Source organism: Helianthus annuus, chromosome 16, assembly GCF_002127325.2.
Source record: "Helianthus annuus cultivar XRQ/B chromosome 16, HanXRQr2.0-SUNRISE, whole genome shotgun sequence".
Taxonomy (NCBI): domain Eukaryota; kingdom Viridiplantae; phylum Streptophyta; class Magnoliopsida; order Asterales; family Asteraceae; genus Helianthus; species Helianthus annuus.
Genome location: NC_035448.2, coordinates 44,589,382 through 44,660,941, shown reverse-complemented (window position 1 = coordinate 44,660,941; position 71,560 = coordinate 44,589,382). Strand labels below are relative to the sequence as shown.

The window sequence follows — 71,560 nt, the reverse complement described above, 5'->3', positions numbered from 1 at the left end:
TAGAGAGTCATTTTATCTTAGGGTATTAATTGAAATCTAGAGATAAGCCTTTGAGCACCAATTTTACTTCCAAATAAGATTTGTGCCTCAATAACCTGATAGCCATTGATTGGACCTGTAGTCGGGTTCCATTGCGTAAACCATATCTTTTAATCAATATTTCTTAATGACGTTATTAGAACATCGACCTTTAGTAATTATCTATGGTTATTAGAACATCGACCTTTAGTAATTATCTATGATTTTTTTTTTTTTTTTGAAAAGTAAACTTCATTAACAAACCGTCAACCCAAGCCGGGCCGACGAAAACAACTACACCCAAATTACATATTTACAAACGAACACCAATCACTCCAATCTATCCCTTTATACCTCGATCTAGTAGAAAACCATAGAAAACCCAAAGCCTTAATCTTGCTAACTATACCTTCAATTCTAACCGGAGAATTCAAAAATCTAATATTATTCCTGGCACGCCATAAACTCCAACAAGCAATAAAAATAATACCATGTACCGCTGCCTTCTTCTTATCCGAATCTTTGAGGTGTAAATGAGTAGTTAGGAGATCTTTCAGGGAAAAAACAATGATGTTAGGAATTTTACACCACGAACTAATGGCATTCCAAACCGTTGAAGCAACAAAGCAAGCACCAAAAATGTGATCCGCAGATTCATCTTCCGAGTGACAAAGAGGGCACGAAGTATCACTCACATCGACGTTCCTTTTCTTTAAAGCCTCCGCCGTGGGAACTCTATCCATTTCCATCCTCCACACATGAATATTAACTTTCGCCGGAATCCATTTGCACCAGTCGAGAATGAAACTATTTTCCTGCATAACCTCTTCTTTCAACAACTTTTTAACCGCTTTGACGGAAAAAATTCCATCCGGATCCGAGCTCCACCTCCACCTATCCTCCTCGTCAAAAAGTTGAATGCCATTGAGCGCGGTAACCAGTTGATCAAAGGCAAATTGCTGCCCAGCTTCGGACACAACTGAATTCCAGCTCCACTCGAAGCCGACCTCATTTCCTTGCATCTTCACCCTATCAGCCACTTTGCACTTTTGACAGCTTCCAGCCTGAAAAGATCGGGGAACCTAGATTTTAAGGGTTCATTGAATAGTCAAGAGTCGAGCCAGAAAGCTATGTCTTTACCATCACCACCAACTGAACCTTTCAAAAATTCCTTTAAAGGCTGACCACCAACTTTAGTATTGATAAGGGTGCAGCCGATATTGGGAACCAGAATTTTTGTTCTGCTTTTTATAATGTTAGTGAGAAGGAGGAGGGTGCAGGTTCCCAAGTTGATAAAGGTTTGAAGTCAAATTCTAGTGGGGTCCAGGTCCACTCCAAAGGCAAAAGGATTTATTGTTTTTGAATCAGAGGATCAACAGAGGAGGCTCAAAAAAAGAAGTTTTAAGTTCAGGCCCAGGGGTAAGGCCCACTCGGTATCTGGGCCCTCCAGTCCATCTTCTGGTGAGAGGCCTAAAAATTATCATGAAGATACCTTGACTCTTACTATAAACTAACATAACTTAGATATTCTTTTTCTTCGTCAAGAAATAAAGAAAGGATCGGATGGGTTAGTAATGAGGAGATTCTTTGGTATATCTATTAACACTTTTATTTAGATTTTTTTTTCTTCCCAAACCCAAAAAAACGTATCATAAAATTTTAATGACGTGATATATTAATTATAAATATAATAATTTATAAACAATTAACTTTGGGATATAACAACAAATTTTTTATAATAATTAATTAACCGTTATAAAGCTTTTGATTTTGATATATTCATATTAATTAATGAATTAATTTAATATTAACATATTAAAAAAAATAAAATGACTCTTTGCTTAAGAATAAAAAATTAAAACATAATGAATCAACGGATAAGCATCGAATTAATGTTTTTCTTTATTACTTTCATTATTTTGTTATGAAAATAATAAATAATTTAATACATATTTTTAATAATTATGTAAGCAAATTAATTTAAGGAATAAGGACATGTGGCATTATTTTGAGTCTTTTATTAGTATTAGAAGATTAGATTCTCTTAAATATAACTAGGTTATAACCCCGTGTATTACACGGGTCGAATAAATGAATTTTATATACTAAATAATAAAACAATATATCTTTAAAAACCTTTTTTAGTGCACGGGTTGAATAAATATAATTTTATATATTAAATAATAAATGTAATATTGTTTACCAAATAAGAAAATAATACATCTTTAAGAAACCTCATTTATTATACGGGTTGAATAAATGTAATTTTATATACCAAATAATAAAAAAGTTACATCTTAAAAATAGGTGTATTACACGGGTTGAATAAATGTAATTTCCGTTTCTAAATAATAAAAAATATATATCTTTAAAAAAACTCTGTGTATTGTACGAATTGAATAAATCTAATTTTATATATCAAATAATGAAAAGTTATATCTTAAAAAACCCCATCTATTACACGGGTCGAATAAAAGTAATTTTGTATAGTAAATAATAAAAAAAGTATATCTATAAAAAAAACCATGTGTAGTACACGGGTTTAATAAATCTAATTTAATATTAGCTCATTATTCATTTAGTTATTTATTTATTTAATATAAGATAAGTTTGGAAGTGAGGCGAGAAAATCATAAAATAAATGCTTACAATGAATGATAGGTGTTACACGTTAATGTTTTATTATATAGTATAGTATAAAAATATATTTATATTGATATAAATAGATTATTATATTGTAGTAAAATTTGTTAACAAAGTCTCAATAAATTTAACCATTTATTTAAAACTTGTAAATGTAACCAAGTCTCAATAAATATAACCATTTATTTAATACTTGTAAATGTAGAAATGATAAATAATATTAGTTAATTTTATTTTAAGTTTCATAAAATCTGTTTGATACCAAACTAAACAAAACGTTCAAATATATAGTTAATATCAAGAGTAAATTACGATTTTGGGCCCTATGGTGATATCACTTTTACTCTTTTAGCCAAAAAACGATTTTTTTAACATTTGAGCCCACAACGTCTTTTTTTCTAACCCTTTTGGGCCCTACCAAAATGGTTAGAAAAAAGGATGTTGGGGTCCAAAAGGGTTAAAAAAAAAAAGACGTCGAGGGCTTATATGTTAAAAAATTCCCTTTGACAAAAGGGTTACAAAAAAGATGTTGGGGTCCAAAAGGGTTAGAAAAAAAGACGTTGAGTGCTCATATGTTAAAAAATTCCCTTTTGGTCTAAAAGGGTAAAAGTGATATAACCACATGGGCCAAAATCGTAATTTACTCTAATATCAAATTAGATAACTAAGTTTGAATTTGAAGTAAATAGATAAATATAAAAGTAATAATTAAACTAAATAATATTTAGTATGAGGATTATCTATAATTAATTAGAAGAGATTAAATTAAAATTATAATTATCCATAAGACATGGCCTAATATGATGACAAGTGTTCTCAACGTGGTTTCTTTTATTATATGTATAGATTAGTTAAATGTTTCTTCGTATACTGAAGGTGTACGGTCCCAAATCTCGCATCAGGCTTGGGCGCGAGTGACCATTACTCGGCTCATTGCCCCTACCGACAGGATTCAGCTCCGTTCGTGCGGGCACACACGAACCCAGTTTGCTTTCCCTCTCGGGGAAAGATGAGAAGACTCACCTTGTATGTGAAAATGTATGTTTTCGTAAACATACAAGGGATGCGGTAATTAGTACCAAGAATGATAGTAGCTTACTACATTCACTTTCTATCAAACACATTTCCAGGGTGCAGTTCTGCGAGGGCGCGCGCAGAGCGGCAATAGAAATGTTTGGTTTGTGCTCAGTTTACCGCACATAGTGATGCGGTGAAAAACCGCATCCTATGTCACACCCCAACCGATGGCGGAATCATCGGGGCGCGGCACTGAGCGAAACAGATTGTCCAGAAGTTTTCACAACAACTATAATATAAATTCAGTTTTAATGACACGTCCCATACCATGTCCCAAATAAATAACAAGTTATCACAGAAAGCAACAAGACAAGCAATTCCGTTTCGACGACTCAGATTTAATTATTACAGACAAATGTTTATTGTTTCTAGACTCCCTAGCCTTGATTTCATCACCATGCACCTAAGCTTCCTAGCAACTTAAGCACCTATCACATACGTTAAAATAAAGTCAATACATATAATGTAAAGGTGAGCACACAAGTTTAGTAATAGCATATAGAGTTCGAATAGTTTACGCATAACCAGGCACGTACACAGAGGAAAACGATGCATGTTAATTATCGACATGGGACCATCGATACCAACGACTGCGGGTTGACCGTCTGGTTCGCAATACATGATTACCACCGTAATCCATGCAAGTATTTGTCCTTAACAACCCCCGTGTGAATGGATGCTGAGTCCAAACTATAGTACTATGTTGCTAAGGCAGGTAGATAGCATTCCACGTGTAAACATAATAAACAGCATTCATTTAGTCAAGTTCGGGCTGGCAGGTAAATACCATTCACAAGGAACGTACCATTAACCACGTTGTTATCCGCCTGAGCCTGGCGGGCGTTGAGGTTGAAAGTTCGGGCATGGGCTGCTTGCTGCTGCTGCTGAGGCTGCTGTTGTTGCTGTTGCTGCTGGGGCTCTTGCTTGACTACCCTGTTCGGGCATCTGTTGGCAAAGTGGTTAGGGTCACCACATGCAAAGCAGACTCGAGCATTGACTGCTGGTGCTGGAGCTGCTGGTTGGCCTTGAGGAGCAGGGAGTAGAGCTTGGTTGACAGTAGCTTGAGCTGGGGTTTGACGGGGACCGTAGCGGCAGTTCGCAGTGAAATGGCCGTAGAGGTTGCAGTGAGCGCAAAAACGACAAGCTAGACCCACTGGATGATGATACGAACATGTCGGGCAGAGTGGGTGAGGGCCTGTGTATGCACGCTTTGCTGGCGGTGCATTAATCACTGGAGCTGAACGCTGGTGTTGCTGCTGTTGAGCTGGTACAGATTGCAGGGGAGCAGCGGTGGTTACGGCAGCACAGCTCTTGTTGCTGGAGCTGTTGTTGTGGTTCTTCTTCTTCCTTCTTGAGGACTTGGAGGATTAAGCAGATGAGTCAGTGGGTGTTGCAGTGGCCTGATGCAGAGACTTGGTTTGCTTATCCCAAAAACCTGACTTGACTCGCTTATCGTTGATCTCATCGGCGAGTAGGTAGGTTTCCTCGATTGTTGCTGGCTTGGCGGCGTGAACGAAGTCGGCTACACAATCGGGTAGAGCTCGGATGTACTTCTTGATGGCTTGATCTGAGGTCTTGACTTGATCAGGACAGATAATGCTAAGCTGCTTGAAGCGAGCAGTGAGAGCAGCGTTGTCTCCATCCTTCTGCTTGATTCCCCAGAACTCGTCCTCCAGCTTTTGGCGCTCATGAGGAGGGCAGAATTCTTCGATCATAATCGCTTTCAACTCCTTCCATGATAGCCCGTAAGCTGCATCATTTCCGCGCTTGTTTCGTTCGGCCGTCCACCAGTCTAGAGCACGGGACTGGAAGACGCCTGTTGCATTGAGTGTACAGAGATGCTTAGGACATCCGCTCTGGCGCAGAGTGACTTCGACCGAGTCGAACCAGTGAAACATGGCTGTCGGACCATCTTCGCCAGTAAACTCCTTTGGCCCGCATGCTTTGAACTGCTTGAAGCTGAAAGCAGCCTTGCTTGAGTCCTTAGGGATTTCAGCTCGTGATTCTTCAGACGACTTGCTGGCGTTCTCATACACCTCACTCACAGCTTTCGCCACAGTTTTGGAGATGATAGCAGCGAGACGTCTGTCCCTCTTTTCCTGACGGGTAAGTGGGGCTCGAGGTCGGGATCCAGACGATGACATGGTCTGCATTAGACATCGTCACGAGTCTCAACATAACGAAATCGAATCTCACCTCACACGTCTACTACTATCTAAAGCTTTGAATCACGTCGAAATACGTATCACATAAACACATAAGCACATAACCACATAACCACAGATACACTTAAGCACAGAAGCACCTAGAACACGAAGCACAGAAGCACAAAACACAGATACACGTAAATTACCTAGGCATTTAATTACTGAGGTAGTCGGAAAACAGAAACCTATCCTTCAAGGTTCGGGTGTCGTTCAAATATCGTATCGAATAGCATCGTGTAGTATAGCCTAACTTAGTCGTACAGCATAGTATAGTATGATATCGTCTTAGAGTTGCGATAACCGGATGTCGAATTGGGATAGGACAGCAATTGCGAGTCGTGTGTGTCGATAGCAAAATCGAATAATATCCCAAAACATAAGTGTGCAACAAGAAAGCACACATAAACACATAAAATCAACAAGTCATCAGAGTACACAGTTACGGTTCTCAGAATCGAAACACATAAAATCGAGAGATAGATTGTCTGCGGCTACAAGACATCGACTACCCAAGGCAACTCGACTATTCACAGTAGACTTGTGTCACTTTTGACTCTAGAGGTCGTGTTTCTGCCTTGATTCTTGGGCATTCCGCACGCGCTTCCTAGGTCATACTTGTGAGTTCAGGTCGTTGGAGTCCGTCGAATGCCTTGGTGAGATAAATAAGTACAGAACAAACTGCCAAGGTCAGGGTTTCACCCCTTGGCTTAGCAATTTCTTCCTTGTTTTTAATAAGAATAGAGGAAGTTATGCATCAAAATATGGATTTCACTCCTGATTTGGTATAATCTCCCTTGTTTGTTGGTAAAAAATAATGAGATGAGCATAATTAAACGAATAGAATCGGCATAAGTCAGGCAGCTTGGTCAGGAGTTTGCGGCTTTCACACCTATTCCCAACCAAATCTACTGACTTTATTTGAAAATCCGAGTGCAGTGATAGGGAAGAATTACAGAACAAGGCACATAAACTAGGTCTGATGGTTCCTAACTATAGTCTAGGTCTCTAAGACAGCGACCCGTACTAGGTCGTGTCTGCCTAATTCCCTATAGTTATGGCTCTGTACGAATCTGTCACACCCCAACCGATGGCGGAATCATCGGGGCGCGGCACTGAGCGAAACAGATTGTCCAGAAGTTTCCACAACAACTATAATATAAATTCAGTTTTAATGACACGTCCCATACCGTGTCCCAAATAAATAACAAGTTATCACAGAAAGCAACAAGACAAGCAATTCCGTTTCGACGACTCAGATTTAATTATTACAGACAAATGTTTATTGTTTCTAGACTCCCTAGCCTTGATTTCATCACCATGCACCTAAGCTTCCTAGCAACTTAAGCACCTGTCACATACGTTAAAATAAAGTCAATACATATAATATAAAGGTGAGCATACAAGTTTAGTAATAGCATATAGAGTTCGAATAGTTTACGCATAACCAGGCACGTACACAGAGGAAAACGATGCATGTTAATTATCGACATGGGACCATCGATACCAACGACTGCGGGTTGACCGTCCGAGACAGTTCGCAATACATGATTACCACCATAATCCATGCAAGTATTTGTCCCTAACAACCCCCGTGTGAACGGGTGCTGAGTCGAAACTATAGTACTATGTTGCTAAGGCGGGTAGATAGCATTCCACGTGTAAACATAATAAACAGCATTCATTTAGTCAAGTAGCACATGCATATGGTCAGCGTTCAAATAGGTTGTGTTTGATTGTGATTTGATAGGTAATGTATGTAACACCCAAAAGTGCTAAAAGCAAAAAGGGATCGAGTATACTCACAGTGATTGATTGTGGATTGAAGGGAGCGCTGAGAGTGAGTTTAGCCTGAATAGTTCGATAGCATGATGATAAGTAACACGGAAAAGTAAACAAGTATGGATGGATCGAATGGGCTGGTCGATCGAACGGCAGGTTCGATCGGACGGCCTGTTCGATCGGCTGGTATATCCGATTGGACAGTCCCGTTCGATCGGCCGGTAGGCTCGATCGGCTGAACCATTCGAGTGGATTGTTTCTTCCTCTGGTGTGTTTGTGTTAGAGGATTTGAACTTTTGAAGTTTTTGTTGCAGTATTTGAGAACACTGAAGTGTTCCTACCTTTCAAGTCGGTCGATCGAGCGGTTCGCTCGATCGGCTAGCTCACTCGATCGGCTAAGAGTTTCAGGATTAGTCCTCAACTGAATGTCACTCGATCAAATAGTCTGTTCGATCGGCTGGCATTCCCCACTACGAACAAGTTGTGAAAACGATTAAGTGTTGAAGCATAGTATCTCATGATCCGAACAGTAATGTTTACCAATCGAGTGACACGTTCGATCGAACACTACTTCGTCAATACTATACCTCATGAAATTTTGAAAGTGTGGGACCCTGTGCTAGCCGATCGGCTGGCCCGGTCGATCGGCTGGCATGTCCGATCGGTTGGGCTGTTCGAACAGCCTAGCCGTTCGGCCAGCATTTCTGACCTGGTCGGCCTTTCGTCTAACACTTGGCTGTCTGTTTATTTGTCATTCTTTCAAGGCAACTTGACAACGTGTTGAACTATGATAACCTCCGTTCCTACTTGTTTCCTTGGCTCGAACAGGAATCACCCAAGTCCGGCCGGTGAACGGTTCGGAATGTCGGTTTAGAGTTTAACCCGAAATCGGTGAACCTTGTTCATAGAACCCGAATCTTGAGCCTTTTAACTATTTGAATGATTAGTTAGCCGGTTCGAGCTCCGTTTCTATCGGTTTGAAAGCATTGAGCGTAAAAGAGTTGAAAGAAAGTTGGAAATCCTCCCTTCAATCTTTCACCTCATGAAAATGTTTAGATCTATGATGGATCTTAACTTGTTTATGTGGAAATCGGTTAGATCTAAGCTAATCATAGTGGAATGAGGCCAAAACATGATATTCTTCAAGAACACCATGATGACATCACCCAAGAACACTTAGATCTTGGTGATTTCACGGTTAAAATCCAAGTTTTGAAAGATAGAAAGGTGTAGAATCAAGTGATGATTAAGAACGTACAAGAATTAGAGTGAAAACTTACCGGGATGAGAGAAATCTGAGAAGAGGTGAAGAATAGGAGCTGGCCGGTCAGAACTTTCCAAAAGTGGAAATGAAGACAAGGACAACCCTATTTATAGGCTTCCAAAAGAGGAAAGTGGCAGCCGATCGGCTGGGAGCTCCGATCGAGTGAGCTGCTCGATATGCTGGCAAGATGCTAGCCGATCGGCTGGCCTGTCCGATCAGGATGTTTCCAGTTCGATCCGCCACGCACTTCGAGTATTTTACGATGATTTTCGACGTTTCGATTCCGATATACGATGATACGATTTCGATAGAGTTCCTAGTCAAATTACTTTTAATCCCAACCACTATATCTAACATATACTCTTCTATAAGTCACGTTTCGATGTCGGTTTCGATTAAATTCGATTGCCTTTCGAGTTTCGATTCGATTTTCGATTGATTGCTTGAATACCACACCAAACATAAAGTAAACATGCACAAGTAACACATAAGGCACACACACACGTATAACAACACCACAATTCGCGTAATTCGAGTCTCGAGTTCGATTGATTGTTAGATCGATTTGATTACTGATTAGGTTAACTTTATCGCATTGTTACTTCCTATCATTCACAATCGTAGATCGGTTCGCATTAAAACACGTTCGATTACTTCGATTCTTGCTGATTACAACACTTACTCCACATAATACAACTAAAACACAAAATCGACTATCTACAGTCAAAGAAAGTCAAAGTTGACTTGGACTTTGACTTTGACTTTGTCATTCGAAAACACGGGGTGTTACATCCTATAGTCATACAAGTGGAATTGTCACTTTGACTTCCGTGACCAAACCAGCAAGTGGTATGCCCGGGCACTGACAGTGCGCGCAAAGCGGCAATAGAAATGTTTGGTCTGTGCTCAGTTTACCGCACATAGTGATGCGGTGAAAAACCGCATCCTATTGTCATACAAGTGGAACTGTCACTTTGACTTCCGTGACCAAACCAGCAAATGGTATGCCCGGGCACTGACAGCAGTGGTCAGCTGACCGCCCAATGCGCAGCTGCCCAGCCGACATGCATATAGCTGGTGAACAGACTGACAACCCCAGCAGGCCACGTGGCGGTTGTTCATTCGTGCAACCGAGGCAACATGACACATGGCAACACCTCCGCGTGCGCCCAAGACTCTCGTGACCCGCGCAGCTGTCAAGTCTACGAACAGTTGCAAGATTGTCAGTCGGGCCCTAGGCCCATCAAGCGACCCTTTGGCCCTTCTCCTCCACTATTTGGCTATAAATACCCGTCCCGAGCCAGGTTTTAGGTAACGCTAATCTGCTCTCTCACAATTACTACTTAAATACTTATCTTGCTCCCAAGAAAATACTTATTCTCACGCCTGAGGGTGGTAACAAGGAGCAACCCCCACCCCATTCTCCTTGTTGCGAGTCACGGTGTATTTTCATTGTGCAGGAGACGGATTAGAGGACGACCCGACCATCGATCGAGGAAAGAAGGAATTAACCCTATTTGACGAGACTCGACCCGTGGACTAACCTCTCGGTTAACCACTGTTTCATTATATACTATAAAATAAGATTTGTAAAATAGAAACTTGCAAGTGTTGGGCCACTCCGCCTAAATGGAAGTGTTAAAAAGAATGTGAAAGTAAAAGGCGATGGAAGAATTGAAGGGCAGTTAAACCTGCCCCATCAACCAACTTGTTCACACTTTGTTCACCACCAAATCTTGTTTCATCATCAAAGCAACAAACTTGTCACCTGATCGTCAATCTTGATGTCAGCTTGAAGCTTATTATATATTCATGCAGAAGCTCTATGCCTCTATGTCAAGTGGAGATGGGGAAGAAGAAGAAGAACGTTATGTTGCCTGCCAACCAAGTCGATTTGACCAAAGTCAAGTACGATCCTGGAGAGATCGAAGGTTCTTCTACTTGTTCCCTTCTCTTTTCTACTTTCTAGCTAGCTAATAATAATATTAATTATGATTAATGTTGCATGCATGCAGCTCCTAATTTGAGTGGGCTATGGCTGAGGATTTTTGTTATGTTCATTGAAATGCCATTCATTGGTCCTGTCATCGTTGCTTACTTGAAGAAGCCGAATAAGCTACAAGAGGTCTGTCTGTCTGTCTGTCTGTCGGTCCATTAAATTGACGCGCATATGTTTTCTTATTTACGTATGCGTGTATGTTATGCAGATGTTAAGGGAGACTGTGATACCAGAACCACCCATGTTTCGACCAGAGTTCCCTCCTCAAGGTTTTAATTCTTCTACCTTAATCTAAAGACACGTTATATAAAAAACCACTTTCAGAATAATCATGCTGAATTCATTTTCCTTTATTTTTCTTTTCTGTTGCTTGTTCATAAAATTCTAATATCTATACTTTTGGATTATTAAATGCTAGCTATGGAATCAAAACAGAAGTAGAATGCGGTTAGCATTGTGTTTGGTTTTCTGAGACCAAAAGCTTGAATCCCTTAATCCTTAATTCATGCACTTGTTGGCCAAATTATAAGACATGGATGATGGGGAAATGAACGATACTATTTTAGAATCACATGGGTTGTAATCCTTCTTGTCTGTCGATCTAATGATGAATTAATGCATGAGAGAGGGCATTTTAACATACCTTAATCTATACTATATTAGACCCTCCGTAATGGGGCGTTATGTGTGGTTTTTGTTGGCCAATCGCGCCCCATAGCATCCTAAACACCACAACGAGCGGCGATATGGGGATCAATTTTGGGTGGAGCACCATAGCCATAGCGGTGTGATTTTTCTTGAGAGGGAGGAGCGCTATGGTTTTGACCAATCAAAAAATAGTTAACTGTTTTTTTAACTAATTAATAAAAATGAAAATTAATAATTAGGTAATGATGGGTAGGGGCTTTATGACTACAGGCTCTAGTGATATAACGCCCCATAAAGCCTCTGTATGACGTGGCACGACACGTGTCATATAATGCCCACAAAGGGGCTTTATGACTACACATTGCCTTATAATGCATGAGGTATGACATTTTAAGATATCTAAAAAGTAAGAACTTTTCTTGTTTTAATTTATAAATATACACCTAAAATGGGGTAAATGGTCTTCTAAACAATAATTATATTTTAGTCTCTCGTCTTATTACAGTTAACTCCCTGAATTTTGACATAATTATGGGTAATTAGTTACATTTTCCCCCTCCACAACAATATTATAATTTTTTTTTATGTATTCTTGTCATATCTTATAAACTCTAATGTTTTAAAAAAGTTCCAAAAGTACCGTGACGACCTACTCATTTTTGTCGACGTTTCGATAGTTGTTTTGGTCAGTATTGACGTGCGGATTAAAAGATACAAGTATATGATGTCTTAGTGTACAAGTGATTAAAGCCTAACATACTTAATCATTATCCCAGAATGTTTAATAGCTACAGAATGTCAAGTGATTAAATTCCATCAATTTAATCATCTCATCTGGATTACACTTTAATCTCTCATCTTTAACAAAATTATAGATAATTAGTTAGTAGCTACACTTTATCCCCATATAAAAAACTAACTCCCCCACGATTTTTAAACGGTCATAACCTTTTGGTACGTTAATTTTTTTTTTAAATTACACCGTGTAAACGAGTATTTTATTCTCTTTAATTTGAGTATAGTATTGCTATAGTTTTTTATTCAAAAAAATGATATGTTACGTGATTAACATTGTTTAAGGGTAAGAATAACTGAGTCGTTAACCGAAACCGAACCGAAATCAACCAAAAACTAATTTACCTGAAAAATGATTAATCGAAACCCGAATTAACCAAAAATGGTTATCAATTTTTTGTACCCTCATTTAACCAAAATTAACTAAACCGAACCATTCATATATTTCTAGCTTTTATACCTCCAGTTTATGTATTTCATATTTACACCCCCATTTTGTGTATTTATATCTCCATTTCATGTAGTTATACACCCATTTCATATATTTATACCTAAATTTCAAGTATTTTTAATCAAAAGTTTTAGCCTAAGTTTGGTTTTGGCTATTAAATGAATCAAAACAAAAAGCGCCAATCTAACTGAATAAATCAAAGCGATTAACTGAAAACAGATTGATTAATAAAATAGACTAATTAATGACCTCGATTTCGATTGAGGACAACAATCTAACCAACCGAACAAAGCACACCATGGCCATGTATGTGTTTCTAGCCGCATCACACGCGCACCTATCGGTTGTTAATCAAAATCGGTTATCAGTGAGTAAAAACTAAATCGTTAACCTAAACTAAACCAAAAACAGACGAAACCGAACCAAAATCAACCAAAAACTGAATTAACCAAAAACCGGTTATCAATTTTTTTGTACTCTCGTTTAACCAAAATTAGTTGAACCGAACCCAATCATTCATATTTTCACATATTTCTAGCTTTTATACATCCAGATCATATATTTCGTATTTTATATTTCCATTTCACATATTTATACTTTCAATTTGTGTATTTATACTTTAATTTCTTATATTTATAGGAAAAATTTTAGCCTAAGTTTGGTTTTTGCTATTATTAAGAAATTACATGTACCAAACAAAAAATCGTCAATCTAACCAAATAAACCGCAGTGATTAACCAAAAGCCGATTGGTTTATAAAATAGAATAACCGATTAATTTGGTTTCGGCTTCGGTTGAGGATAATAACCGAGCCATGCACAACACAATGAAATGGATTACCCGATTACTTCGTTTTTAATGTATATCTATCACAATTTACTACAATAAATATTATATGAATAAGAAAACTACCGAAACGAGCATAGTAATGCGAAGTAAGCTCCCTCAGGAAGTAATCCCCTCTTGTTTTATTCTGAAATTAGAACAAGAATCAGGAGTGGTTTGTCTCATAGAAGATGGTACATCTCAAGACCGAGTTGATTCGAGCGTTAGATGTCTTCCCCAATATGATCCTGCTTCTGCTAGCAGGAGTTCTGGTTTGACCCCATCATTTCGCTACTGGAAGATTCGTGATTATGCATATTCATACAGGTCAAGGATCACAACGCCAGTAAGGGTATGTCACAATCACATACAGGTTGCCCCTGCCAATAGCCTACTCATATATATACCATTTAACAGGTCGCAGAGTACGTGATTTCTGCTATTGAAGAATTTAACAATAATAAGAAACCCCCAACACCACAGTTGGTTTCTTTCAATGCTGAAGATGTTAGAAAGCAGGCTGCAGCTTCAACCCAACGGTTTGAGGAAGGTGCATTCATTTATATCCATTCCATGTCTAAAATAGTATCTGTTTACATTTATAATCAAGAAAAAGTAATTCAAAATTCCATGCTTATAATTTTAGAAAAAAATGTTGGCATGTGGAAACACGAAATGTGTACTCTTTGTGTAGATCTCAATATGTTATATCTAATTTTCTCATTGAATAAAGGAAATTGGATGTCACAGTTATAATTTATAAGTGCACAGAGTTTTTTTCTATGATAAGAATGGTGATTTTTTTTATATTTCTGGGCACTTATAAATGTAACTATGGTTTACAACTGTAAAAAGCTGAAAAATGAGTAAATTGTGATTTTAGTCCCTGAGGTTTGACCAAAATTGCCACTTTAGTCCAAATAGGTTTTTTTCTTGCCATTTTAGTCCAAATAGTTTTGTTTTCTGCCATTTTAGTCCCTGACTTTTGTCATTTTTTGCCATTTTCATCAAACCCACTAACTCCATTCAAAAAATTTAGTTAACTTAGGTGAATTTTGGTCAAACCACATTTTTCTTTCTTTTTTTGCAGGTGCGATGGTATGGGGATTGTGTTTGTGCCAGTTTACAGTGAAGATGATGGCAGTGGTTGTTGGTTTTACGATGATGGCGGTGGTGTTGGTTGATGATGTGGGTGGCGGAAAAGTGGCCGGTGGTGGTGGAAATGGTGGGTGGTGATGGTGGTGGGGTGGGTGGGTGGGTGGTGACGGTGCAAGCAGGTGGTGGCGATGATAGAAGGTTGTGATGGGGTGGGTGGTGGGAGGTGGTGGTGGTGGTCGATGAAAATAGCAAAAAAATGATAAAAGTCACGGACTAAAATGGCAGAAAACAAAACTATTTGGACTAAAATGGCAAGAAAAAAAACTATTTGGACTAAAGTGGCAATTTTGGTCAAACCTCAGGGACTACAATGGCAATTTACTCGCTGAAAAATATATTACATATTTTATTAAGCCATGTGGAAAAAAAAGTAAATATTTTGTTAAGTTCAGTCCCAGTTGATGCATTCTTACATGGTTGTGTAGGAAAACCATTGTCAGCTTTGGATGGTATCTTCATGGCAATCAAGGATGATATAGATTGCTATCCCCATCCATCAAAGGGTATACATCTAAATGAGTATTAATTTAATACCTGCCTGGTGCCACCAATGACATATAGATGGAAATTGGTTATTTAAACAGGTGGGACGATATGGTTTGATGAGGTGCGTACTGTTGACAAGGATGCAGTTTGTGTATCAAGGTTAAGGAGCTGTGGGGTGATTTTCGTTGGGAAGGCTAATATGCATGAATTTGGACAAGGGACTACTGGAAATAACCCAAACAATGGGTAAGGTTTAGTTGATTAACATATAGTGGTTTATAACTTGTAGTTATTTCCTTTGATTAAAGTTCTGAAACTGGTGTTTTAGCACAACACGAAACCCGCATAATGCGGAGAGGTATACAGGTGGATCTTCATCAGGACCAGCGGCAATTGTAGCTTCGGGAATATGTTCAGCTGCATTGGGAACAGATGGAGGAGGTTGGTTGGTTGCTTTGTCACATATACACATATCAAGTCAAGGAATGAAATTTTACTTTGTTAATTATCACAGGTTCAGTCCGTATTCCCTCTTCTCTTTGCGGTGTTGTGGGATTGAAAACAACATTTGGGCGTACCGACATCAAAGGGTAACCTAACTTCCTTCATGTAATTGTACATTAAGAGATTATATATTACCAGGTAGCGCACTAGTTGTTATCTTCATAATCATATTGAATTCTCAGGGCATTATATGATGGAGGGACCTTAGAAATTATAGGACCAATTGCATCCAGTGTTGAGGATATCATGCTGGTGTAAGTAACACACTCTCTCTCTGTCTGTCTGTCTGTCTGTCTGTCTACTTAAGTAACCGACTACTATTCATCGATTTCTTTAGGTATGCAGCTATTTTAGGAGCTTCTCCTGCTGATAAACTGAGCCTTAATCCCGTAATATTAATAATCATCATATTTTCTTCCTTTCTCTTTACCTTTCATGTTATGTTGTAATATTAATTAAGTTGCATGCAGTCCATCCCCTGTCTGCCTGACCTATCATCGCATCATGAGGAGTCTAGTATTTTGGGATCAATGCGTCTAGGAAAGTACACAGAGGTGATCATTATACCCTATCCCTCTAATTCTGGGTTATACATATACTGATCACTATATTATTGTCTGCAGTGGTTTAATGACGTCTTCTCACCTGACATTTCAACCAAGTGTGAAGATATTCTGAATCTCTTATCACAAACTTATGGCTGCAAAGTAAGTATCAAAAAGTATATATGAAGTAACACTTGTTTTAGTGTTGTAAGAATCGCTAGACGCTAGTCGGGCGGTGGGGTACCGACTAGCGATTAATCGGGATTAATAGGGATTAATCGGAATTAATCGAATCGAGATTTTTATATGTAATTTTTAGTTATATATATACACACCTTTTTATATGTAGTTTTTTTAAGTAGGCATGTTTTAACCCCTCATTGACCCGTTTTTTAAGTAATTGGATGGAATTTATAAGGTTTGGTCGGAAATTTAGCCAGTGTTTAGCCAGAATAGGACCGCCATTGACCGCCTAGCGATTAATCGGCCATTAATCGGTGAACCTCAGATTAGTGATTAATCGGCGACTAATCAAAGACTAGTCGGGATTTTTACAACCAGGCTTGTTTAGGATATTAACTTTGTTGTTCAAGGTAGTAGAGGTTACCATACCTGAGCTTCACCAGACACGAACATCCCATCTTGTTTCCATTGGTTCTGAAGCATTAGCCGCACTTACACCTCACTGTCAGAGCGGGTATGCTATCCTATGCTTAAATTAATATCATTAGCTTTTTGGTCAATCTAAATGCTTCTACTTATATAACTAATATCTAAACAGGAATGACAAGAAATTTACACTGGACACTCGCACTAATCTGGCACTTTTCCGCTCATTCACAGCTTCAGACTATGTTGCAGCCCAGCGTCTCAGGTCTTGAGCTTTTCTTCGTTTTTTTTTTCCAATTAGAGTCAAGTTTAGACTGTTAAAGGTCAAATAATTTCAATTTCTTTACTTATGGCGAGCCTTTATAAAGGAAAACTGTTATCCATACGAAACCCGTACTACAACAGACATACTATATAACATGGTTGATTGCAATTGCAGGCGCAGGGTGATGTACTATCACATGGAGATCTTCAAGACGGTCGACGTCATAGTTACTCCAACGACCGGGTATGTAGATACCCTTGACTATAGTAGAATACTGGCCTTGCCTTTATAACATTTGTGCCTCCAAAGTTTTGATGTTAGTATCAAACTATAAAATATCAACACAGTTTTATAGGTTAGGTTGAGCAATTTGATGTATATATATATGTGTGTGTGTGTGTGTGTATAAAACTTTTTATAGAGTGTATTTTTTTGTTAGAATGACAGCTCCTTTGATAAGCACAAGGGCACTTGAGATGGGGGAGACGAATCTGAAGGTAACAGGTGAGTTGGTATGGTGATACATATTCATTATGCGTAATTTTACTGTATAACCTTGCATTTAACTTGTGGTGTGCTTCATGTTTCAGGTAGTTTAATGCGTTTCATTCTAGCAGGGAATCTTATTGGACTCCCAGCCATTTCTGTACCTGTAAGTAGTGTTTTGTTTATACCAATATCAACTTGTTCTAGACGAAACTTGAATTATATCTTACCTGTTACAGGTTGGTTATGACAAGCAAGGTCTTCCAATCGGTTTGCAGATCATAGGCCGCCCTTGGGGCGAAGCTACAATTCTGCGTTTGGCTGCTGCATGCGAGGTACATTTAACCAAAACATGCATGATGCAAAAGTTGTCAGCATGCACCATACTAACATCATACTGATTTTGGATATTCAGGCACTGCGTTCTGAGACTAAGAAGCCAGCATCATATTTTGATGTTTTAAAGGGACACTAATTATCGTAGAAAATCTATTTTATGAAGACTAAACTCGTTATCCGAGTCTTTCTACACTATGTATCCTCCTTTTAGTTTGTATTCAACTACAACTGTTCTTAATCAATTAAAACCTTATCGAGTTATCAATATATTGTGAATTCCTAGTCATCTCTTCTTTCCTTTTTCGGATAGAAATTGAAAAGAAAGAAATATTAAGAAACGAGATGTTGAGCCGATTTCTGGTTTTCCATTCCGGGGGAGTGACATTTAACCTTCCAGATCATGTCATAAAAACTTGCTATTTAATTAATTCGCGACATCAACAGTAGCATTACCATGTTTCAGTTCCTCATCCATTTGGGATTGCTGGCATTTCAAGACTAATGGCCATTTAATAGCTGATGAAGCTACTTATCATTTTCATTGGGTACTGATCAATAGGACCCAGAAACAAGCTTGTCATTAGCAAAATTTTCACTAATGGCCGCAACATCATTTCGGATCTCTTGTCCGAAGGAATTCTTCCTGGATAATCAATTGTTGATGAATCCGATCCTAACATGCTGGAAGAATACATAAACATAAGAAATCAAGAGAAAAGTTTGTTATAGATAAGAATCCAATGCAATGAAAACGGGAAAATTCACCTTCTGTCTACAATCACCATGAAACGCAGCTCACAGTTAGCAAAACCGTGCCTAACATTTTCTTATTTTAAGTTTCAAAATAGAACAGTGACCAAACCCGGAGTGATTGAATAAGGTGTAATTAGGGCATGTTTGGCTAAGCTTATTTAAGTTAAAAAGAACTTTTGGAAAAATGAATTATTGACTTATGACTTTCTGAAAATAAGTTTTTTAAAAAAGTGTTTGGATTAACTTATGGCGTGGGAAAAGCCAATAAGTCAATAAGTTGTTTTTTAAAAAGTGTTTGCCTTAGCTTATTGATGTAAAATGACTAAAAGCTAATAAGTCAATAAGTTAGTTCAAAAGGTCACAACATTCTAACTTTTCAAAAATGACTTTTTGATGACTTTTTCTCCTTCTCAAAAAGTCATTTTGAAAAGGACTTTTACATTTGTCAAACATTAAAACTCCTTATTGGCTTTTTGATTAAATCAATAAGTTGGTTGGAAAAGCTTAGCCTAACATGCTCTTAAAGTAATATTATCATTGTTAATTGATAAACATCTATGCAGAAAAAGCAGCTAGGGTATTAATGTGATGACTAGTAGATACATAAAACAAATAAGACTATTTAGGGTTACTAGCTAAAGAGGATCATATAGGGAAGAAAATTATTAAAAGAAGAAAAAAAAAGGACATATTGGTAAAATAAAAAATTCTTCTCATTTGGACTTTCCACACTAGCTAAAAGAGTTAAACAATAACTCAACACAAAAAGAACCCACAAACTTTATTATGCTATCCCCCCCCCCCCCCAAAAAAAAAAAAAAACCCTCAAACAACAACAAGCGTTGAGAGTTTGTCACACAAGATACCGACTGAGCATTCGTGAAAATATCAACAACCTGCAAGGCTGATGGAACATATGGAAGCGAGATAGTCCCGAGCTTTAGATGATAACGAGTGAAGTGTCAATCAATCTCAATATGCTCCGTCCACTCATGAAAAACAGAATTTTTGCAATCTACATAGTACTTTTGTTATCACAAATTGTAAGGGAGTAGGTTGAGCAATGTTAACTCTCATATATGCAAGAAGCTATCGTAACCAAACAATCTCACATGTAGTAAGTCGTGTTTAACTAGTCTCAGTAGAAGATCTATAAACGACATCTTGTTTGTTATAACTTTTCCATTTGATTAACGATTTGTAACACCCCGTGTTACGAAAGTCAAAGTCAAAGTCAAGATTAAAGTCAAAGGAAGAAAACATTGCTTATTGCGATCTGTCACACCTAGCTTAACTACTGATTTGACTTTCTTGACTTGTAATCGAATTATTTTATTTTATCGCTTTAGTTGTATTATGTGGAGTATCTATTAATAATCGAGGTTTAGTCGAGGTTTTATCGCTTTATCGCTAATCGCATCGCAATCGCGCTCGCACCTAGATTAGTATATTCTGAATATTGTTTTACGTGTGTGTGTTACTTATGTGTTGCTTGTGCATGTTTACTTTATGTTTGTGGTGATTAATTGAAACGCAATCGCAACTCTATCGTAACGCAATTTAATCGCAAACACTAAACGCAAGTTAATTAGGATGATTGTATGTTAGATATAGTATTTGTGTGATTATTATTAATCTATCGCATCGCTTAATTGATGCGTTTTAGTGTGTATATATTTTAGGTGTATATTTTAAGCCTTTTTTACACTTTTTAGCCAAGTTTTAAATTTATAAACACGATATTCACTAACACTAAACACACATATGGGCAAGTGCACCCATCGTGGACGTAGTATAGTGTTGGTAAGATACCGAGGTCGTCCAAGGACACAAGAGCTTTTAGTACCGGTTTATCCTCAACGTCTAATCAAATCAAAATGTTAGAAAAAAGGTTTTTAAACTAGAAAAATAAAACTAACTAAAATGCTGAAAATAAAATAAAAACAAAAACAGATAGACAAGATGAATCACTTGGATCCGAATCGTGTGTAGTGTAACCTTTGATTATTTTTGCACTTTTGCACTTATTTAAGAGATTATCTTAGTTATTGTAGTAGGCCCCTCTTTTGAAGGCGACATTACCTTCAACCCAGTAGTTTGAGTCAGCAAAGATACAATCCTAAAGGGTCAGATTATTGAAAGATAATTAATTAAGTTATTAATGCATAATGTGGTAGGCCCCTCTTTTGAAGGTGACGTTACCCTCGGCTAAGTAGTCTGAGTCAGCAGGGATACAGTCCTAAGTAGCCGGGTTAAAGTTTTAATAGTAGTTTAACTTATGAGGGGATCAAAGAGTTTGGACCCCCGCCATCCAATATCGTTGGGTATTGAAGGAGGTCCTTCTAAATTTGACCCAGGTCCTTTGCAGGATCTATACACTGAACAATGGCAAGACTCTTACCAAACCGTTCCCTTAACCTCCGACCAGGTAGCCAACATACCTCCATATAGACCGTGGAGATATGAATGGTGAAAATCTTTTATTTTATATAGACAGTAAAATAATGCCAAGACACGACGGACAAACGATAAGGAAGAATCACCTTCAACATAAGAAACTAGTAATTAAAGTCATTAATACAAAACCAATTAAAAAGTGCAAAAGATTAAAATAAAAAGTATTACACTAAACACTTGTCTTCACCAAGTGATGTAAGAGACTTAGGCAAACATGGACTTTGATTGTCAAGAACTCTTACGATCAATCTTGGATCCCGAGATGACTCACACACTCTATGATGGACAATGGATGATGGTGGTGGATGATGGTGTTGTGATGGTGGTGGGTGGTGGGTGAAGTGTGAGAGAGGTGGTGTGCCAAGGGATGAGTTGCAAGAGCTCCAAGCACTCCTGTTTATAGGCTGAACAGAAGCTCGGGCACGGCCCCGTGCCCATCCGACTCTCTCTCTTCATTAATTGCAATTTCATTAAATGTTGTCTGCATTAGTTGACCACGCCCCCGTGTCCACTGAGCACGACCCCGTGTGCAGAAGCATATCTGTACTATTGAGATTTGCCTGGATTTAGCGAATCTTATAGTTGACCACGGCCCCGTGTTCGCTGAGCACGGCCCCATGGTGGGCAATAGAAGCTTCTACCACTTTGTCTTTTCTGTTGACACTTGGGCACGCCCCCGTGCTCACTGAGCACGGGGCGTGTTCAGGCTTCTGTCTTCTTGTTTTGCTTGGGAAGATGCTGTCGGGAGGTCGGGCATGCCATGTTTTGTTCCTTTTCTTGTATTTATGTTAGATTTAGCTGTTTTTTTGCTTCTTTTGTTAATTTGAGCTCATTTAATCCTGAAAATACAAAAGGAAGACAAAAGCACTCTTTTCCAACATTAGTACTAAAAAAAGGTTAGTTTTATGCCGTAATTGATGTAATTTATATGTTGCATTTTGTGCACATCAAATACCCCCACACTTGAATCTTTGCTTGTCCTCAAGCAAAACTCTTTATAATGTGGCTTTTTCACTCCCAAATGAAATGGGTAGAAGAGAAGGTTTTTGGACTTGTCATAGAGTGTCGGGATTTCCAAGATTCTTTATTAAGTTTTATTTTTATTTATTTACAATCCTATTCGTCATAATTTATTAAAAACGTTTCATAAGATAAATTACTTATTAGGGCATAACATGCCTTTTTAAAATTCCATTTATATACAGGTTCACATACCTCACGGGGGATCACTCAACACTCGGCCGAAGGTGTATTTTTTAGTGAATCACTCGAGAGCGGCATGGAACTTACTCCTACCATAAGCTTGCCAAGCAATCAATCATCCTCCTTGTTAACTATATACCTTTGTAAATATCAAGAGGACTTTTTGGGTGAAGGGTTAGGCTTGGGCTAAAGATGGGTGGTTGGGTTAGTGGTTAGAAAAAGGGGCGAAAAGCGTAAAAAGCATCGGTTTTTTTTTTAAAGACTTCTTATTTTTCACAATTTTATTTTGATGAACCATTTCTTTCAAACAAAGTTATTTTTGATGAACTTGTTTGTTTATTTGGTTTCATCAAATATATATATATATATATATATATATATATATTTAGAAGTCATAAGAAAAACCGAGCTTTGTTACTAAAAGAAAGGGTTAAAATAAAAAGGTTTAGGTGGGTAAAAAGGGTGATTGTTTTGGGTTAAGAAATGAAAAGGTTTAAGCTCAAAGGGGTTAACTAGGGGGATTTTGGGTAGGTGGTAACAAAAAATGAAAAATAATGGTGTAGAAAGAAAAAAAGGGTTAGTCCTAATGCCTCCATCATTTACTTACTCGGGTTTAAGTTGGTAAGGACCGGGAATGCATTGTTGTGGCAAGTTCTAGAGTCGTACGAACCAAGCGGCTATTCACACAAGAAACGAAAAATGAGCATTTAGTGTAAAGATATGTATTTGTATGCTCAATAAAGGCTCAAAACTCACTTTTGTGGGAATGGGTTTTTATGTGATCAAGTATATATAATCAAATTTTAACTAAGCTTGTCATGTCGTTTCATAATTTTCTTATGTTGGTTCTTTTTATCACGACGCTATCGGTTGTAAACTTGTAAAAATATAACCTTTTTTAGAACTTGAAATTCCCAACTTAAACTTAGACAAGTAAAAAGAAAATGAAAATTTTTTTGAAAAAAAATTGGGGTGATTAGCGGTTCCAATAGAGTTTTGTGTAAGGCTTGTTGATTAGGACTTGCAAATTCAAAGTTTTAGCATCCCCCCCCCCCCCCACACTTAAATTACACATTGTCCTCAATGTGTCACAAAAATAAGTTTTTAGGTTGATTGAATGTGTAAAAGGGTGTTAAAAGCAAAAATTTTATGTTACTGGCACTCTGGACACGACCCCGTGGTGTCCGGACACGGCCCCGTGTTCAGGTGCTAGTGACAAAATTTAGTAAAGAGAAACAGAAGCCTGGACACGGGGGCGTGTTCAGTGAACACGGCCCGTGTCCAGTTACCTGAACTGGGTGTTTTCTGCAGATTGTGCAGCATGGGCCGTGTTGGGCGGACACGGCCCGTGCTGAACTTGCTGTAATGAAAAAATTTTTGTCGGATGGCCCTGTTTTCGTGCATGGGGTGATGTTTCTCGTTTCCCTTGTTATCCTTTACCATCCCGAGTGTGTTTTATTCCTCACAACATCATTCAAACACTAAAACCATCATTTTATTAAAATCATAGACAGATACATAGCGTTCCTAGAAAATTAAAAATAAAGAAGAGAAATAAAAGTTAAAAGTCCTAAACTAGATAGGTCAAGTGATACATAAAATTATCATAAGGAGTCCTACTTTCTCATTAAGAACCAAAATCCCGGAAATAGTTTTCCGATATTGAGGAGTGTAGTAGGACTCTTGGCCGAGGGTTATCTTCCTAGATGTTGTTAAAGCCATTCTTTTATCTCTCTTGGGAGGAAGAATGCGGCTTCGTTTTCCTCAACATCTTGCGGAGGAGGGGAAACACCAACCCTGACCCCTTGTAATATGTCTCGAGGAGGTCCCGGGTGCATGGTGTACCACTCGACTGGTATGATTACTTCAGGCACCACGTTCCATGCCCTTTGGGTTATTATAGGCACCAAAGGAGGAGATGCGAGAATGTTCAACCTCTGGTTCAAGAGGTTGACCTCCCGGAGACACCCTTCCAGTCCCACCGTTAGGTGATTGATACGGTCAACCAATGCTTATTCCACCCCCGTCATTTCATCAATAGCTTCTCTTAAGGCGTAAACATAGTTTACAAGAGAGTCTTCCGTCGTTGATGACCTCCTCCCTTGTCGGTTGTTCTTTGAGTGCGATGAAGACGTTCCGCTTGTTCTGCTCGCCATTCTGGGAAAACAGACCGAAAATAGCTCAATTTTTACGAAACAATCCCTCGGACATGGCCCCGTGTTCAATGAACACGGCCCCGTGTCCAGTTGTCTGCAGGTTTTCAAAAGCAAGGAATCTTGAAGTTTTAAATATTTTCTTGGCTCATATGTTAATTTTAAGCATAAATAATTCAAAACAAAGTTGCACAACTTATTTTAAGCAAGATTCCTTGAATAATAACCTTACAAACACCATAATAAAGGTTGGAATCGTGAAGCTTCCAAACTTTAATGGAGGTAGTGATTGAAAATTGAGGAAGAAGGCAATGAACAAAAGTGGAAAAGACAAGATGGCTCTTGAGAACCTTCTTTTAGAACATACCTAGGATAGTTTGAGTGAAGATCTCAGGAATCTCTGTCTTTTGAAGTGGTCCAAATGAGCAGGAATCTTGCTGCATTTATAGAAAACGACAGCACGCTGGACACGGCCCCGTGTTGGCTGGGCACGGCCCCGTGTGCAGACAGAATCCAGACACATTTTTGTCCGTATTCTGATGAAATCAGAAGAGAATCTTTTGGTGGACACAGGGGCGTGTTGACCTGGGCACGGCCCCGTGTCTGGAAGCTGTCTTATGGAAGTTGCCTATTTTCAAGGAACTTATCCGGATCGGGCGGTTCCTTACTGGATGGAACAACCCCAAAGTGCCTAAGATACCTTAATTGCTCTAGATTAAGAAAAGAACGCAAGAGGTTGTCGGTGAGGGTGATTCCTATGCTAAATGTAGGTGGACAAGTCCAACCCTTTTCCGGGCTCTCGTTAAAGAAGGTGTATGCCGAATTGCTCAGGTCTATGTATGCATCTAACGAAGTCAATGGGGAGTCCTTCATGGCACAATCGGCACAGGGACGACTATCGTCCAAGTCCTCGCTAAAGTGGAAGGTATTGTTGGGAGCAACGAGGTTGTTTTTATTTGAATGCGAACCCAACAATTCTTCTTGGTCATCGTCTTGAGATGAATTAAGGAAATCCATCTTAAGTTCTTTTAACCAATTAAGAACTAGATATTCTAGTTGAAATAGTTCGTCGAGGAGCATTTCTCCTAGAATATCTGGTTGAGCGCATTCGAGGGAGAGATAAGGATTATTTTTACTTTCGCCCCTCTTAAGGCTACAGGAAAACGATGGGTCCATATAGTAGGGCTTATAGTTTAGAAAATAACATTCTAATTCTTTATGACCGCCTCCACATAATTGACACCACGTACCATAAGAGTGCCGAAAGTAAAAAATATCATTATCACTCATGTTTGTGTCAGAAATTACCAACCGTCGGGATCTTACGGGTCTGTTTTCAGTAACTGAATCTTGTGCACGGGGGCGTGTTCAGTGGGCACGGCCCCGTGTTCAGCTTACTGTCTGACTTAAAACAGGATTGCCAGTTCCAAAGATTGGGCACGGGGCGTGTTCAGCGGGCACGACCCGTGCTGAGTTCTGCAGAATCTGAAAAACTAAGAAAATCCTAAAAAATAAAAAAAATGATTAGGTCGCTGATTCCTAACTTTCTTAAAATCCTTGTGTCCCCGGCAACGGCACCAAAAACTTGATGCGTGTTAGTGTGTATATATTTTAAGTGTATATTTTAAGCCCTTTTTACACTTTTTAGCCAAGTTTTAAATTTATAAACACGATATTCACTAACACTAAACACACATATGGGCAAGTGCACCCGTCGTGGACGTAGTATAGTGTTGGTAAGATACCGAGGTCGTCCAAGGACACAAGAGCTTTTTGTACCGGTTTATCCTCAACGTCTAATAAAATCAAAATGTTAGAAAAAAGGTTTTTAAACTAGAAAAATAAAACTAACTAAAATGCTGAAACTAAAATAAAAATAAAAACAGATAGACAAGATGAATCACTTGGATCCGACTCGTGTGTAGTGTAACCTTTGATTATTTTTGCACTTGTTTAAGAGATTATCTTAGTTATTGCAGTAGGCCCCTCTTTTGAAGGCGATGTTACCCTCAACCCAGTAGTTTGAGTCAGCAAGGATACAATCCTAAAGGGTCGGATTATTGAAAGATAATTAATTAAGTTATTAATGCATAATGTGGTAGGCCCCTCTTTTGAAGGTGACGTTACCCTCGGCTAAGTAGTCTAAGTCAGCAGGGATACAGTCCTAAGTAGCCGGGTTAAAGTTTTAATAGTAGTTTAACTTATGAGGGGATCAAAAAGTTTAGACCCCCGCCATCCAATACCGTTGGGTATTGAAGGAGGTCCTACTAAATTTGACCCAGGTCCTTTGCAGGATCTATACACTGAACAATGACAAGACTCTTACCAAACCGTTCCCTTAACCCCCGACTAGGTAGCCAACATACCTCCATATAGACCGTAGAGATATGAATGGTGAAAATATTTTATTTTATATAGACAGTAAAATAATGCCAAGACACCAAGGACAAACGATAATGAAGAATCACCTTCAACATAGGAAACTAGTAATTAAAGTCATTAATAAAAAACCAATTAAAAAGTGCAAAAGATTAAAAATAAAAAGTATTACACTAAACACTTGTCTTCACCAAGTGATGTAAGAGACTTAGGCAAACATGGCCTTTGATTGTCAAGAACTCTTACGATCAATCTTGGATCCCGAGACGACTCACACACTCTATGATGGACAATGGATGATGGTGTTGTGATGGTGGTGGGTGGTGGGTGAAGTGTGAGAGAGGTGGTGTGCCAAGGGATGAGTTGCAAGAGCTCCAAGCACTCCTATTTATAGGCTGAACAGAAGCTCGGGCACGGCCCCGTGCCCATTCGACTCTCTCTCTCTTCATTAATTGCAATTTCATTAAATGCTGTCTGCATTAGTTGACCACGCCCCCGTGCCCGCTGAGCACGACCCCGTGTGCAGAAGCATATCTGTACTATTGAGATTTACCTGGATTTAGCGAACCTTATAGTTGACCACGGCCTCGTGTCCGCTGAGCACGGCCCCGTGGTGGGCAATAGAAGCTTCGACCAGTTTGTCTTTTCTGCTGACACTTGGGCACGCCCCCGTGCTCACTGAGCACGGGGCGTGTTCAGGCTTCTGTCTTCTTGTTTTGCTTGGAAAGATGCTGTCGGGAAGTCGGGCATGCCATGTTTTGTTCCTTTTCTTGTATTTATGTTAGATTTAGCTGTCTTTTTGCTCTTTTTGTTAATTTGAGCTCATTTAATCCTGAAAATACAAAAGGAAGACAAAAGCACACTTTTTCCAACATTAGTACTAAAAAAGGGTTAGTTTTATGCCGCAATTGATGTAATTTATATGTTGCATTTTGTGCACATCATTAATCAAAACTCGCTTAAACGCATCGCAACGCTCAACGCACGAAACAGAATGTCGAAACGCAACTCGTCGGAGTCACTCGATCGAGTGACCACTCGATCGAATGGCCATCCGATCGGATAGCCATCCGATCGGAGTGTCATCCGATCGGTGTCACCCTATCCAACACTTGCCCCTTCTTTCCCTTTTTGACAACCTATAAATACCCCCCTGCCACATCATTTGTGATGTGACAGCTCCCTCATTCGACAAGTAGCGTTCCTGGCCTTTCTTTCTCTCGATTTCTCGCGATTCTTGTAAGTTTTCAACCTAAATCTTGTACTTCTATGATCTACACACATTTCTTCATCTTTTTCACCCTTGAATCTTAACTTTTAATTGTGAAATTAGCGGATTTGAGGTGTCTAGGGTGATGTCATCATGGAGTTCTTATGAACTTCAAGTTTTTGGCCTCATTCCACCAAGAACAACTCAGATCTGAAGGATTTCCACATGATTAAACAACGATTTCGAATAGATCTAAACATTTCGAGGTTAAAAGGACGAAAGAAACTTTTCCAACTTTCTTTCAACTCTTTTACTCTCAATGCACTCAAACCGATAGAATCGGAGCTCATTCAGGTCTTCTACTCCTCTCTAGTAATGTGTCGGTTTGAGATCTGATTTCTATCAACGAGACAACCGATTTTGGGATGAACATGAACAATCGTCAAGGAACAGTCAACTGGTCGGACTAGGGTGATTCCTGTTTGGTCGAACGACTTGGGACTTGGCGAGGTTCCGTTGTTTAGCACGTTATCACATCGTCTCGAACAAACTGCAAAACATTCAAAATAATCAAGTTCAAGACGATCTGGTTCGTTGGGACGGATTGCCGTCCGATCGGATAGCCATCCTATCGAACTACTATCCGATCGGAATGCACTTGGTTCGACACTTAAACTCTTTCTTCAAACTTGCAAGGCTTTGAATGACGAACGGATTGTCGTCCGATCTGATAGCCATCCGATCGTTCGACATTTGGAACTTCAACACTTAACCATTTCCGCAACTTTCAAAGAACATCAGTTTCTAACGGATTGCTATCCGATCGAGTGACAATCTTGCTGTGAACTTGTTCGCACTAAGTGTCCTGCCAACCGGATCGCTATCCGATCGAACGACCGTTCGATCGACGACCTGAAAGGTAGAGATACTTCTCTGTTTTCAAAATGCTACAACGAAAACTTCATAGTCATCATACACAAACACATCCATCCCAAACGAATGTCAATCCAATCGAATGGCCATCCGATCAGATTATCATCCGACACTTAACCACTTTTCACCGTTTATCGCGTCGTTCTTCGCTTATGCTATCGTTAACCGTTCAGGCTAATCTCTCAACGCTCCCTTCAATCCAAGGCAATGTTTATTAACTTAAACCCTATCTGTGAGTATACTCGAACCCTTTTTGCTTTACGCACTTTTGGGTGTTATATACGTTACTTATTCTAAATCACAATCGACACACAATGCAAACGCAATTTATACGTTGATCGTTATTGCATGCTACGTGTTATTCGATGAATGCTTGTATGTTATTTTAACACAGTGATTGTTGCCTGACACCTTAGCAACGATAGTACTATAGTGTGGACTCAGCACCTGTCGTGGACAGGGGTTATTAAGGGCTTTACTTCACGTGTCCCAGTGGGGATATGTGTTGCGCATTCTATAACTCGCAGTCACGTCTGTGCATATTTCTCTGTCGATAACCTACTCTCCTTCACTTTGTACATGTTACATGCTGGTTATACGTAAACGATTTCGAACTCTATTATACTATTAAACTTGTATGATCACCTTTACACTATGTGTATTGACTTTATTTTAATGTATGTGACAGGTGCTTAGGATGCTTGCTTGCTATTTGATGGAATCAAGCTAGGGGTCTAGTTATGTCACGCTTAAATCTGAGTTGTCGGAACAGTGTTTGTTTTTTAGACAATTATTTGTAATAATTGTTTTATTTGGATATGTTGTGGTATGGGACATGACGCTTAATATCTGGTAATTAATAGTTGTTATGGATACTCATGGACAATCTGTTTCGCTCAGTGCCATGCCCCGATGTTTCCGCCATCGGTTGGGGTGTGACACGATTCTCCAAAGAAAACACAGAAGCCAGTGGCGGATTTATGAAGGGAGCGAGAAGCCATGGATACTCATGGACAATCTGTTTCCCAAATCTAGAGATCTGATGGGGTTAAATGACTACCGGCCTATTAGCCTGGTTGGGGTCGTCAACAAAGTGGTGTCCAAAATTCTTGCTAATATAAAAAAGGTCCTCTGTTCGGTTATTTCTAATTCCCAATCTGTGTTCTTGAGCAGCAAATACATTCTTGACGGTCCATTAACTATTAATGAGGTGTTTTCATGGCTCAGAAAGCATAAGAAGAAGGCGTTCTTCGTAAAAATTAATTTCGAGAAAGCATATGACAATATTAATTGGAACTTTGTGATAGATGTGCTTCATCAGATGAGGTTTCACTCTAAGTGGTGTGACAGGATTTTTGGCATCCCCTCTTCGGCTCGGGCATCGGGTTTGGTGAATGGATTCCCTACTTTCGAATTTAATTGCGGCAAAGGCATGAGGCAAGGGGATCCCTTTTCTCCATTTTTATTCATTATTGTGATGGAAGCCTTGTCTTGTATGATTGACAAGGCTTGTGAGGTTGATATTTTGAAAGGCATCCAGCTTCCTAATGAAGGTCCTCGTGTTTCCCATTTGTTCTACGCCAATGACACTTTTATCATGGGTGATTGAAATAAAGATGATGTGCTTAATGTTGTTAGAATTTTGAGATGTTTCCATGCGTATTGGTATATCTTTCGGTATCAGGGTCAATAATATGGAGGTGGAGGATATGGCGGAGGTGATAGGTTGCAATGCGAACTGGATTCCGTTTAAATATGTTGGTTTGATGGTGGGAGCCAACGTGATACGTATAAACAATTGGAGGCCGGTTTACGAAATTTTTGAAAGATGTCTCTCGCTTTGGAAGTCTTCGATGATGTCTATAGGTGGGAGGGTGATCTTGATTCGCTCAGTTCTCGAGAGCCTCCCTACCTTCGTCGTTGTATAAGGCGCTGAAGAAGGTTATCAAGGATTTAGAAGGCATGATTAAAAAAATCTTGTGGGGTAGCTCGAGTGAGGTTAAAAAGCCCATTAAGTGGCTTGGGATAGGGTGGCTTCGCCTAAGAAAGCCGGGGGGCTGGGTCTTTGTAAATTAAGAGTTATTAATATGGCTCTTTTGTGCAAGTGGGGGTGGCGTTTCAAGTGTGAGAAAGAGAACCTATGGGTCAAAGGTAGTTTAGGTCATTCACTGGGGTGGATCCGGATGAGGAGTCAAGGGAGTTGGCTGACATCTGCAACTACTTGTTTTTGGTGACTCTTAGCGGTAGAAGAGATGGCTAGGGGACACATTGGGTTTTTTTTTTTTTCTGTGAGTTCAGCCAAGAAAGTCATGGTAAGAAGCGTTGATGTTAGTAACCAGTTCATGATTCACTGGTGCAAGTGGGTCCCCTCAAAGTGTAATGTGTTTGTTTGGAGGACGGAGATGAACATAATTCCTACCGGAGATGCGTTTATTAGAAGGGGTATTTCGATTGGAGATGGGGTTTCTCCTCTTTGTGGGCGTGAAGACGAAACGGTGGATCACCTTTTCACCTCGTGCGTGGTGCCGTATTCCAAATACTTTTGCCTTCTCATTTAGAGATCTTTCGGAAATTCATAACCTTGGAAGGATAGGGGCGGTGGAGAAGGTTGCGGTTCAAGGTATTATATTTACATCGTGTTGGTGTTTGTGGAAGGCTAGGAACAAGGCGTTGTTCTCGGCGAACCAAGTCAAAGTGGAAGACATCTTTAGAGCATTCACATCCATTCCGTCAAATGTTGTGAGTGGAGTTTTTATAATATAAAGAGTATAAAAAGTGGTTGTGAGTGGAGGAGAGAGAAAATATGTCACACCCCGATCTCCACGTGTCACCGGTGGGCCCGGTGGGGGGTATCGTGACGTAGTTGGCGTCATCATAGACAAACAACACAATATAATAATGCACAGCGGAAGCAAAAGATAAATATATTACAATCCGAATATAATGTAATATCAATCATTACAACGGAAAGTAGAGGATCCACAGGCGGATCTTTAAAACTTAAATATTGTTCAACAGACTTTAGACGCCTAGAACTTGCAAGATTCCTTACTAACGTCCTGAGCAGCTTCCAGCCTATTACGTACTTGTACCTGTCACTTAGACTTTGGAAAATACGTCAGTTTTCACTGGTAAATACACTCAACTGACTCATTTGAAAAGAGTTTATGAAAATAGGTTTAGGCGCACAAGGCACAAAACTATTTTGACACTTGATTAAGATGCACAAGGCAATATTAATCTTTTATACTTGGGACAAACTATATCTCATGTTATCAGTTTTACATAACTTGCTCTACATACGGGGCTCGGTCCTATGCCGGTTCAAGATTAACCGACACACCACTATTCCCTTATTGGGAATCCCATATTGGGTATAATCAAATAATAAGCATAAAGCATCTGTCAGGTGTATGCCTACACCCCGTGCTTAGGTCGTGGCCATTGCAATTTAATGAGTCAAGGATATCCAGGACACGGTCGCATTAATCCCCAATGTTTCAGTCAAGCAATACGAATTAAAACAGGTTATTTGGATCTCCCGACACATTGGTCTTCGAATCCCATACCTGACCATGCGGTATTTATATTACCGTATCCCAAGCCCGTAATAGGGAAAATAAGTTAAGAGTATTTACCTGAGCTAGCTCCTGTCTTAAATTGCAAGAATTATAATAACTCAGCCGTATTCACTTAAGTAAGCGTAGGTACAATTTACCGGAAGGCTCTAGTATGGAACGATGGTATAAATAACCGATTAGAATACTAACGGGTCTTTAATTAAGCATAAGCTTAGACCGGTTAGTTTTAAGGAAATATACGGTTCAAGCGCACGATTAAGCGAAGACCGGATAGAACGTTATTTAGACCCGACAAGTTTGAATACTTGTATAATATGGGTATACAAAATACATTCTGGATTTTGAGACAAAAATGATAACGTTTGACCCGTTTCGGTCAATTTACACAAACTAGTTACGTAAACCGAACCGAACGCGAAAAGGGCGATACGGGTAGACAAATGATTCAAATGCAAGTTCCCTGATATAATATGCTTTAAATATGATATAATATCAGTAAGTTATGTTCTATATTGCCCGGAATAATTTTAAACTCAATTTATGCCTTAGAAGGGCATTTTGGTCTTTTTAAGAGATAATAAAAGAGTAAAATTAGAAATCTGAGTTTCAGGTCTGGTTCATACAGTAAATATACTTAATATAACATATTATATCAGTAGGGTATGACCCATACACCAAATTTATCATTTAAAACCAAACTATGCACCGTAGGGGCATTTTAGTAATTTCACAAGGGCTAAAAGTGCCAAAACTGGAAGTCTGAGTTCATATACTTATACTTACTGTTTTTATATGAAAATATGCTAAACACAACAGTAGGTATAGGTCTTATATGTTTAAAACAAGTATAACGCTTACTATGCGCTTAAAACGCTAAATATGCGATTTAAGGGCGTTTTCGGGTTTTCAAATTAAATCTGAGATTTTTATATTTCCAGAATACTTAAAATAATTTATTCATCGTATAAAATCAGTAGAAAAAGGTTTCGGGTCAAAAGGATGTGTAAAACTCATTTTATGGCTAAAACAGTCAAAACCGACATAAGCCGAAATGACTAGGCGATCTAGGATCCGTTCAGCCAAAAATTAATTAAAAATCATCAAAATTCCCAGAATATTATATTACTTCTGTTGGTAAAGAGTTTCGTATCAAAACGTGGCCAGAAACGGGTTCTACGCGAAAAGGACCGTTTATGTAAATTTATAATATAGTTTTACGCTAATGGCCATAACTCAAAATCTGGACCACCAACTGATCCGAAATTTTCGGTGCAAGTTTATATATTAGAATAAAGATTTCTACTCTTTCACTTTTCCAAAAATCACGTTTTATATCAAAAAGGGCAAAATAGTCAACTTTTAAGCATAATCGGAAACATGCAAATGAATCGGCTAAGTATAGACTCAAGCAACAAAATTCCAGAGAGTTTTACAAAAATAGAAATGGTCAAAAATACTCTCCAATACAGATCTCAAACATGCATGTACGAATCCGAATCGATAGTCTACGAAATAGTCGTTTTACAAGACTTTCGGTTCCGATTCGTATCTATACTAAAGATTGTCGAGTTGATCATTGTAAAACACATTCTTATATTCATTATAAAGCTATTCATGATGATCAAACAGATTGCATGTCCTTTACATTCCTATTTAAGCTATTTTTCACAAAAACCATTTCTGTTGACTTTTTAAGAAAGCCTATGACTCGACAATTAGCATGCAATAAGTGGGAATCAGAAAATACCCTTTTGAGGGTTTGTTTCCCACATAATTACCAACATATATCTGGTTTCAATTTGAGAAATGACTGAGTAAAACTCGCTTAATCAGAAAGTCAAAGCATAAGAACAATAGTTTGACTTTTAGAAATTAATCGATGCAAGAACGAATTAGAGACTGAATTAGGAGCTTACAAAGGTCCTATTGATGCTTAGTTAATACTAGGATGTTGCCTTGTCGTTCAGATTTGCTCCAGAAAGTTGCCTTGAATGTTCTTGAGAGTTGAGAGCTCTTGATCACAAAGGAAATGCCCAAGAAATGAGCTCTTTGATCAATATATGGAGGAATTTAGAGGTTACTGTAGTAGTAGGCATGCATGCAATTTAATTGGAGCAAATGGAGGTGTTGCAAGCTGGTTAGCACTCAGATTCGGACCCAAATTACCCAAATTCGCGATTTCTGCACCTGGCAGTCCCACGCGGCCCGCCTGGGCATGTCCAGGCGGGTCGCCTGACCCTCTGATCAGCCAAATAACTTTCATTTTTGGCAGATTTGGTCCTTGGTCTTGTACGCGATGTTTCGGCTGCTTTTCTCGACCCGTAAACCCCCAAACTTGGTTTCTAAGAACCTTAGGACTTTTACCAACATGGAAATGTCCTCGGAACATTTTGCGCTCAACCGAAAAGCCCTGAAATTCGACGTTGACGCTTTTAGTCCTTCAAGTACGGTTTTGGCCATAACTTTCTCATACGTTGACGAAACTTCATGAAATTTTTACCACATATTCTAGTGAGTATATTTTAGCTTTACAAAGCTTCGGGTCTGCCAAAAAGTTCACTCAGAGGTATAAATTAAACATGTTGACACTTTTGGCCCCTATAGTTTGCAATACTTCACTTTTGTGCAATTTCCGCGTCGTATGATCCATGAACCATCCGTTTAAGGTTATAAACATTATGTAGGGTTATCATAGAGTCTATTTATCCATTGTTGACACTTTGGACCCTTACGTTCCATAGTTTTCACTGTTTGTCACTTTTAGTCCCTCTAAAGTATGTTTTCACATAACGGAACCTTATGACACGTGTCAAGACATTATTGGACGAAATTTTTCGAGGTGTTACATCCTCACCCCCTTAAAAGAAATCTCGTCCCCGAGATTTTACTGCAACAAATGAGGATATTTCTCTTCATCGTGGATTCCACTTTCCACGTATATTCGGGACCTCTACGGGCATCCCATTTGACCTAGAAAATAGGTACATGCTTCCTTCGAAGCTTCTTTACCTGTCGATCCTCAATCGACAAGGGTTTTTCCACGAACTTCAAGCTCTCATCTATGTGTATATCTGTATGCGGTATAACCAGTGATTCGTCAGCGAAACACTTCTTCAAATTACAGATGCGGAACACATTATGTATAGCGCTAAGTTCTTCAGGCAAGTTTAACTTATAAGCGACTGCTCCGACACGTTCGATTATCTCGAAAGGTCCTATGTATCTCGGGCTTAGCTTGCCTTTCTTTCCAAATCGCATTACACCTTTCCAAGGTGATACCTTAAGCAACACTTTTTCACCCACATCGAAGTGAAAATCCTTGCGCTTAGGATCCGCATAACTTTTCTGCTTATCCCTGGCAGCTTTCAAACGATCGCGAATCTGCACGATCTTGTCCGTCGTCTCAAAGACGATATCTGGTCCTGGCAATTGGACATCTCCAACTTCTGCCCAACAAATGGGCGATCTACACTTTCTACCGTATAAGGCCTCCAAAGGCGCGGCCCTAATACTAGTATGGTAGCTATTTTTATAGGAGAATTCTATCAAGGGTAGGCGGTTATCCCAACTGCCACCTAAATTAATCACACATGCTCGAAGCATGTCTTCCAATGTTTGGATGGTACGCTCACTCTGTCCGTCCGTCTGCCAACCATTATGTGATGATGCTCCTTGACTCATTGGGGAAACATATCCTTAAATCCTTAGGGTGTAATACATTGCGAGCTCCACCAAGCTCCTTAAATAGGTTTTAGCTCATAAGTTATTTGATCTCGATATATTCGTTTACTTCGAATGGTTTCATATATTCAGAGCTTACTAGCCTGACAATTAACAGCTTGGCACACCTTTCCAGGGTGATATCTTTTGTTGAACCTTATTTCTTAGCAAGAACCTAGAAGGTTTGCTATTTCCATGAATCCTTGATTCTCTGCCGATTGCTGGCAACTTATAGATGGTTATGGATTTGCTCGATCTTATTCGTTGTTTCCAAGGCAACTTTTAGATCCTGATAATTGGACTTACCAATTTTATGTCTAGCAATAGATGTTTAACATCTATCCATACAAGGTCTCCCAAAGGAGCAGCCCTGATACTTATATAACAACTATTATAGACAAGCTAATCTTAGGGTGAGATGGTTATTCCAATCATTGCTTAAAACTAACCTTAAGGGGTAGCTAATCCTTTAAGTCAGTCGAATAAATCGACGATCCTGGCAGCAATTTGGGGATTCCTAGTTATTGCCTAAATACGGTTGCGGTAATCAATGCATAAGCAAGATGAACCGTCTTTCTTATTTACTAAAAATTGGAGTTCTTAGAACCTTGAATTTTGGCATTACGAAACCTTATCCAAAACTTATTTATTTGGCTCTTAGTTCTTCCTATTTCGTTGGCAATAATAGATATAAGATTCTTACATTAACTGCAGCCCTAAGCGGGATGTTTGTCCTAACATCCTCTTGCCTCTCAGAAGGTAACCATGGCAAATCTTTATAAAGAAGCTAATTATGACCCATAGAGATGTCGGAGATTTCCGTATTCTCAGACTTTGGCTCATCTATCGCTGCCGGTGTCAGATAAATGACACATTCCCTTTACCATTGCAAGGATGTCCTAAGTAGCGATACTTATAAGGACATTTTTTATATTGGATATCTTCTTTGAATACTACTAGTCGACTTTAGTACAATATGACCATTAGGATATCTTTGGGGATCCCATGCATTAAACCTCCATACTGATCAGGCATGGAAGCAATCTATGGGACACACTAGGATACGCAAATCCTCATATGGTACTCTTATCAAACATAGTTTGGCATTCGCAGACGATAGAAAACAATGAGAAAAATAATAAAATAAAATAAATAATATATATTGTCGTACTCTTTCTGGGGAAGAGTACTCCAGATTTTTATGAAAGGATTATCTCCGAGGGTGGGAGAGAGGTCATTAAAGATTCCATTGGTAAATTATACCTCATATTTAATATATGAAGTCCTTATGAATGTAATCCAGAGTTTGCTAAGCTTATGGTTTGCTAAAGGTTTATTATCCCTTGCATCAATGCAAAAATACTTGGCAGTCATTATCAATGCTAAATGGTATAGGACGTACCTATTGCTATTATCGATGTGCACTGTCGCAGGTATTCAACCGGTAGTCTAGGCGGTTCCTTTCTTATCCTTTCCAGACCTAGCTGCTCCTTTCTTGGCAGCCATAGGGCAATTAGTACTGATGTGCCCCTTTTCACCACAGCTGAAACAGTTTGCATCCCTCATGTCCCTACATTCGTGGGACTGGTGGCCAGTTCTTTTACAGATGCCACATTGCTTTATCTTTTGGCTTAATCGACACTGCCCCCAATGTCTTCTTTTACAGGTTTTGCATGTAGGCTTTTTGTTGGAATCCTGTTGGTTATTGTTGAGCTTGGATTTGCTCTTCTTAGGATTCTGAGAGTTATCCTCCTCCCTTTGTCTTTTGTCATTAGTTTCATTCATGAACGACTTTTGTCTCACTACATCTAGAGTGAGAGACAAGGATAGATCTACAGCTGATCTGTAGTTGGTTGGCCTTGAAGCCTTAACATCCCCTTTTATTTCTGGTGCCAAACCACCGATGAAACGCGCAATGCGTTTTGGTTCCGGGGTGATTAAATAGGGTACTAGTCTAGATAGGGAGTTGAAGTCGGTAACATATTGCTGACAATTTAGGTTTTTCATTGTGAGATTCAGAAAATCTGTCTCCACCTTTTCCACTTCGTGCTGTGGACAGTAGTTCTCTTTGATAAGGTCCGCAAACTTGGACCATCCCATAAGGTATAGGGGAATTTTCCCCGTGGACTGCATCATGGCCTTCCACCATACAAGAGCCTCTCCTTTAAAAGATTATGAAACAAATTTTACTACGTCCTTATCAGCACAATCGCTGATGTCCACAACCGTTTCCATTTCCTCAAGCCATTCCATAGCATCAATTGCTCCTTTTTCGCCATTGAAATCTCTGGGTTTGCATGAGACGAAATATTTGTAGGTGCACCCGCCCTCAGTTGAACGGGGCTTATCATAGAGTACTAACTCCTGAGGTTCGCTCTTTTCATCTGAAGAGTGAACGGAGCTCTCCTCACGAGCTGGTGTATTTGTTTCCGTATGGATCTTTGAGTGAGTGACACTCGGTTCCTTTTTGTTCTCAAGGACCTTTTCCACAACTTCACTAATTGCTGCGCTAATCAAGGTCTGAAGAGTAGTGCCATTAACATTTATATTTATACTTGCATTCTTGTTTTTAGCCGCTGCACTGCTGTGCGCTTCGTCGGAAACCTCCATTCTGGAGCCTTGGTACTAACACCAAAAATAACGTATGCTTAGATGCAAGTTATTATGAGATCATCGTAATGGATGATTTATAAAGTCATGGTATTACTAAACCATAATGGCTGTTTGGTTTATAACTTCCTTATAGTATGCTACTAGAAAGTATGTCGATTATATTTAGCCTAGGTCAAAAAGGACCATCAATTGTGTTTATGGTTTGGACCGAGTCCATCACCTTTTGACTGGGGGTCACAATGTCACAACTGTCTTTGTCATAACGACAATCTTTAGATAGTTGGAAGGCTTGTCATGAAGGATATCATAGGCCCGAAGGCCTTGTCACAAAGGACATACAAAATATGGCACTTAAGGCATTAACATATAAGCTGCAATCTTATTGGATCAGAGATCTTAAGGTTCGAACATAGTTCTTCACCTTTGGACAGAGAGTCAAAGACTGCAACCGTCATCTTGTGGAAGATAATTTATTTGCCACAAAGGCTAGTCAATGTACATCATTCTGACTAACTAGATGATTGTGAGCCCCAGAGGAGTCAGCCATGGTGAAGCCTTGAAGGCCAACTAACCATGAAGTAATAGCTTACTTAATTATAGGGAATTGTCGAACTTGATAATTTGAATAGCCATGGTGCAAACAAACCATATAGGCTAATAGATAGTATTTAGTTTATTTGATCATGTTTTGCCTAGATTTTAAATAAACCATCTTTGGCGTTTAAATGGAATAAATCCTTTATACTTACTAGACAGGGGACATAAATCACGACTGTCAATGTCATAGCGACATCTTATATAGCACAACGGCTTGTCCCATAGGACTTTTCGATGGCACAGAAGCCTTGTCACTAGGGAAATTTTTAATACATAATCAATGATTCCTCTGGATCGGAAAATTTCATAATTCATTGTCTTGACAAGAAGTTATGAAATAGTACTATCGTTTTCATGTATGCATCTTTGCCCGTAGGTATACATCCCAGTGGATGTTTAGATGTGTACATCATGTTCGACGTTTATTAGCCATGATTCCTATCGATCATATAGGCTAATTAAGGGGTTTGGAAGTTCCTAATATAAAGGTGACAATCGCGATTTTATCGCATCACTGTTGTCGGGAGTGTTAACACGTTTTCAAGTGTTAATCAGGATCTGAATCTCTTCTAATCAGGTTTTACCGTCTTAGCAAGGTCTTCAATGACATTCAAGCTAGGTCAAACCTTTTAAGATTCTCCTTTAATACATACACTTAACAGAAAAGGAATAAAGTTTATTTTATTCAGGATTTTTATCATGAATCCTAATTTATAAGTGAGTAATAGCACAAATGGCCTAGTCGAGTAGACAAGTTTAATTTATAAGCCATGATCGTCTGGGATCGAGGCATTTAGTAATAGCACAAAAGGCTTAGTCACGTGGACAAGTTTAATTTATAAGCCATGATCGTCTGGGATCAAGGCATTACAATTTATCCTAGTTATAAATCATTACGGATATTGAGGTGGCACCAAGGCCTAGTCACAAGGACATTTATAAATCATAAGCTAGGATTTCAGAGAATCGAAGCCTTGAGGTTTGAACCTAGTTCATTACCTTTTTCTTGACAGGGAGTCATAGACCACCACTGCCTTTTGTCTTATATGACAATTAGTATGGCCCGTAGGCGCTACATCACTATTGGATGTTTAATAAGTTTGGCCCGTAGGCACTACATCACTAATGGATGTTTAATAAGTTTGGCCCGTAGGCACTACATCACTAATGGATGACTATTTTACTTGCAGGGAATTTTAAATACCTCCAAATTTTCAAATTTATTACCCGTAGGCATCAAGTCATTATCAGACTTGTATACAGATATAATCTGTAGATAATTTATAAAAAGAGTGACTTGTGTGATTTTACGGTCACGCTTAGTCAGGAGCGTTAACATGTTTACATATGTTAACAGAGATTTGAATCTTTTCAACCAGGTTTTACCATATTGGCCAGGCCTTTTTTTAAGACATTCGAGCTAGGTTTTACCTTACTAAGATTCTTGTTAAATGGCAAATCAAATAAAAATTGATATTTTCCATTTATTTAATATTTCTTATTTAGAATGAAAGTCCAAACGTAATCATTCCATTATATAAAAGTAAAAGTATAAAGTTGCCCTAAGCGGGACTTGAAAGGAATAATGTCGTCCTCGTAGGGACTGAAAGATAATTATGTCCTTATAAGGACTAATAAGGAAACGATCTTCAGTAAAAGGAGTTTCTTCTTCATTTTATTTCTGAATGCTTTCTCCTTGGGTGTTCATTTCACTTTAGCCGCGGTACGAAGCTCAGCATCTCGGGGCTCCAGGTGTGGAGAACTCCTATTACGGCTCCTTCGCTTGGCGACGTATCCAATATATAAAATAATTGGAAGCAATAAATTCCAAATTAGAATCGGGAGTATTCCTATGTTAAGTCTAGACTCAGATGGTTAAGGAATGTGCTATTGTGTCATTGAGATTAAACACAAAAGGCTAGTGTTTAATTCACTCAATGTTGGCTCTGATACCAACCTGTCACACCCCGATCTCCACGTGTCACCGGTGGGCCCGGTGGGGGGTATCGTGACGTAGTTGGCGTCATCATAGACAAACAACACAATATAATAATGCACAGCGGAAGCAAAAGATAAATATATTACAATCCGAATATAATGTAATATCAATCATTACAACGGAAAGTAGAGGATCCACAGGCGGATCTTTAAAACTTAAATATTGTTCAACAGACTTTAGACGCCTAGAACTTGCAAGATTCCTTACTAACGTCCTGAGCAGCTTCCAGCCTATTACATACTTGTACCTGTCACTTAGACTTTGGAAAATACGTCAGTTTTCACTGGTAAATACACTCAACTGACTCATTTGAAAAGAGTTTATGAAAATAGGTTTAGGCGCATAAGGCACAAAACTATTTTGACACTTGATTAAGATGCACAAGGCAACATTAATCTTTTATACTTGGGACAAACTATATCTCATGTTATCAGTTTTACATAACTTGCTCTACATACGGGGCCCGGTCCTATGCCGGTTCAAGATTAACCGACACACCACTATTCCCTTATTGGGAATCCCATATTGGGTATAATCAAATAATAAGCATAAAGCATCTGTCAGGTGTATGCCTGCACCCCGTGCTTAGGTCGTGGCCATTGCAATTTAATGAGTCAAGGATATCCAGGACACGGTCGCATTAATCCCCAATGTTTCAGTCAAGCAATACGAATTAAAACAGGTTATTTGGATCTCCCGACACATTGGTCTTCGAATCCCATACCTGACCATGCGGTATTTATATTACCGTATCCCAAGCCCGTAATAGGGAAAATAAGTTAAGAGTATTTACCTGAGCTAGCTCCTGTCTTAAATTGCAAGAATTATAATAACTCAGCCGTATTCACTTAAGTAAGCGTAGGTACAATTTACCGGAAGGCTCTAGTCTGGAACGATGGTATAAATAACCGATTAGAATACTAACGGGTCTTTAATTAAGCATAAGCTTAGACCGGTTAGTTTTAAGGAAATATACGGTTCAAGCGCACGATTAAGCGAAGACCGGATAGAACGTTATTTAGACCCGACAAGTTTGAATACTTGTATAATATGGGTATACAAAATACATTCTGGATTTTGAGACAAAAATGATAACGTTTGACCCGTTTCGGTCAATTTACACAAACTAGTTACGTAAACCGAACCGAACGCGAAAAGGGCGATACGGGTAGACAAATGATTCAAATGCAAGTTCCCTGATATAATATGCTTTAAATATGATATAATATCAGTAAGTTATGTTCTATATTGCCCGGAATAATTTTAAACTCAATTTATGCCTTAGAAGGGCATTTTGGTCTTTTTAAGAGATAATAAAAGAGTAAAATTAGAAATCTGAGTTTCGGGTCTGGTTCATACAGTAAATATACTTAATATAACATATTATATCAGTAGGGTATGACCCATACACCAAATTTATCATTTAAAACCAAACTATGCACCGTAGGGGCATTTTAGTAATTTCACAAGGGCTAAAAGTGCCAAAACTGGAAGTCTGAGTTCATATACTTATACTTACTGTTTTTATATGAAAATATGCTAAACACAACAGTAGGTATAGGTCTTATATGTTTAAAACAAGTATAACGCTTACTATGCGCTTAAAACGCTAAATATGCGATTTAAGGGCGTTTTCGGGTTTTCAAATTAAATCTGAGATTTTTATATTTCCAGAATACTTAAAATAATTTATTCATCGTATAAAATCAGTAGAAAAAGGTTTCGGGTCAAAAGGATGTGTAAAACTCATTTTATGGCTAAAACGGTCAAAACCGACATAAGCCGAAATGACTAGGCGATCTAGGATCCGTTCAGCCAAAAATTAATTAAAAATCATCAAAATTCCCAGAATATTATATTACTTCTGTTGGTAAAGAGTTTCGTATCAAAACGTGGCCAGAAACGGGTTCTACGCGAAAAGAACCGTTTATGTAAATTTATAATATAGTTTTACGCTAATGGCCATAACTCAAAATCTGGACCACCAACTGATCCGAAATTTTCGGTGCAAGTTTATATATTAGAATAAAGATTTCTACTCTTTCACTTTTCCAAAAATCACGTTTTATATCAAAAAGGGCAAAATAGTCAACTTTTAAGCATAATCGGAAACATGCAAATGAATCGGCTAAGTATAGACTCAAGCAACAAAATTCCAGAGAGTTTTACAAAAATAGAAATGGTCAAAAATACTCTCCAATACAGATCTCAAACATGCATGTACGAATCCGAATCGATAGTCTACGAAATAGTCGTTTTACAAGACTTTCGGTTCCGATTCGTATCTATACTAAAGATTGTCGAGTTGATCATTGTAAAACACATTCTTATATTCATTATAAAGCTATTCATGATGATCAAACAGATTGCATGTCCTTTACATTCCTATTTAAGCTATTTTTCACAAAAACCATTTCTGTTGACTTTTTAAGAAAGCCTATGACTCGACAATTAGCATGCAATAAGTGGGAATCAGAAAATACCCTTTTGAGGGTTTGTTTCCCACATAATTACCAACATATATCTGGTTTCAATTTGAGAAATGACTGAGTAAAACTCGCTTAATCAGAAAGTCAAAGCATAAGAACAATAGTTTGACTTTTAGAAATTAATCGATGCAAGAACGAATTAGAGACTGAATTAGGAGCTTACAAAGGTCCTATTGATGCTTAGTTAATACTAGGATGTTGCCTTGTCGTTCAGATTTGCTCCAGAAAGTTGCCTTGAATGTTCTTGAGAGTTGAGAGCTCTTGATCACAAAGGAAATGCCCAAGAAATGAGCTCTTTGATCAATATATGGAGGAATTTAGAGGTTACTGTAGTAGTAGGCATGCATGCAATTTAATTGGAGCAAATGGAGGTGTTGCAAGCTGGTTAGCACTCAGATTCGGACCCAAATTACCCAAATTCGCGATTTCTGCACCTGGCAGTCCCACGCGGCCCGCCTGGGCATGTCCAGGCGGGTCGCCTGACCCTCTGATCAGCCAAATAACTTTCATTTTTGGCAGATTTGGTCCTTGGTCTTGTACGCGATGTTTCGGCTGCTTTTCTCGACCCGTAAACCCCCAAACTTGGTTTCTAAGAACCTTAGGACTTTTACCAACATGGAAATGTCCTCGGAACATTTTGCGCTCAACCGAAAAGCCCTGAAATTCGACGTTGACGCTTTTAGTCCTTCAAGTACGGTTTTGGCCATAACTTTCTCATACGTTGACGAAACTTCATGAAATTTTTACCACATATTCTAGTGAGTATATTTTAGCTTTACAAAGCTTCGGGTCTGCCAAAAAGTTCACTCAGAGGTATAAATTAAACATGTTGACACTTTTGGCCCCTATAGTTTGCAATACTTCACTTTTGTGCAATTTCCGCGTCGTATGATCCATGAACCATCCGTTTAAGGTTATAAACATTATGTAGGGTTATCATAGAGTCTATTTATCCATTGTTGACACTTTGGACCCTTACGTTCCATAGTTTTCACTGTTTGTCACTTTTAGTCCCTCTAAAGTATGTTTTCACATAACGGAACCTTATGACACGTGTCAAGACATTATTGGACGAAATTTTTCGAGGTGTTACAAAATACTACTGTTCATCTGTATATTTGAGGGGACATTGTTCACCCTCTATAATTTTTTAATATATTTTGAAAGTGATTGTGAGTGGAGGAGAAAGAAAAGATAATGATAAAGGTATAAAAGCTATTATTTAATTGAAAATGAGAGAGAAAATGTAGTGTTTTTTAGTGTTATTTAGGGTAAAAATATGGTGGAATGGATGTGAATGCTCTTAACGAAGTTAGATCTCTGGGTTTCTTTTGTTTCAGACATAGATCTAAGTTCAAGTCTATTGTTTGGATCGATTGGTGTAAATTTGTAATTATATAGTGTTTTTTGTTAGTTTTGTGTCCGGCTTGGTTTTCGGGTTCGGCAGATTTTTTATTGAATTTTTTTTTTTGAACGGCAAATTTGGATCACTGACGGACCACTGGAGTATTATTGTGCCACCAGCAGAACCACCCGATCATATCCATCTCCAGTAGGCAATAATGCCTATACACCAATTCAAGAGGAAACCCAATAAATCTCAAAAAATCTGGGGAAAACCCCCTTTGTGGGAATCGAACCCATGACCTAATGGTCATACGCCTTATTCTACCACCAAGATACCACTAGGCTATAATGCCATGGTTAGGTTTATTTTGAAGTTAACTTTAAAATAAAAAAGAAGAATAGTACAGGGCAGGTTTGCAAATTAAGAAAGTATTTATCCAGAAGCGCACGTGGACGTATTGGTTCCTTGACAAGTCTTTAACCTCATAAAAGGAGGAGTGATGGTATGGAATGGAACCCTGGCGAATGCGATGACGTCATCTATCCCTCATTTATCAAGAAGCAACCTGTTGTTGTTGAGCACCACCACCCATTTGAAAGAGAATCGGTCTTCATTTTTGAAGATTGTGAGTGTTGCAGGAGGAGCCAAGAGAGGGTTTAGAGGGGGAATTGTGGCTATGGCTGCTCAGGTTCAGAAGTCGGAGGAGGAGTGGCGTGCGGTTTTATCCCCTGAGCAGTTTCGGATTCTCAGACAGAAAGGGACTGAGTAAGTCTTTTACAAATCTTTTAATTTAAAATCATGTTAGGGTTTTGTAACACTTGTTCATCAATCTTTCCGTTACCCCTTTCTTTCATTATGATGTCTTCATCCCAATTTTTGCCATAAAAAATTGCCTCTTCATATTATGGTTTGAAATTGACCCTCAACACCATATAAGAATTGTGCTCCTCCATAACCCATCCTTAATTAGGATGATATCTATACACCCATACCCACAGAATGTCATCATTTAAGAAACCCTAGTAAATGAATCTCAAGATAATCTTGGTGATAATGTGTTGTATTGATTAAGGAGAATTACAAGAGATTAATTAGAGAACAAACTTACACATAACACCCTCAACTACAATTAATATAAATCTGTCTAATATCCCCCCTCAAGCTAAGGCCGGGGAGCGACGTGAAGCTTGGACCGTAAAGTGAGAAACCGTTGTGAGGGTAGTGGCTTGGTGAACACATCGGCAATTTGATCATTTGTAGAGATAAACTGAACATATAGCTTCTTTTGGGCAACTTTTTCTCTAAAAAAGTGAAAGTCAACCTCTGCATGCTTTGTACGGGCGTGAAACACGGGATTAGCTGAAAGGTTTGTAGTGCCAAGATTATCACACCATAATATGGGAACCGTAGACATAGGAACCTTAAGTTCGCGCAAAAGTGTCTCAAGCCAAGTGAGTTCAGCAACTGTGTCGGCCAAGGCCTTGTATTCTGATTCTGTGGATGATCGAGAGACAGTCTTTTGTTTGTGAGCAGACCAGGAAACAAGATTGGAACCAAGATAATCTTGGTGATAATGTGTTGTATTGATTAAGGAGAATTACAAGAGATTATATAGAGAACAAATTAATATAAATCTGTCTAATATCTCATTATTTAAAATCAATGCCGGAGGCTGGGATCTGATTGGGAGAACCGTTAATTGAACAATATGCCTCCTATCAATCATCTCTAGAATAAAGCAGACTAGGGCTGGTAGTTTAGGTTATTGAGAAAAACAAACAACTCTTGTTGAGTTGTTGTCTAAGGATCAAAACTGGGGATGATGATAAATTATTGCCTGACCTTATTTAAGGGGGTGTTTCTTTGGCTTAGCTTTGTGAAACAACTTATTGGCTTTTTCAAGCCAATAGGTGAAAATAATGTTTGGACAAGTGAAAAGGATTTTTTGAAACAACTTTTTGTATAAGGTAGCTTTCCAGGCGTCTCGTGCGCCTTTGACAACATAGAATCCGGTAGGTTTGTTTATACACTTATGACCTATATGATCTAATATGTTTGTTTGTACCTTGTATCATGATCTGGTTTCTGGTAAAGTAGTTCAGCTCCATCTCCGTTGATTGGATTTTTAACAGGTATCCTGGCACGGGAGTGTATGACAAGTTCTATGAGGAGGGGGTGTATACTTGTGCAGGGTGCGAGACCCCTCTGTACAAGTCCACTGCAAAGTTTAATTCTGGGTGTGGTTGGCCTGCCTTCTTTGAGGGTCTCCCCGGAGCCATAAACCGTAATGTAAACACATACATACCGACGATTTCTTTTAATCATTTAATTAGCAGCAAGTCTTGTTTTTAAGCTAGTGTTTTTGATGCCAGGCTGATCCAGATGGAATGAGGGTGGAAATCACATGTGCAGCTTGTGGTGGGCATCTTGGGCATGTTTTTAAAGGTGAAGGTTTTCGCACCCCCACGGATGAACGCCATTGTGTCAATAGCGTCTCCCTCAAGTTTACCCCAGCAAATTAATGCCAATGCAAACTGAAACTGGAGATTTTGCTGCTGCTATGCTATGCTATGAAAATAAAAAACTTCAGATTTCTTTATGTTAATCTTACATTAAATTGTACTAAATGTAAACCAAGTGGTTTTTGGTCTTGTTATACATGTATGCAGTATGCCTTTATTTATGGAAAATGGAAGCACGTGTTTCGTTAATATTATTTTGGATAGGGGTTGGATGTTGGAATCATGTTACTTATCTTCACTTGAGAATCCAATCTCCAACAATCTGCCACATCAGCAATTATTTTTTTGGTTTTCCCTCTATCCTCGTGGAATCTTGACAACTACAAATTTAAAACAAGAGTCTCTTGCATAAAAATATTTCTTTTTATTTTATCAACTAACTCATAGCTACAAGCCTTAAGGTATAAAAATATTTCTCACCACAACTATATTTTCATCCTCGATAATTTGAAAATGAATAATATTCATATTTTAGTAAATAATAACGATAGTATATCTAATTTACTGATAAAAGAAGGTCGTTGGACTTTATTAATAACACAGAAAAATATTACTTTAGAATATTGTAAAAGAAAAATTTATTATTTTATTAATAATAAGAAAATCGGTGGCTGAAAAAATTCCTATTCTGCCTTCCGAATCTTATTTTGTAGTTTTGAACGTGTGGCCATTGTTTGTTTATCATTCATATACACAAAGAAACTAGTTTGGTTATTCAAAGTTGAAAGCAAATGTCTGCTGCTAGATTAAACCTATCTGCTTCGTAATGCTTGCTTCTTGGCATGGCCCTATGGTAATCGTCCCATCTTCTTTACTTTTTTTCTTTTTCTGTCACAAATTAAGACTATTTGATGTTAATTCTGATTAATTGCAGGGCCATGAGCGTATTATTCTTCATCCAAGATCCACTCCTCATCGATATGTTTATCGGTCAACATGTCACTGCTACTGTTATGCAAAATCACCAAATACAAATAAATCTTTCTTAACTTCCTCATTTCTGGGGAGAAGAAGGCAGCTGCTTTATATCTCATCAAAGAATAATAATCATAGACGACAATTTCAGAGATTTCGTATGAATGCAACACCGGATGTTGCGGGTGCCATTGAGGTCATTAATGACCTTGGGTTGGATACTCTCACTTTCTTAGCTGTCACTGTTTTAGTGGTTCCTGCTTTCAAGATCGTCAAAGCTAGCCCTGTAAGCCTTGTTAATTCACTATCATCAAAATGGATAAGATAACCGATAAATATCGATATATGATTGTTTCAGATACTTGGTTTCTTCTGCGCGGGAGTTGTGCTCAATCAGTTTGGGCTGATTAGAAATCTTACAGATGTTAAAGTTCTCTCTGAGTGGGGCATCCTTTTCTTGGTAACTTTATTATTAACGACCAAATCATGTGATGTTATATTACACTTTGAGTTTGAGTTTGAGTTGACCTTCTTTCCGATAACTTATGCAGCTATTTGAGATGGGATTAGAGCTTTCACTTGCCCGTTTGAAAGCTCTTGCTAAATTCGCATTCGGTATGGGTTTAACTCAGGTCAGATTTCCTTCTTGCTAATTGCTTCAGCTATTCAAACACTGCAAGTATTGTACTATTAATTATTTATTCCTCTATGTTTGTCAAAGGTTGTTCTGTCTACTCTTGCTTTCACAGCATTTGAACTCCCACCTAATGGGGCTATTGGAACCCGAATTTTGGAGTTCCTTTTTCACTCAAGACCTGATTTGGTGAGAAATTATTATCATCCTAATTTATTCTGTTTATAGAAAGTAAACGTTACTTGTAAAATTGAAGTTAAAATAACTCACGTTACACTGACGGAATAGCTCTTTCATTGAAAGATTGTTTTTTCTTCTGATATGTGTGGTCATTAATTATTAGCTGAAAAGAATCACAGGTAAACATTAGAAGTATTGATGAGGCTATAGTGATTGGTGCTGCTCTCTCGTTGTCATCTTCTGCGTTTGTTCTACAGGTATATTTATATTTTATGCTCATAGATTTATAAAGAAAGATATCATGCATTTCATATAATAATAGGTTGGCTTCGTAGCTAGTCAGATACAAACCCACAATATGCTTACCTAGTACAATGTAGCTTCTTGCAGAGAAAGGTGAGCTACCAACTCGATTCGGGTCAGCTACACTTGGGATACTCCTCCTCCAGGTAATATTTTTGTACCCCGTTTGGCCATTTTACGACATCTGCTTGATGGTCATGAGTGATACCTGCATCAGAAACTTTATGGCGGATTGATATTTGCAGGATATAGCAGTGGTCCCTCTTTTAGTTATACTTCCAGTGTTGGAAAGCCAGGTTAAAATTTATGACTCAGCACTCTTTGATATGGTGTGGATGAAACTCTGTTTGTAATTTGAGTCTACATTGTGTAGAATTTAGTGCAAGAAAGTATTTTACCGATGCTTGTGAAAGAAAGTTTGAAGGCTTTAGGTGGACTAGGTTTGCTCTCTCTTGGTGGAAAATTCCTTCTTAGGCGTGTTTTTGAGGTATGAAAATCCCTTAAATACTTTCAAGAAAATGAAGCTTAATTTTAGTAAATTATATTCATATGTTTCAGGTTGTTGCAGAAGCAAGAAGCTCAGAAGCTTTTGTAGCGCTTTGTTTATTGACAGTTGCTGGAACATCACTTATAACTCAGAAATTAGGCTTTAGCGACACGGTCTGATATATTTGTTTCTACTTATCAGTATATATTCATTCTTCAGGTCTTTGCTAACTCAATACAATATTTATGCAGCTTGGAGCCTTTTTAGCCGGGGCTTTGTTGGCTGAAACAAATTACAGGACCCAGATTGAAGCTGACATAAGGCCTTTTAGGGGGTTACTTCTTGGGTTATTCTTTGTGACTACCGGAACATCTATAGATACACAGGTGAGCAGTTTTCTATGGAATTTGTAGTTTTCAGAAAGGTTAATTTGGTTTTTCTAATGTGCAGCTACTTCTCCGAGAATGGCCGAATGTATTGTCACTGTTAGCAGGTTTAATTGTTATCAAGACACTGATTATAACAGCAATTGGTCCGCGTGTTGGGCTAACTTTGCAAGAGAGTGTGAGGATAGGATTGCTTCTTTCTCAAGGTGGTGAATTTGGATTTGTTGTTTTTTCTCTTGCAAACAGGTTGGCATGAATTTTTCCTTTTTTTTTTTTTTTTATTTTTTATTTTCATAATTTTGATAACAAGTATAATAACTTGGATATTTTTGTAGGCTAGGGGTGTTGCCACTTGAGCTTAACAAGCTTCTTATAATCGTTGTTGTGTTGTCAATGGCGTTGACTCCTTTACTTAACGATCTTGGACGCAAGGCTGCTGATTTTATTGGTGAAAATGTTGATGAAGAAGATGTAAGTTCCCTAAATGTTTTAACCATCCTTGTATATGTAGCTATAACTTATATAATTTTGGGTGTAGAAACCTGCTGAAGTGGTAAATTTTGATGCGACGGATCCAGTTGTTATCCTTGGGTTTGGACAAATGAGTCAGGTAGGCACAGCTGCTCCAATTAATTAATTTTTGTTTAAATACATGTGTTTTTTTTTTTTTTTTTTTTTTTTTTTTTTTTTTTTGTTAAATGTTTTAGCATGCAGGTTCTTGCCAACTTCTTGTCCACTCCACTGGCCAATGGTATAGACGGGGATGCTGGATGGCCTTTTGTTGCCTTTGATCTTGATCCATCTGTCGTAAAGGTCAGCTACATATACTGAAAAAGAGTGATCCAATTTTTATTCAATTTGTAATAAAAAGATTTATCATTATTATAATACTGAGCAGGCATCTAGTAAACTTGGTTTCCCAGTCCTGTATGGAGATGGATCGCGTGCTGCTGTTTTACAGTCTGCTGGTATATCTTCTCCAAAAGCGGTCATGGTTATGTATGAAGGACGACAGAGGGCAGTTGAAGCTGTTGAAAGGATTCGCCTTGCATTCCCTGCAGTAACTATTTCTCTTATGCTAACATAAGATAAAAAACCTTGTTTAATGTTGGAGACGAGTAGATGCTTTTAATGTTTTAATACAAGTCGAATTACAGGTACCTATATATGCACGTGCTCAGGACATCCCACATCTTTTAGATCTGAAAGAAGCAGGGGCGACTGATGCTATTCTAGAAAACGCAGAGGTTATTATGACATCACCAATTTAATGTACTTGAATTTCAACTGGTTGGTATTCTGACATTGTTTGAACTGCAGACAAGTTTGCAACTTGGATCAAAGCTCCTGAAAGGGCTGGGTGTTATGTCTGATGATGTAAACTTTTTAAGTCAAATTGTTAGAGATTCGATGGAGTTGCAAGCTAAAACAATTGCTGTAGCCAAGGACCCTGATGTTATGGAGTCACTACAGGTGTTTTTTTATGTACAATTTTTTTAGTTAATATTTTTATTTTTGTTGCAATAGAAATATTAAAAGATTTGTATAGGTGAGAGTTGGGGATTTGGTATCAACAAGAAAATCTGGGGCGGTACTCCCAGCCAAGGAAGAATCAGTGAGAATCAGCCAAGCGGAGAGAGATCGCATCCTAATGACACAGGAACCACCAAAGCCGAAGCCCAAGCCCCAGTCAAGTGGGGAGGACGGGAGAGGCGTGTTATATTGTGAACTTGATATGGACAACGATGTTCCAAACCAACACTAAGTATGGAAGATTGAGTTATGTGTATATATCATAGGGTTCACTCTGCATGACACGGAGCCAGATGAATGGGGTTTGAAGGAGAAGCCTGCTCATACATCTGTATATAATTGAATTCAGTTTTGACAAGATTTGAAACAGATTGCAAGATGTAATTTGTTTTTCTGCCTCTATTTTGTCATTATTTAAAGTAGACATCTGTTTAACTTTCTACTTTAGGGGACTAGGAAATAAAAACTATATTGGCCTCTACATGTAAGTAATTTACAAATCCTCATATTAAAAAAACACAATAGCATGGGCTTACCTCCAAGAAATAAATGAAACAATTGATTTGATCATATGTACCCAATTTGGATCGACTTCAAGTCTCCAAACAAGATAATGATAAAGGCTATTTGCTATAGCCTCACGCTCCAGGCATGTGGCATGGCGGCCGACGTGAGGGCGTGAGGGAGCGTGGTACACTAGAGGAGGGGGCGGGAACAGGGCGTGGAGGAGAACACGACCCGAAGGGGAAACCAATCAGTTTAAAAAAAAAAAACTTTTTTAGATTTTAATATCATTTTAATAGAGGGTTAAAACTTGTAAAATAAAAACAGGGTAAAGTAAAAAAAAGTGAATGAAAGTGGTGTGGTGTGATAACAGGTATTTTATAACATGACAATGATGAGTGATCTGAAGTTAAAAAATGTGAAACGAATGTAAATAGTACAAGAAAAATAAATTGAAAATATTTTCTTGTGTTAGGTACAGCCATGGCTACTTTGAAATGCACTTGGGAAGGAAAAAAAACAAAGAATTTGCAAATGAGAAAAATGCCCGGATAGTCCCTGTGGTTTCGCCTTTTTTCATTTATAGTCCCCAACTTTCTAAAATTACCTGAATAGTCCCCAAGTTTTCAATTTTCGTTCCCGGATAGTCCCTGGCGTGGATGGAGGTTACTTTTCTCAGTTAAGTTGGTGTAAAATGACTATAATGCCCTTACTATTAAAAAACAACAAATAAAACATTAAAAGAATAAAAAAAAATACATGTGGGCCCCACCTACCCACCCCACCCCCAGCCTATGTCTTCTTCCCCATTCTCTCCTTAACCTGCAACAACCAGATTCCGCCACCACCGATCAGAGGCAACCAAAATCAATCTCACATAACACGACACATAAAACCACCAAACATTACCTACTTTCACCCCAATTCCAAACCGAAACAGAAATCTGCAAAATCAGGACAAACCGGGCATGTATCGGACCTGTACCTCGACTCCGGTCCTGTGATTCGCTCATCCATGAAGCATATATCAGTCAAAGTTCAACAGCAATCTTGACGAAACCAGTATCGGACCTGTATCCGACTTGAACTCCATCTCCACGTTTCACACTCTCCACAATAGCTGCCACTACCTACTGTCGCCGCAAGCACCTCTCCCGCCACAACCACCACCGCCGCCATCATCACCACTGCCACAACCACCACCGTCGGCATCATCACCACTACCACAACCACGCAACGTGCTCCGCCTTCCCGACCACCACATCGATCTTCAGGGTCAACCGATTTCATTATTTGTTGTATATAATATAATGATATTTACTGAAATTTTGAAGCAAAAAATCCAAAGTAGACAGTGAGATACCTTGTGACAAATTTCACAAATTGTGTCCTTTTTTCAACGCACAACCGCCAACAGTTTTGCAGGTTCGCACTTCGCAGGTTCGCCGGCGTTTTGTGGTTGTGGGTTTATCGGCAGGGGAAGGGATAGGGGTGGGGTGAGGTGGGTAGCGAAGGGTTGGAGATCTTATAGTCGTGCGTTTTTCGACGATGGCGGAGTGGAGGTGTTATGGTGGTGGTGGTTTGGACTTTGATGGTGTGGAAGTCTTATGGTGGTGGTGATGGCGGAAATTGCAGAAGAAAGTAGAAAGATTGAAAAAGGAGATAAAGGGTAGGGTGTGGTGGTGGTGAAGTGGAGATGTTTCGGTCCTGTGATTTACTTGAAGTGGAGATGTTGCAGACATATAAAAGAAAGAGAAAGAGGAAGAGAGAAAGGAGTGAGGGAGAGGGGGTGGGGTGGGGTAGGGGTAGAATAAAGGTGGGTCCATTTTTTTAACCAGTAAGGGCATTATAGTCATTTTACATCAACTTAACTGAGAAAAGTAATCTCCATCCACGCCAGTGACTATCCGGGAACGAAAATTGAAAACTTGGGGCCTATTCAGGTAATTTTAGAAAGTTGGAGACTATAGGTGAAAAACGCGAAACCACAAAGACTGTCCGGGCAATTTTTCTCTTTGCAAATCTATCAATCAGTGGTTCAAATATCAAGAACAATCATATCATCTTACTAGGAAACTCTTGAGTGATGAGATGGTAAATCATTTTAGCTTAATATAATATATCCATAGATGAGCAGAGGTGTGCCACTTTTTGCTTTAATTTGAGAGAAGGGCATGGAATAAGAAAGCAGTTGGATGGGGAATAATTTAAAAAGGTCTTCTTTTCATTATAAAAATATTTATAAAATTTAATGTATATTCTTCAATAATAATATAATTATAATAAAATAATAAAACATGTAAAAGTGATGAAGAGAAGAGATATTTGTGTGAATAATTTAAAGAATTGACATCTAATTACACTTGACTTTGAAGCCCAATAATGCAAGCCAAAGAGCATGGTGAGCAAAAGCTGCACTCAGATTTGTTCTCAAAATAAATAAATAAATAAAAACCTCAAAATATAGTAAAGATACTTCTTCTCCATCAAAAACCTTCATCACTCAAGTGTTTGCTTCAATAAATAATCATAAAATGGGCGTTGAGGGAGCGGCGGTTCAAGACCAAGACTCAAAAGCTTCCGCTGCTCCTGTTGTTGAGAAACAAGACATGGCTCCTGAATCCGAACCTGCTCCTTCTTGGTTCACTCCTAAAAGGTATGCCTAGGGTTTCAATTATTCATTCTGTTTGTCTGTGTAGAAGCCAAACCCTAAGTTAGATTATATGCAGGCTGCTTATGATATTCTGTGTGATTAACATGATAAACTATGTGGACCGAGGAGCCATTGCAAGCAATGGTGTCAATGGCAGTCCCAGAGTCTGCGGAGGAGTTTGCTCACATGGTAGTGGAATCCAGTAAGTTCTTTTTTACTTTTTTGATAAAATTATCACTTTATTTATTCTGCTTCATCATCAACTCAATTCCCAGGGGTGAATTTGACCTAACCAACTTCAAAGACGGTGTGATTTCTTCTGCTTTCATGGTTGGACTTCTTGTCGCATCTCCCATATTTGCATCATTGGCCAAGAGCTTTAATCCCTTTAGACTTATTGGAGTTGGATTGTCTGTCTGGACTTTTGCTGCTGCTGGTTGTGGAATCTCAGTTGATTTTTGGTCCATCACTGCCTGTAGAATGTCAGTCAATCTAACACTGTTGATGAATTGGGACTTTTTAGTTTCGATTGATCATATTCTCCATTATCTTTTCAGGCTAGTTGGTGTTGGTGAGGCTTCTTTCATTAGTCTTGCAGCTCCATTCATCGATGACAATGCTCCAGTAACTCAGGTCTCATCTTTTGCCAACCATCCAACATTTGTACTTTGATCGTTATGCAGCAGAAACAAATTATAATGTTGAAAAAATAGTTGCTTAAATAAAAATTTAGTACCTCAGTACTAAGGACCAATGTTCAGGAGAAATTGTCACTACAAACCTTGTAATAAGTTGAGTTCAATGTTGTCACCCCCTCAGTGATTAACGTCAAGCTAAGTAGCACCGGAACGGGTACGGGATCGGGGTACGGGGACGATACGGGAACGAGGAACGGCAAAACTCAAAATTTCAAGATACGGGTATGGCAATAAAAAATATAAAAAAATAAAAATACTAAACAAATTCCAAAAATACTACATCTTCCAAAGGTAATTAATTATCAATAATCAAATCATTTTCGAATTCCGGTTCATCTAGTGAGAGATCGGCAATCGATAGAGAATTAGAGATGATGAGACTTGAGAGTTTAGAGATTAGAGAAGCCGAATATGATAGGTCTATTTATTTAATGGCCGGTTGTGGAATTTGAAAGGGTTAAAACCCTTAAATTAAATGGAAACGGGCTGGATACTTCTACCAGATACGTCCCCGACATTGGAAACGTTTAGGAAACGTCCCCGACGAGTACCCATGGTGTTTCGGTCCCCGACAAGTACCCGATACGGGTACGGCCACATAAATGGAGTCCCCGTGCTACATAGACGTCAAGTAATTGAAACTAGGAACTTCCACTTCAAAAACGAACGTTACTTATCATCAGTTGTTGAGAGCATTTGTACTTTTGTTACAGAGAACAGCTTGGCTGGGAATATTCTACATGTGCATACCTACTGGAGTCGCCCTTGGCTATGTTTATGGTGGATGGGTAAGTAGACATATCTCATATAAGATGTTCATTCATTGCTTTAACTAATGACTCTCCATCTTCTCTAGGTTGGAAATAGCTTTGGTTGGCGATATGCTTTCTTTGGTGAGGCAATCCTAATGCTTCCATTTGCTATTTTAGGTTTTGTCATGAAACCTTTGCAAATGAAAGGTATATTAAAATTAGATTGTGTTTGTTAACATATTTTCTATGTTGCAAGGCATATATACCATGATTCAGATAGTTAACATAAATTTAGCGAAACGTTATTTCAAAACTTGTAATCTGCTTTTGCTTTTACTCGGTGCATTCCGACCTGTGAAAAAAATAACTCTTTTCTCTCTAATGCAGTGGTAGTATAGCTTAAGATTGTTTTTATATTATCATTTTTCTAGTGTTGCTCATCAATTTGATAATGCAGGGTTTGCTCCAGCCGGGTCAAAAAGTTCAGAGACGAATGCCATACAAGTCGAAGGTGCTTCATCTTCAATTCTTTAACAAAAGAAAGATGTTTTTGACAGATATTATTTATGACAATGATATGATTGATAGTGTCCAATTGTCTATATGAGCAGGTCATAGGTTATTATCCTGATTTTGAATATTGACTTAGTGTTATTGAGTCAATTGGATAGACAGTTGCCTCTTGAAAGCAATCGACTTTTTGTATTTCGTGTATCTTAGTTAAAAGTCATGTTGTGTCTAAACTTGAACACAGTTGTTTGTAACAATGCAGTTATTACAACTGATAAAGATGTCCCAGGGTCAAATCACAGCTTAAACAAACCTTCGAGGTGTGTTCTCAAACCAATTAATCTGAAAATTTGAGATCATTGTTGTCACTGACGTGCTTTTGTTGCAGTTCTGGTTTGCAAAGATTTTGGCAAGATATGAAATCTCTTTTGCTTGAGAAGATATATGTCATCAATGTTTTAGGTACTATATTTACTTATTCTATCTGCAGTGTTACTTACTAACTGGTGATTTAACTAGGTTATATTGCGTATAATTTTGTGATTGGTGCGTATTCATACTGGGGACCAAAGGCTGGTTATAGCATATATCATATGGTAAGCATGCATATAACCTCTCATTAAGTGGCAAGAAAAAGGGAGAAGCCTGAGATTTTTTTATTGCTTACAGAGCAATGCTGATCTGTTGTTTGGAGGGATTACAATTGTCGGTGGAATTGTGGGGACATTGGCAGGTGGTTTTATCCTAGATCGCATCAACTCCACTATCCCTAATGCTTTTAAGGTAAATCTCTTCATTCGAAATCCACCAACACGTTTATTATGTCTCTCTAATTTGTTTTTGATTTAATATTTTTATAAACGTTCTATAGCTTCTCTCGACGGCAACCTTTTTTGGTGCAATATTTTGCTTCAGTGCGTTTTGTTTCAAGAACTTGTATGCGTTTATAGTTTTCTTTCTGATTGGAGAGATACTGGTATTTGCCACTCAGGTACGTTCCTGTTTCATATCGAACAGTATATGATAGACATATTATATAATACAATGGTGGTAAGGTTTGCCTTGTAAATGGCAGGGTCCTGTAAACTTTGTGTGTCTGCATACCGTAAAGCCGAGCTTGAGACCATTATCAATGGCTATGTCCACAGTCTCAATTCATGTGTTTGGTGACGTGCCTTCGTCTCCTCTTGTTGGAGTTATGCAGGACAGAATTAACAATTGGAGGACCTCCGCCTTGATCCTAACTTCAATACTGTTTTTGGCATCTGGAATTTGGTTTATAGGTATGTTAAAACAGATGAGAAGTGACTAATTAATTAATTGGATGATTGATGGATGCCAATTTCGCCCACATTTCCTTTTGTTTCAGGTATTTTTATTCCGAGCGTGGACAGATACAACGAAGACAGCGAGCATCCTGTTGAGCGCTCAAACACAAGACCACTGCTTGAGGAGGCGACGGCTTCCGGTCAACTGGTCTGAATAGCTTTCTTTCTTTCTTTTTAACATGTACAGCATTTATTACTTCGTTTATATTTTTTGCTGTTTTTGTCTGTATGTATGTTATCTAAAGGTGCCCCTGAACATGTACAGCTAATCCGATGTCTGTTATCTGGCAAGTAGTTACTAAAAATTCATGTCGATGAAATGAAAATTAATAGCATTGTAAAGGAGACGTACGCTTTGTCATTATTATTATTATTATTTATATAATAACACAAGCATTTTAATTCTAATTTCATAGATGAACAAAAAACATTTATTCATAAAGCTAATTATATATTGAATATAGAGCAAACTGCCAAGATAGTCCCTGAGGTTTGGTCACTTTTGTCACTTTAGTTCAAAACTCAAACCTTTTGAATCTGGGTCCCTCTGGTTTCAATTTTGTTGCCATTTTTATCCAAAATCAAAATCTGACCAGATTTAGATTTTTCAGTTAACATCCATTTTTTTTTTTTGTCTTTTTTCTCTATTTTAATGAAGGGTAAAATGGTCATATTTTTTAATTTGTTATAATAAAACGTTAAAAGACCATTTTGCCCTTCATTAAAAGGGAGGAAAAAGACAATAAAACTGTATGCTAACTGAAAAATCTAACCAAATTTTGATTTTGGATGAAAATGGCAGCAAAATTGAAACAACAGGGACTCAGATTCAAAAGGTTTGAATTTTAGACTAAAATGGCAAAAGTGACCAAAACTTAGGTACCATTTTGACAATTTACTCTTGAATATAATAAAATAATCTCCCAACTGAGAGGCACACAGAATGCACGCACATAGAGAGAGACATGCAAACATATTAGACAGACACGAGCCCGCATAAGTATGTACGATACCGCCCACAGTTTGCCTCTCTCACAGGGACACAAGCCACAAGTCTCTGTGTGTATATATATATATTATCCTTATATGTATATACAAGTACACACCGGAAGGAAGAGATACTGAAATGGCACCAACCGTGGCAATGCTTACACTAATAGGAGAAGACCACCACCACCACCGGAACGCTAACACAAGCTGCAAGTCGTCATCGGCCAAGAGCGCTGCAAATGCAATGAAGTGGATTTTCAAACTTGTTCACCAAACACCTCAAAAGAAGACCGATCCGATGCATAAATGAAACACACTATTTTATTGTTTTTATTTATGTATATCTTTTTTTTTTTTTTTTCTGTAAAGAATGCAAACCCCTCTCGTTAATCTGCCTGTCTATGTTTGAAATATGCATGTATGTCTATCTAAAAACTAAACCAGCCATTGGCACCAGATCCAATCATATATCCCAATGTTAGGTGTTTGAATACACATGACATCATCATTGACTGCATTCATGTCATGATAAATCCAAATTTGGTTTTAAATAACGGAAAATGAAACAAACACCTAATCTTTATAGGCAATGAAAACAATTATCGATCAAACTGAGATCGATGAACAAATTGAAAAATCGAAACGATAGATTCAAATTCAATTCCGAATGAAAAATTGGTCAATGTGTTTGGTTATTTCAGTGTGATTGAATTGGCTTGTTGAGCGTATCATAATACACTTCAAGTTAGGAGAGTGCGTAATATACATTTGTTTGAGATAATCATGATCGGAACCTCTTTGGTTCATAGTGGGGAGCCTCTAACGGAAGGGGGCTCCAAGGAGGCAACGCTCCCTTGGTAGGTGTCTGGAGGCAACGCATGTTATACTTATGAATATTGCACTAAAATTTCAAAGATCAAATTTGGCTCCATTTTTGAAGCAATTTGAATTGAAATAGAAAAACTGCCCGATGGCAATTATTTTGCTCCTGTCCCTAATTTCGAAATACCCTCACTTTGGTTAGACACTGGTTCACATGCCACACAGATTACATACTGGTTCTTTCAAAATTAGTTTTTGAGTTTTATCTGATTGAGAAATTCTAGCAAAGCATCGAATTTTTTCAATCTGAAAGTGTCATACACGACACATAGATTAATCCGATGTTTGTTCTAAATTCCTCAACACGATAATTGCCATTTAGAATCAATAAGTACAAGATTCGTCAATTTTAAAGACAAAGAACACCGACTGAAATATAAAGTATATAGATAAAGAACAAAAGTTTCACTTCACTCAACATTTAATTATCTTATTATGGGCTGGGGCAGACATGTAAATGGAAGTAGCACCAATGCCACATCACTGTCAGCGACTACCAATACTGGAAGAGCTCACAAAACAAAATAAATAAAAAAGGAAAAAATAACACCGAATGAAAAGGAGTCGTAAAATTGTTGAACCAACCACTCTCGGTGCAGCATGTTAATGCGAAGAAAATATATCGAAACGTAAAACATAAAAAAATAACTAAGTTAATTTAGGACCCGCACTTTGCGATGAACCTGTTAAACGGGGATAAATAGATGCGTTGCGATGAGCCTGTCAAACGAGAAAAATATACGAAAATGTTGAACCCCACACACGCACGTCATGACGTGTTAACTCGCAAAATATAGAACGAAATGTTAAACGAAACTTGCGAAAGATAAAAAGTATGAGGGAACAAAGTTAGAAATAAAAAAAGTGTTGAGATTAATTCGTAAAAGATGAAAAACTTAAAAATGATAAATCATTTAAAAAAAATCTCACACTATAAAACCATAAAACACCAAAAGTTTGCTAATTTATATTAGTTTTCAGAAATAAAAAAATAAAAAAAATATAATCCACGAAGGTTATTAGTGGCCACAGAAGAGAAGGTTTCAAAGACCACACATGTGGAGGGTGGCCCTTCTCCTCCGCATGCTGCCACCATATATATTATATATAGCCTCCAGGGTTTCCCATAATCTTCAGAAGCAAACTAAAATGTCATCGTCTACTAATAATAATTGTTGTGGAGGTAGCTGCGATTGTGGTCCTGCATGCAAATGCCAAACAAGCGGTGGCAGCTGTAAAGCCAACCCAAACATTAGCAACTCTGATACCACCACCACCGTCAAGAGGTACGTACATTCTCTTATTTGAATCACAAACCAAGACGTATTCTGTTTATTAACAATGTGTTTGGTGTTGTATAGTTGTTGCCATGAGGGTTCAGAGACGAGGACTGTAACATCCGATGGTTGCAAATGCGGTCCTAACTGCAATTGCAATCCCTGCACCTGTAAATAACACCGCTAATTATTCATTTTATACACCTCTCGCTAGGGAAGCTTAATCTAGAAATAGCTTTCCAACCCTTTTTTGTTTTCGCCTAATAAATTCATTTGATCCATATGTAAAACGATATCGAATTAGTATAAATTGTAATAAGCTTTATGTGTAATCCTTCAAATTTAAATTGACCTTTTCCTACTTGTTGCATTCAATATTCGATGTTAGACAGATTTCAATTCAATGGTGGTGGGCTGGGTCACCAACACTGTCTGCGTTTGCGGGCATAGATGGTCCTTTGTCATTGGGTTTACCCGATGATCGGGCTTTTGTTGGTCGTTAAAAAAAATTCCAGAAAAGATTAAATGGGTTGCTTAGGTTTATAGTGTAATAATTTTTTTTTTGTTTGGCGGAGATGAGAAAAGGGTGTTTTTTTTTTTGTAAAAAATAATAATTTAGTTTGCGTGTTGCATTTATAGGGACTAAAACCGGTTGCCAGTTAGGATGATTTCTTAACGTTTATCATGACGGCATGTGACTAAATCCATATTTATAGTAGTGTCTTTTGTACTTGCGAAGAGCCTCGACAATCACATCCGCCTATGTTTGTGTGCCACGATGATCCATCATGTAAGTCATTAGGGGACTAGGGGTGGTTCACTAGTGATAGAATTTATCACTCACAAGCACCAATCAAGTTTCGCCATGTCATTGACCATTTTTCCATCACTCACAACCATTTTTAGTGGGGGTGGTCATCACTCACCACCACACCCAACAATTTCCCCCCAACCAACAAATACCCTCACAAAAATAAACCATAACGCGTTGAATACATCACGAAATCGGGGTTTGCGTTATAAAATAACGCGTTGAACAATAGGCGGCGGCGGCCCATAACGCGTGGAAGTTTATTCCGTGATACTATCACGCATGTGCCCCGGGTCCTCTTACCATTGAAATTGTACATAAATATGTAAAAAAAGTATGCACAAAAGATAAGTAACATATTAACGTAATTTTATACCTTTCGGTTGAATATATGGTTTAATTTGGTCATCCTATAGTTCAAATCCCTCCACTTCGAAGTGAGTTGGTTTACTTAGCAATTGGATTCACCCAATTGTTGACAAAGTCGTTCTAACATCGATCTCCATAATGCTTTGGTTCTGAGCACAATGTCCTCGGACTGATTCACCCAAGAGTTGCCCAATGGCACTTCTTCAGTGTCGGTCCAAATTCTTCATGTCATAGTTTGCGAGATTTTGTGCTTAAAAAAATTCGAGGGATGTGTGTGACCCCGCCCCCACCCACACACACCTAATTACGGCCATTGATGGGAGCTATATGTCGATTTATATTTTTTTCTTACTTTAGTAACGGAAGAGATTAAATACAATGAAGTAAAACATTTAGAAATCTCTTAAAACCCACTATGGATCTAACTACAAGAAATGGGAAACCAAAATCAAACATAACGTGTTGAGGTACAACTTTTTTAGAGATGGTTGCCTATACGATTGATGATGTGACATTCGACAAAATTACAAGGATAATTCGTATAACCTAATCACACTGTTTAATTTTAGACTTAATTGAGTCCATAAAGTCTAGCAATGTCCGGGTATATGCATGGACTTGCATTTGGTAATAATTGGTATCGTCTTATCGCGTAACGATAAAGGTTCGTAAAACGGGTGTCGGATATTTATCCGATAAACGTCTTTAAGTCGAAATTGTTCCAATATGCTTGGAACATTAAACCGATGGCGTTATTTTGTGTTTGGCGTGAAAAATAGATAAAAGCATATTATGATATTTAAGTATCGTAATTTGCGGTTTTATCACTTATATGTTAATTCAAATGAAATTTAACCACTATACTAGTAATTTTTCAACAAACTATGTGTTGTTAGGTGTTTAATGGTTCTCTAATGATCTTAGAACCCTAAATTACGTGGATTATGGGAAATTAAACACAAACACAATTAACGCATACCACTTTACTTGTTTGAAAAATTAGTATGTGAAGTGCATGGACCTTGTTGTGTTTAGTATTGTACATTGATGAGTTGTTGAGATATATTAGAAACTAAAATATATACACACTTATCTTTTCATTTGTACACATTCAAGACGCACAAAAACACTCTTCCCTCTCTCATTTTCGACTAGGAACAAGAACACCCAACCCATTCCCTTCTATCACCAATTAAGCAAAAAAAAAACATAGGTTTAAACTTGTGTTGAGATATTAACAGATTTAGAGCTTATTTTGGAGCTATATCTTAATACATAAACCTTCATCCATCCATTTTAAGAGGTTTTTGTTTTTTGTGGGGTTATTGGATTTTAATAATCCGAAGTTTCACCAATTGGCCGATAATAATCCTAACTTTAAAAATTCTCTCCAATAATCCCAACTTGTAAAAGTTTGGCCGCCATTGATCCTTTTCTAACATAGGTGCACTTAAATCAATTAAGGAGTCTCTAAGTGTAATTGAATCTATTGAGGGAATTTTTAAAGTTCGGATTATTATCGGCCAACTGGTGAAACTTAGGATTATTAAAATCCAATAACCCTTGTTTGTGGTATGAGTCTTGATCTTGTTTAATTTTTACATCTTGTTTAGTGTTTATTTGTACAAGTCTAATCACCAAAAGAGATGTTAACAAGTTTTTGGATTTAACAAGTAAAACTCATAGATAAAAATAGGATTTTTCAAAGTGTATGTGTGTGGGTTTATGGTCGTGGGTGTGCATGTGTTTTTGTGTGAGATTGTTGTTTGATTTGTTATATTGTAAGTACTTGTATGCTATGCTTGGTGGTTAATGTTCTTTGTTGAAAGATGGTTGTTATGTTCATAAGGTGACGTTTTACTAAAAATGGGGTTTAAAATACTGTACATGGTCATGGAATTTGATGACGATGCTTGATGATGTTGATTGTGATTAACTTGTTAAAATATAACTACGTATTTTTTAAAGGTAAAATTGGTATATTAGGGTTTGGAATGTAATTATTGTGGATTTAAGCATGTCTAAGTATGTTAAATATATTTTTGAAGTAATATAGCTTAACATGTTAAAAGTGGTGAATTTGAGTTATCAAAGTGTGCCTTATGATTATGGGTAAACTTGGCAAAATGTGGTTATGAAAGTTGTTAAGTGTATATCTATACATGAGTTTTATGTGTTAAGTATATCTTGATGATGTAGGACTTAACATGGGAAAATGGTGATCTTGTTATATAAGGTGTATGGTGATCTTGTTATATAAGGTGTATATTAACATAAGGATAATCAAGTTTGGTGATTTGATGGGCTGATTATGATCATCATGCAATTATGGATGTTTTGAGGTTTTAAAAAAATAAGACTTGGTAAAATATTAGTAAAAATGTCGTTTTATATAATTCGGGTTTTCCAAAACGTATAAGTATTTTAGTATAAAATATACCGTTCCTACGAAAATCGAGTTTTAAATATAAATGACCAAGTCTTGACATCGTTACGAAAACTATATATATTTTCACTTACAAGTATTTTAAAATACAAAATATACATTTTCGGTTCGTAAAATATTTTGGAATATATTTTTCGAAAAACGGTTACTAAGTCGTCTAAGTGTGTTATGTGAAATTTGATGATTTGTGAACGCTTATTGTTTGGTAGTTTCATATTATCATGTCGATGATGAAACGTGTTTATTTGGCTAAGTGTGATCCATATTTGATTCAAATGAATTCCATGAGTTTTATAGGTTGCATGCTTAGCGAAAATGGTTAAGTGTTGTGTAACGAAACTATATACGGGGGAAGGATCCACTAAAAAGTTGATTTTGCCTAAGTAGCCTAAGAAGGATTGTAATGATAACATGTGACACTCCTAATAAGTAGGAATAAAGGGTATTTTAGTCCTTATAAATAGGAATGAAAATGACATGTGGCACCCCTTTTGTTTTTTAAAAATACAACAAAAAAATCTAGCACAAAAAATCTAGCACAAAAAATCTAGGACAAAAAATATAGCACAAAAAATCTAGTACAAAAAATATAGCACAAAAAAATCTAGTACAAAAAAATATAACACGAAAAAATTTAGCAAAAAAATATAGTACAAAAAAATCCAGCACAAAAAATTGAGGAAAAAAAATTTAAGACAAAAAATTCAGCACAAAAAATTTAGCACAAAAATATAGTACAAAAATCTAGCACAAAAATGTTATACAACATAGAAGTACAACACATTTTAGTAGGTTTTTTTAATCTTCATATTTTATATAGCAATATGGTACTCAAATTAAAGATAAAAAGACGCTCGATTTTATGATGAAATTTTTATGAAAAAATAATATCGTATAAAAAAGTTATGAACGTTTAAAAAATGAGGGTGAAATATGCATGTGCCTTGCATGTGGAGAGAGAAAGTCTATAAATAAGATTTTCCTAAGATACCCTTGCACTCCTCTTTTCACCTACACTTTCATCTTAACCATTGATTTGAAAAATGAATGGTTAAGATTCCTTCTCATCCTACTTAGGCAAAATAAACTTTTTATTTGATCTTACCCCACTATATACGTATGTGTGTATATGTATATAGGGTGGAGATACATTAGGAGGTTTATTTGGCTAGGAAGGCTAGGAAGTGATCTTGACCATCCATTAAGTTAATCAAGGGCTAAGATTAAATCAGGGAAATTGAAAGGAAGAAAAGAGGCGCGTGAGTTTGTTCAAGGGCATTCTAGTCAATCCAAGCCAATAGTTTCTCTCTCCTCCAATTTCCCCCTAATTTTTTAAACGTTAATAACTCTTTCATACGACATTATTTTTTTATAAAAATTGCACCAAAAATGAGCGTTTTTTTATCTTTAAAACGAGTATACTATTGCTATATTTAAAAAAAAAAATTTAACCCAGTTCTATAAAACGCAATAGAAAAACTACCAGTTACGTAAAACGCAATGAAAAAAAAAACCTAAAAAATGACATTTTTCTAAAACGCAATGTACCAAAAACACAAAGAAATGACTTATTTGTAAAATGCAATGGCCAGAAAACACAAAGAAATGTCTTATTTCTAAAACGCAATGGACTGAAAACACATAAAAAAGTGTTTTACCTAAAACGCAATGCACAAAAAACACAAAGAAATGTTTTATTTGTAAAACGCAATGGCCAGAAAACACTTAAAAATATCTCATTTCTAAAACGCAATGACCTAAAAAAACAAAAGAAAGTGTTCTCTGTAAAACGCAATGCACTGAAAACACCTAAAAATGTGTTTTACCTAAAACGCAATGACTAAAAACACTTCAAAAATGTGTTTTACCTAAAACGCAATGACTAAAGATACTTAAAAATGTGTTTTTTCTAAAACGCAATAGCCAGAAAACACATAAAACTCTCTTATTTCTAAAACGCAATGGGCACATAAAACTGTTTATGAACTGTTTTTGAATTGTCTGTGAACTGTGTGAATTGTCTACGAATTAATGTCTTCGAAATGAGCTCAACCCCAGCCAGGGGATCTGCCCCTTGGACCCCGCCAGTGGCTGCCGCCCCTGGGACCCCGCTACCAGGGGCTGCCGCCCCCGGACTCCCGCCAAGATCGTAAAACGCAATGACTAAATAAAAACCCAGATCGTGAAAATGAAATTAAAGAATTTCTTACATGGATCGAAGCCGGTTTCTTTATCAATTGACAAAATTTGAATGATAGAAACACTTATCAGCAATTGAATCGAACAAATCAAGTGATTATCTTCAAAATCATCAGAAAAACGAGATTTTAAATGAAATTAAACTGGGTTTTCTTCGAAAAAAGCTGAAGAGCACGTTGATCGGGTGGTTTAATCATTGATTGATGACGAAAATCACACTATAATGTAGTGATTATTGAGATAGTAAGTGAAGAAAAGGATGGAGATGGTGGGTTTTGAAAATGGTGGGTTTTGAAGTAACTGGGGAGAAGAAGGAAGAAGAAATGATGAGATTGACTAAAATACCCTTTCTCTTTATTTTAAAATTTGCCACATGTCATAATCCTATGGCTTCGTATCCTTCCTAGCGAAAATTAACTTCCTATTTGATCTTTTCCCTATATATATATGTTTTGGTATGTTAACGAGTTTTGATGAATGTAGACGGGATGTACATGTTATGTATGTAGTATGTGCTACGTGTTTGGTATGGATGATGTATACATGTGGAATATGTTGAATGTGTTACATGGTAAAGTTGTATGTGCATAGTATATATATGTATATGAGCGAACGCTGCTTGTTAAGTGCTCTTTGTATGTGCACGAATGTATGTATGTATTTATATGTATATACGATTGATGAGCAAAATGTTTGTGTCAACGAATGGATTTTCCGTAAATATATAAAAAATATTAAAGATGTTATAATTTAGGATATTTTAGTTGGATTTAAATAATCCCAACTTTCTCAATTTGGCCGATAATAATCCCAACTCACTTATTTGCTGATAATAATCCAAACTGCTCAACTTTTGGCCAATAATAGTCTGCGTTAAAAATAGTTTAACGTAGTTAAGCTTTTTTCCCAAATTACAAAGCAATGTTTTAGGGCTTTTGATTGGAGCGAGGATACGAGTTGATTGATGTAAAATTTACCTTGACATACTGCTACCCCAAACGACGAAAACGATGCTTCAATTCGGGTGTTTAAACTTCCAATTAACAAAAATCAAGTCGTTTAGAGTACCGTTTAGAGGTAAGTTTTACATAAATCGACTCGTATCCTCGTTTTGATCAGAATCCATAAAACATCGACTTGTAACTCGGCAAAAAAAAAAAAAAAAAATCAACTCCGTTAAGCTATTTTTAATGGTGGACTATTATCGGCCAAAACTGGACCAGCTCGGATTATTATCGGCAAATAACTGAGTTGTGATTATTTCGGCCAATTGAGAAAGTTGGGATTATTTAAATCCAATATGCCAATCTATTTTAAGAATAAATAAAATATTTGGCCGATTTCGACGTAAATGTTTTGCGGATGTCGTTCTACGAGAATAAATATAGTATTTTTTCGGTAATTATAAAACATGACAAAAATCTTGCATTCCAACCAATCATATTTTGATTGTTGATACACCCATCTACGTTGATACACTGAAAAAGTTTTGACAAAACTCATAATTTCTACTTCGAGACCAAAAGCCCTTCTGATTATCTCAAAAGTCAATGGTGTAGATATCCAAATCACTCCACAATCCTTATCCACCACTTTTAATCTGATGAGACGTGTACGGACTCTTTATCTATAAGTGACCTTCAAAATGAGTTCAATGAAAGAGGGTATGACACACAACTGGTGGGAGCCACTTTTCAAACCACACTTACCACCAGAAAAAAAAATTCTTTTTCCATACCCTCCTGATATGTTTATCAGCAAAAACCACCGCTTTTAATGAATACCTTTGAAAACTCAGTATTTAGGACACACTATTTTGATAAATGATAATTATAAGCTATCTCAAACATTGTTTATGGACATGGTGGCAAATGAAACGGCCATTAAGAATGGTACTGCTAAAGCCTTCATCAGGTTTCCAAGGCTACTTAGCTTTTACCTAGAAAAGGTTTTAGCTCAAAACATTTTTGAACAGGGCCTTCAAATAAACAGTCTTTCAAATGAAACTTTTACTCTCATGATGACCAATAAAGGTCAAGAAATGTTGAGGAAGAAAATGTTTTAACACAGAGGTTACAACCACTGTTACAGAGCCCACTGCTCCTGATGCCCACAATGCACAACCCCCCACCATGGTACCCACATCAGCAAAATTCACAAAAATCACTCCAATACACAAAGCCAAATGTGCCAAAAAGGTAACTCTGGAAGTTGAGATGCTAGAGGAGCCTACTGTAACACAAATGCAACTAACGTATGTTGTTACTTCCTCACAACAGATGCAAACATCTCCACCCATCCTAACTCCTCACATATCCTCACAAAAGGATAGTTTTGTAAGCATAGGGGAGCCAAATACAGAGTTTGATGATTCACTTGAACATCTATACTTTAGCCCTGCTCTAGCGGCTGGATTTCTTTCAACTCCACCCCCACATATGTACTCACCACAATGAAACCATTGCTTGATGCAATTGATAAAACTGGCTAAAACACTCCTAGTTCCTCTCAATCACCAATCACAGAAGGTATGCCCCTACATGTGACTAAGCCAAATCTAGAGATCATTGCTAACCCGCAAGTAGAGGAGGGTACACCCCATGTGTTACAAGTGACACTTGGAGGTTTTTTCAAGTAAGGCAACCACTACAACTGTTGGGACAACAGTCTCACAGTTGGATAATGGTTACATAGCTAAGACCCCTTAAAGGCAACAACTGTTGAGTCTACAATAGTACACTCTTTAACAGTTGGAAGTCCCCAGAACCAATAACAAGGGACATTTAAATCAAAACCAGATACAACTACCTCTGGTAAGAATCCAGATGATCCTATCAATTTAGGTGATGGATTAAGATATCAAGAACTGACGAAGAGAGTAACCAAAATGAAATCCTCAATTGATCAAATCAAAGAAATAATGACCACTCTTGTGCAAAACTTTAGAACTCCACCAACAAATGTAGAACTTGTAGAGAAGATATGGTCACATATACAACCTTATCTCCAACTTCGAAAGCAATCTGCTGATGCCACCCATAATATCCATATGGAGTTGATCAAGAGTATGATTGACAAAAGGTACAAAAATACAAAAGCAAAGATCAAAGCCATCAAAGATCATCTCCTTAAAACAACAGGCACTGCTCCAACACCCAAGTATCCAGAAGATGATGCCAAAAAATGGGAGAGTGAAAGCATGAGAAAGCTTCCTCCTCAAGTCAAAAGAGCTCAAAAGAAGCCTGACATATCTGCAGCCAAAAGGCTAAAGAAGATGCCCTTAAAAAGGAGAAGAGAAGATACACAAGAGAAGCTAAGAATGCTCTGGTAGTACAAGAGATCTTTAAAGAAAAAGAGTTCAAGAGAATCTAGGTTCTTCAACAGATGCCCCCACAAGAAGACAACTTGCAATACAAGGGTCTCAAAGCTCTGTTGCAAGTTCCACTGTTCCATTGAAAACCACCATTCCATCAAAACCAATAATTGCTACCACTCAAACCACTGATCTTCTGGTCCAAACATCTGTTGCCATTAAAAAAGTGACAACAGATGTTACATGCATAATAACACTTACCACATTCCTAGAACCAGTCAAGCCAATTTCCCAAAAGGCCCATTCTAGTCTCCTCATCACAAAAAGAAACCTAC

At 37.8% G+C, this 71,560-nt stretch overlaps 4 protein-coding genes and 1 long non-coding RNA gene across 7 annotated transcripts; 4 read left to right on the top strand and 1 right to left on the bottom strand.

The window, feature by feature from the left end:
• Positions 1-10,719: 10,719 nt before the first annotated feature.
• On the top strand, positions 10,720-18,365 carry LOC110873086 (fatty acid amide hydrolase). Of its 2 annotated transcripts, XM_022122015.2 has the most exons (20): positions 10,722-10,919; positions 11,004-11,113; positions 11,196-11,256; positions 13,865-14,058; positions 14,124-14,256; positions 15,290-15,367; positions 15,449-15,596; positions 15,679-15,791; positions 15,865-15,940; positions 16,037-16,108; positions 16,192-16,243; positions 16,325-16,408; positions 16,478-16,561; positions 16,993-17,096; positions 17,181-17,273; positions 17,448-17,516; positions 17,713-17,777; positions 17,864-17,925; positions 17,999-18,094; positions 18,175-18,365. In XM_022122015.2, exons 1-20 carry the CDS (start codon positions 10,814-10,816, stop codon positions 18,232-18,234), a joined length of 1,860 nt encoding a protein of 619 aa, XP_021977707.1. In that variant the 5' UTR covers positions 10,722-10,813; the 3' UTR covers positions 18,235-18,365. The 2 variants fall into 2 exon arrangements, with proteins under 2 accessions (XP_035841156.1, XP_021977707.1); XM_035985263.1 differs by lacking the exon at positions 17,864-17,925 and having other exon boundaries at positions 10,720-10,919; positions 18,038-18,094; positions 18,175-18,363.
• LOC118488125 lies at positions 18,316-18,964 on the bottom strand. The gene is made up of 2 exons (XR_004883831.1): positions 18,864-18,964; positions 18,316-18,779 (listed from the first exon to the last, which is right to left on the bottom strand). It is a non-coding gene; the product is annotated as an uncharacterized LOC118488125 (long non-coding RNA).
• A 27,031-nt stretch (positions 18,965-45,995) lies between these two features.
• LOC110873089 (peptide methionine sulfoxide reductase B5) lies at positions 45,996-48,246 on the top strand. Its single transcript, XM_022122017.2, has 3 exons — positions 45,996-46,298; positions 47,666-47,822; positions 47,906-48,246. Exons 1-3 carry the CDS (start codon positions 46,033-46,035, stop codon positions 48,053-48,055), a joined length of 573 nt encoding a protein of 190 aa, XP_021977709.1. The 5' UTR covers positions 45,996-46,032; the 3' UTR covers positions 48,056-48,246.
• A 443-nt stretch (positions 48,247-48,689) lies between these two features.
• Positions 48,690-52,935, top strand: LOC110873087 (K(+) efflux antiporter 3, chloroplastic). Its single transcript, XM_022122016.2, has 19 exons — positions 48,690-48,848; positions 48,930-49,256; positions 49,329-49,430; positions 49,522-49,602; positions 49,692-49,793; positions 49,964-50,041; positions 50,165-50,233; positions 50,333-50,383; positions 50,461-50,574; positions 50,646-50,747; positions 50,826-50,960; positions 51,025-51,206; positions 51,296-51,431; positions 51,499-51,570; positions 51,675-51,773; positions 51,859-52,020; positions 52,118-52,207; positions 52,281-52,433; positions 52,510-52,935. The coding sequence occupies exons 1-19, from the start codon at positions 48,822-48,824 to the stop codon at positions 52,723-52,725; spliced, it is 2,298 nt and encodes a 765-aa protein (XP_021977708.1). The 5' UTR covers positions 48,690-48,821; the 3' UTR covers positions 52,726-52,935.
• Positions 52,936-55,362: 2,427 nt separating this feature from the next.
• Positions 55,363-59,346, top strand: LOC110873090 (probable sphingolipid transporter spinster homolog 2). 2 transcript variants are annotated; one of them, XM_022122019.2, is made up of 14 exons: positions 55,363-55,653; positions 55,727-55,852; positions 55,926-56,132; positions 56,208-56,283; positions 57,062-57,136; positions 57,205-57,307; positions 57,558-57,611; positions 57,873-57,930; positions 57,999-58,072; positions 58,130-58,206; positions 58,280-58,393; positions 58,482-58,601; positions 58,686-58,893; positions 58,980-59,346. In XM_022122019.2, exons 1-14 carry the CDS (start codon positions 55,532-55,534, stop codon positions 59,090-59,092), a joined length of 1,527 nt encoding a protein of 508 aa, XP_021977711.1. In that variant the 5' UTR covers positions 55,363-55,531; the 3' UTR covers positions 59,093-59,346. The 2 variants fall into 2 exon arrangements, with proteins under 2 accessions (XP_021977711.1, XP_021977710.1); XM_022122018.2 differs by having other exon boundaries at positions 55,368-55,653; positions 57,855-57,930; positions 58,980-59,285.
• Positions 59,347-71,560: the final 12,214 nt, after the last annotated feature.

What these genes read in the sequence shown, in the direction of transcription:
- LOC110873086 (XM_022122015.2), top strand. Translation starts at nt 10,814, where the DNA reads ATGCCTCTATGTCAAGTGGAGATGGGGAAGAAGAAGAAGAACGTTATG. An exon ending in AACCCAACGGTTTGAGGAAG is followed by an intron (nt 14,257 to 15,289) that starts GTGCATTCATTT and finishes ATGGTTGTGTAG; the next exon opens with GAAAACCATTGTCAGCTTTG. An exon ending in GGAAATAACCCAAACAATGG is followed by an intron (nt 15,597 to 15,678) that starts GTAAGGTTTAGT and finishes CTGGTGTTTTAG; the next exon opens with CACAACACGAAACCCGCATA.
- LOC110873089 (XM_022122017.2), top strand. Translation starts at nt 46,033, where the DNA reads ATGGTATGGAATGGAACCCTGGCGAATGCGATGACGTCATCTATCCCT. An exon ending in CTCAGACAGAAAGGGACTGA is followed by an intron (nt 46,299 to 47,665) that starts GTAAGTCTTTTA and finishes GATTTTTAACAG; the next exon opens with GTATCCTGGCACGGGAGTGT. An exon ending in CCGGAGCCATAAACCGTAAT is followed by an intron (nt 47,823 to 47,905) that starts GTAAACACATAC and finishes TTTTGATGCCAG; the next exon opens with GCTGATCCAGATGGAATGAG.
- LOC110873087 (XM_022122016.2), top strand. Translation starts at nt 48,822, where the DNA reads ATGCTTGCTTCTTGGCATGGCCCTATG. An exon ending in CTTCTTGGCATGGCCCTATG is followed by an intron (nt 48,849 to 48,929) that starts GTAATCGTCCCA and finishes GATTAATTGCAG; the next exon opens with GGCCATGAGCGTATTATTCT. An exon ending in GGTTTGGACAAATGAGTCAG is followed by an intron (nt 51,571 to 51,674) that starts GTAGGCACAGCT and finishes TTTAGCATGCAG; the next exon opens with GTTCTTGCCAACTTCTTGTC.
- LOC110873090 (XM_022122018.2), top strand. Translation starts at nt 55,532, where the DNA reads ATGGGCGTTGAGGGAGCGGCGGTTCAAGACCAAGACTCAAAAGCTTCC. An exon ending in TCCATCACTGCCTGTAGAAT is followed by an intron (nt 56,133 to 56,207) that starts GTCAGTCAATCT and finishes TTATCTTTTCAG; the next exon opens with GCTAGTTGGTGTTGGTGAGG. An exon ending in TACTGGTATTTGCCACTCAG is followed by an intron (nt 58,602 to 58,685) that starts GTACGTTCCTGT and finishes TGTAAATGGCAG; the next exon opens with GGTCCTGTAAACTTTGTGTG.